At 34.1% G+C, this 72089-nt stretch overlaps 3 protein-coding genes and 2 non-coding genes across 5 annotated transcripts; 3 read left to right on the forward strand and 2 right to left on the reverse strand.

Moving 5' to 3' along the window:
* Nucleotides 1–5745: 5745 nt before the first annotated feature.
* LOC132285120 (uncharacterized) lies at nucleotides 5746–10338 on the forward strand. The gene is made up of 4 exons (XM_059787286.1): nucleotides 5746–5872; nucleotides 6147–6628; nucleotides 7739–8345; nucleotides 9649–10338. The coding sequence occupies exons 1-4, from the start codon at nucleotides 5780–5782 to the stop codon at nucleotides 10111–10113; spliced, it is 1647 nt and encodes a 548-aa protein (XP_059643269.1). The 5' UTR covers nucleotides 5746–5779; the 3' UTR covers nucleotides 10114–10338.
* A 10121-nt stretch (nucleotides 10339–20459) lies between these two features.
* On the forward strand, nucleotides 20460–25905 carry LOC132282791 (uncharacterized). Its single transcript, XM_059784579.1, has 4 exons — nucleotides 20460–21150; nucleotides 21922–22403; nucleotides 23474–24080; nucleotides 25266–25905. The coding sequence occupies exons 1-4, from the start codon at nucleotides 21058–21060 to the stop codon at nucleotides 25728–25730; spliced, it is 1647 nt and encodes a 548-aa protein (XP_059640562.1). The 5' UTR covers nucleotides 20460–21057; the 3' UTR covers nucleotides 25731–25905.
* A 3034-nt stretch (nucleotides 25906–28939) lies between these two features.
* Nucleotides 28940–29025, forward strand: LOC132287603 (small nucleolar RNA snoR116). The gene has a single exon (XR_009473098.1). It is a non-coding gene; the product is annotated as a small nucleolar RNA snoR116 (small nucleolar RNA).
* Nucleotides 29026–32203: 3178 nt separating this feature from the next.
* Nucleotides 32204–35794, reverse strand: LOC132280973 (uncharacterized). Its single transcript, XM_059782718.1, has 6 exons — nucleotides 35242–35794; nucleotides 34832–35079; nucleotides 34642–34713; nucleotides 33414–34456; nucleotides 33076–33144; nucleotides 32204–32510 (listed from the first exon to the last, which is right to left on the reverse strand). Exons 1-6 carry the CDS (start codon nucleotides 35792–35794, stop codon nucleotides 32204–32206), a joined length of 2292 nt encoding a protein of 763 aa, XP_059638701.1.
* Nucleotides 35795–53418: 17624 nt separating this feature from the next.
* On the reverse strand, nucleotides 53419–53527 carry LOC132287495 (small nucleolar RNA R71). Its single transcript, XR_009473043.1, has one exon. It is a non-coding gene; the product is annotated as a small nucleolar RNA R71 (small nucleolar RNA).
* Between the last annotated feature and the right edge of the window lie 18562 nt (nucleotides 53528–72089).

Raw genomic sequence — 72089 nt, forward strand, 5'->3', positions numbered from 1 at the left:
GCGATATGAGCTTGAGTCTCAGAGTCAATGGTTAGGGAGCGTATATGCAGTGGGATGCATAACTGGCTATGATAAGTTAAGGTATACCCTGTTAGACTTAGGTACTCATATCCACTTTAGGTGCGTTTTGCATGTTGCCTTCTATTCAGGTTGAGACCCCCTTTGTAATCCAGTGAGAGTCCCTTAGTGTGGATATATATATGTATGGACGAGATAGAAATTGTTGAGTTATCTATGATGTATTTGCGTATCAGGTCTCTGTTTGGATTGTAGTTAGAATAGACCGTATTCGTGAGCTTGACCCACTATTATTTTTCAGGTATCGGACGATTCTAGTCTTAAAGCTTGTTCGTGCTAAGCAGAGACGGTCACTCATTCTTCCGACTACGTAGGCCTGCTATTTATGTTTAGTTTTGGATTTCATCTTTAGTTTTAGTTTTTTTTACTGTTCAGTTTGGGATTGGATTAGGGGTCTACTAGATGGATTCCCAAATTGTTCATTTATTGGAAGTTTGGGATTACTGGATTTTAATTATTTAATTTTTAAGGATTATTTTTAGATTTGTTTCAGTCTTTATTTATTTCTTGTTATTCTTTTATATTCTATGTTCATTTACATACTTAATTGTTTGGTATCCCTCGAATCTATGTTCGGACTTGATCACCTGTGGCTCTAGAATTGATCGAGTGGTGTCACATTGCTCGCCGAAATTCTCTCTCGCCGTCGTTCCAATTCGTCACCTTTTTCGTCTTTCATCGCCGCCTCAATCTTTTCTTATACTTTAACCTCATCATCGGCAACATTAAAGGGGTCTGTTAATGGTCTCGACTGAGTCAACTCATTCATTTCTCATTCTCTCTCCAACTCAGTACCCACAATTCGTTCCAAGATGACGACGAACCATCTCATCATCCAGCGAGACCACCACCGGCATACCATCCTCATCGAATCGTCGTCGTCTCCTGAATAGTACTTCAACTCTAGCAATATCCACAACAAACCGTCCTCACCGTTCAGTCACTCTGAGAACATATCTTATGTTCCTTGTTGCTTCGTCATCGTCGAAATCCTCTCTGGTTGTTGATCCTCTCACAGTCTATCGTGGATCTGTTATCACGGTAAACCTAGTTCCACCATCTGTGCCTCCATCTCTCTCTAACTTTCTGTACGTCTCTCTCTCTCTCTAACATAAACTTAAGTTAGTGGGGGTATAATTGGTATTTTACAATTAGGTTTTTTATTTTATTTTATATAATGTAATAAGTAAGGTTATTTCAGTAATTTTAAATCAACATATGCCGTCCGGTGGGTCTCAAGGGGGTATTTGCACACTTTTATAGCTCAAGGGGTTATTTGCAACAAAGTGTATAGTTCAGGGGTTTTTTTGTACTTTTGCCAAGAAAATATCAACGATTTAAGTAATTATATCAACGATTTAAGTAATTAGTACAGGTAGGATTCCAACTAAGAGGAAGCTAATTTGATCAGATATCATTACTTATACACGTAATTATCCCTAAAAATTAAGTGCAATAATTTACAAAGAAAAAATTTATTACCCTTCCCATGCGAACCCGTGGGGCCCAAAACTACACAGTGGCGGTCGCAACCTTATCTCCTGTTCAACTTTGGAAAACTTTGGAAGATTCGTACGTCAACTCTAGTTTTCAAAAATAATCTAGAATATCAATCGAAATACGCAAACTAAGTTACTTCCATCATGAGATGAAATAAAGAAGAATCCATGTGAATCCTTAGGCCTAACATTTCACCAAAATGTGAAGCCTAAATAGCATTACTAATATAAAATTTGTTTCTGCACAGTGGCGGTTACTACCTTATCTCTTGTCCAACTTTTTAGGGCCAAGATAGGTGTAATACCCCGATAATTTTAAAAGATTTATTAATTAGGATTAATTATTTTATTTTATTTTTCAATGATTTATTTTATTTTATTGAGTGCTAGATTAATTATCTTATTTTAATTAAGTTATATTTCGTGATTATGTATGATGATTGATTGTTTGTGTGGTTGATTATTGATTGAATTATTGGTGTGTTGATTTTATTGGTATTATATGACTTAGTTGTAAATTCTTGTTTGTTTATGTGCTTCATGTAATTAGTTATTTTAATTTCTGTATTTAATTAATTATCTTATTTATTTAAATTAATTGGATTGGGCTTAAGGAAAGTTGGACCAAAAGATGTGGTCTTGGGCTTGTATGAAACCTTATTGGGTTAATTAATGAAGGTCCGTGGTTATTTAATTATTTAAATGATCACTTTTGTATCAATTATATATATATATATATATATATATATATATATAATTATATATAAATATAATTAATTAATAATTGTTATGGAAAGATATATATATAGATATATATTTATTGATATTTATAAGTATATATGATTTAATTAACTAATGAGTTAATTATGGAAGGAATATATATTTATATATATATATGTTTATAGATATAAATTATTTAAAGATTATTATTTTAATTCATAATACTAGTTGGAATAGGATTTGGAATTTAAGGTGTATAAAAATATATATAAGGCTTTAGGGTTAAAGGTTTTACACGTTAGAAAAATAAAACAGACAGAGAGAGAGGAAGAAGAAGGGCTGACAAGGAGGAGGTCGGATCTGAAAAGGAGGACGTCGGAATTGGAAGAGATAATTAAAGCTTAAAGCGTCGGTTTCGTTTCGAAACCTTCAGGCGAGTTTTCTCTAACTTTCCTCTTAGAACTCATAAGGATTTCACCTTGAGTATCAAGGCTTTAATTAAATTTATTTGTTTAAAAATTATGGTTAGATCGGAATAATTAAAAAGTATAAACTATTATATTTGATTTTTAGATTATTGGATTTTAATTGATATATATAGGTGTTATGTATATTTTAAAATCAATCTATAGGTGGATTTGTGACCCAAGAGAGTTAATTATGGTTTCTTTATTTTCTAGAATTGTTCTGTAATTTTCTGGAATTTTTCTGATATTTTTAGGAATTTATTAGGATTTATTTTCCTATTATTTGTTAGGAAAATAATTATATATATATATATATATATATATATACTAGGTAACTGGCGCATGTGGAGCGGCGGCACAATAAAGAATTGATCCAGTGCAGCGCGGTGTAGGATAATAGGGTGTATACGCCAATTAGGGCCATTTGATTAATTAAACTTATGTGAATTGATATGGTGCATCGCGGCGCATAAAAGTTTGGTGCGCAGGTGTATCTGGACCATAGAAGTGGTCTGGTCAACTATGGATTATTTGGTGTCTTGCAGACCATGAGAAGATGGTGCACTCGCTGATCTGGACCTTAGATCTATTATAGTTAATAGAAAATAATCTAGTGTGAGCGTGTTCATTTGCGCACTCATTTATGACCATTGGATGCGGCATAAAGGAAGTGATGGATTCAATGTGGTGAGCTCACGGTAGCTGAAAGAGCTTAGCCAATACCAGCACACAAGGAGGCTTGAATCCAGCGCGTGCAAGTGCATAGTAAGCACGTGGGCGCGCGTGGGAAACTATGTTGGCCTAATTCGACACTAGAAATTAAAACGGTCATAACTTAGTCATTTTAAATCGAAATTGGGTCATTCTTGAGCTCAAATTCAAGGATTTTTCGTCTTCTTTCCAATGGTACCAATTTCATTATCAGATTCCCATCCTACTAGGAGATATTTATGTTTTAGTGAGAAAGTGTCGGAAAACTATTTAAACCAATATGGAGTATTTAAAGGAAACTATTTCTGACATATTTAGTTGCACTAATTTGTGTAAATATAATAAATTAATAATTTGTTATGGAAGGAAGTGTATATATATATATATATATATATATATATATATATATATATATATATAATTATTTATATATGTGTATATATAGTTTAATTTGTCTATGAGTTGTATGGAAGGATGAATATATATATATTTATATATGTGTATATATAGTTTAATTTGTCTATGAGTTGTATGGAAGGATGAATATATATATATATATATATATATATATATGTATGTATGTATGTATATTGATTTTAAATAATCAAGGATTATTAAAGAATGTGTTAAACACATATATACATTAAATAACATATGTGTAGGTATATATATATATAAATCATTTAAGATGATTAATATTATCATTCTTATTTGGCATATCTTAATAGGCTGGTTGTTAAATTAATGATATGCGTATAATATGCATGTGATGGCTATGTATGATTTAGCGTATTGTTAATTTTAAAGTTAATTCATGGTTAAAGTGTGGGCATGGATGAATTGTCAAATGATTAAATATATTACCTAAATATTTGTATGAATAGAATACATATATGGAAAGTATGGATGAATTGCTAATTAAATGTATGAATAAATATACCTGTGGAGGCATGGTTGAATTGCCAATGTATAAATATACATACACGGAGGCATGGTTGAATTGCCAATGTATAAATAAATATACTTATGGAGGCATGGTTGAATTGCCAATATATAAATAAAAATATTTACAATGGCATGGTTGATTTGCCAAAGCATAATTACGTTGTTATGTGTTAGATGATTAAAATATCATCTATGGTTGTTGTATGTATGGATTGGATTAGGGTTAGATATTCTTAAATGAGAATAGTTTAGTACTTACTGGTTAGTGTATTATTTTACATTAATAAAATAATATTGGGGAAGACGTGGATGATTTGTCAAAACTTGGATTTTGGATATGTGATTTAAACAATTAAAATCATTATCGGGTTGGGATTAAATAGAGTATTTCTTTTATTATAATTTGTTGTTTAAATGATTAAACAACTGACTAGGATGGGATTAAGGTCAAAGGAGTTTTTATAAAATGAAATGGTAGATTGGTCTAGGTATGAATATTATTTTAATAATTATTTAATAGGTATGGAAATTTAATAAACTTATTAATGGATGTGATTAGTATAGTATATATAATTATATATAGACATGTATATCGTGCTTTATTAAAGTTAAAACTTTATTAGGTTTGGTTTTGATCAGAGATGATCTGCTTATTGGTTTTCAGAGGTCTGGTAGAGTGAACTTGCTCGTAGGGTTTAACCCACGATTTATTTTTCAGGTTATTAGAGGTTCCAGTCTCGAGGTTGAGGATCCGCAGCTGGGAGACTGTCATTCGTCTATTCATCTTGTGTACTTTTAAATAGTATTGGATTATTGGATAATGTTTTAAGGGGTCCTTGAGTTATGGGATTTCCGAATTGTAATTGTTGGAGAATCATTAAGTAATATTTATTTATTAGTTTTCTTCAGCGGTTATTTATTCTTTATTATTCATCTTTGTATTCTGTGCTTGTTAAATACTTAAATTGTTTTGATATCCCTTGATTTTGTGCGCGGACTTGATCAATCCGTGTTCCAAAATTAGGGGGTATCACAATAGGGTTAGCTTAATGGTCCAAAAAAAAAAAAAAAAATTATACCTTAAGGTTAAACCGGGATATGCTTAGGCAAGCCAAGCCCGACCCAGTCTTTTCTTGCAAGCCAACTTATACCTTATATTATGCATAGAATTCCTTGCAAGCCAAACCCGACCCAGTCTCCATCCTACTCAATTTCATCCATATCTTTGATCCATACATAAAAAAATAGCTAATTTTATTATGCATAGAATTCAATTCTCTATAAATATGTATATTGGAAAATGACAAAGTCTACTTCATTCTTAACAAGACTACAACATTAATTCAGACTTCTACCTCCATGGCATTAGCGAAAGCCAACAAGAATGTTGTTTCTGTCCAATTTGTTTGCAGCTTTTATCTACTTATCATCACTGCTAGCTCTGGTACAGATGTAAGTCCCACTCTCTCAATTACACACACATACACACAAAAAAACACATATTATGTTCGGGAATATTGAATCTAGGTTTTCAAATTAAAATTAAAGAAAAATTATTTTAAACTTTGAATTAAGCTTAATTTCTTCAATTCTACGTCCAAGACACCGAATCTGTTCTCCAAACATAGTAAGAATTTAATTATATATATATATATATATATATATATATATATATATATGTCACTATGCATATAACCTAATAACTAGTGTTGTGGTTGGTTTTAAGTGGCATGAAAAGAGACATTCAGCTGCAGGAGACTGGATAAACCATGGTGGTGACATATACAACCGTAGATATGCCTATGGAGAAACCAAGATCAGCCCTTCAACGGTCTCAAAGCTACGTCTCAAGTGGACATTCTATGCAGGCAAAGACATCTCTGCAACACCTGCAATTTTCAATGGCACCCTTTATTTCCCAAGCTGGAATGGTTACCTGTACGCCGTCAAAGCTGTGGATGGCTCTCTTGTTTGGAAACAAAACCTGCAAAACCTAACTGGTCTTGGTCCACCAACTTTCCTCCAAAATGTTACTGCAACGGTGTCGAGATCAACTCCAACTGTAGCTGGTGATCTGCTCATAGTCGGAATCTATGGACCCGCTGTTGTTATTGCTGTTAAACGAGCAACCGGAGAGCTGGTCTGGTCCACCCTGCTTGATAGTCATCCGGTTGGTCTTATCACCATGTCCGGGACATTACATAAAGGGTCAGTCATGCAAAACCATTTTTCCTGTTACTTTTGTTATATGTCATAATGACTCCTATTCATTACTCTAAATTTTTTTGGTCTAAGTTTCTTTTTATGAATATGTGAAAAGATTGTATTAGGCACAATATACATTTAGATTAATGCTTAGGTCAATGGTGTTAATTCAGAACAAGATAAAAGTTCGTAGGAGAGATATATATATATATATATATATATATATATATATATTGAGAACTTGCCATTTAAATCAGGAGATGATAATGTGAAGTTTCATAAATTTAATGTGAACGTAATCCACATTAATAGGTACACTGTACACATCATCCATATGTAGATTGACTGTATCATCCATATATCTACATATTGGGAAGTAAGAGGATTAATGAGTTGGACAACTTAACAAGCTAAGTTTGATGTACACGCATCGTTCAAAATTCAACTCTTCGTGAGCTAGCTAATGTGAGCTAGCTAATGTATATATATATATATATATATATATATATATATATATATTGGGTAAGTTAGCTAATTTATTTTTTCTTTTTTTAAAAATTAAAACAATTCCGCACACACAAACCTCCACCGAAATTCAAACCCCCAACCTCCTTTGATCTAATGTATTGTTATTTGTTCATTTGCATCACCCGTGAAATAAGCTATTATTAACTAAATTAAAGAGGTCAATTGTATACAGAATCTGACTTTTCAACTTATAAAAAACATATATGTATATAAAATCTGACTTTTCAAGCATACGGAACAAATAAATGGACTTTTCTAGAACACGGAAAAAATACGAACTTTGCAAGCATACGGAGAAAAAAAAAAAATCTAATTTATTAAGTGGCATACAGAATATTAATAATTTTCTAACATTTTAGATTAGCCACCAATTTCTTATATCAAAAGTCAAACGAACTTAGGGCATGCCCTAATTTCAGGTTTTATTTATTTATTTATTATTATTATATATATATATATTAATATAACTTGAACCTAATCTTGGACGTCCGATCAAATTTTTGGACGTACATAATCAGATCATATATATATATAAGAAAATAAACTAGTGATAATTTATTTATTTAATTACATAACTTGTTACAGAGGTTTCTATGTTGGAACATCTTCTTTTGAAGAAGACGTCAGCAGCATTGAGACCTGCTGCACCTTCCGTGGCAGCCTTGCCAGACTAGACTTCCGAACAGGCGCCGTCATGTGGCAGACCTTCATGGTGCCTGACAACCACGGCATGACCGGAGAGTACTCCGGAGCAGCAATATGGGGAAGCAGCCCTTCCATTGATATTAAACGGAACCTTGTCTACATTGCCACAGGAAACCTATACTCAGCTCCTCTGCGTGTTCAACAATGTCAAGAAAGACAGAACAATCAGACTTTGCCTACTCATCCAGACGAGTGTGTTGAGCCCGAAAATCATTCTGATTCTATAATGGCGTTGGATTTGGACACTGGAGTGATCAAGTGGTATAGGCAGCTGGGAGGGTATGATGTTTGGTTCGTGGCCTGCAGCAACCTTTCGGCATCCCCTGATTGCCCTCCCGGTCCCAACCCGGATGCCGATTTTGGGGAGGCACCGATGATGCTAAGCATTCATGTCAATGGAAGCAAACAAGATGTTGTGGTAGCTGTTCAGAAGAGTGGATTTGCATGGGCTTTGGATCGCGATGATGGCAGCATTGTCTGGTCCACGGTAAGATACTAAGATGGCTTCATATATATATATACATAGTTGTATTCTTTGAGAAATTATTATATGATCCGAGACTACATGGTCCTAGATCAGTCAATTATCATGCTACGTTGTCTTAGATCAGTCAATCACAAATTGCCATACAAGTAAAAAAAAAAAACTGAATAAAGCTGATACATTTGCTTGTACTATGACAATTTATAATTGACTATGACCACATAAATTCAAACCTTCTAATAAATTCTCCTATACTTTATACTCTTTTTAACCAAGATTGGCAGTTTTTTGTGTTATGGTACAAAATAATACAAATAAAATATAATACAGATGTGTGAACACCCCTGTGTGCGTGTGTATCTTACAAAATTTTAAGTAGGTTGTGCAGTATAAACACCAACAACAAACAAGCTAATCTTTTTCCTAATTACTTATAGTGGGTTACCTGAATTCTATGTTTGCATTTCGGTCTTTCTAAAATTATATACTCAGTCAACCCACTCCTATCATATATAGTATTCCTTTATTAATTAACTGTAACTACGTTATTTTGGTCTTTCTCTTTTCTTAATATTATCTATGGTTCTAACGGTATCATATATTTCTTCATAGAAGATTGAATACAATAACAATAACTAATGCTAATTGCTTAATATATTGTTGTATATCCTTATACTATTAAAAAGTGTCCTTAATGATGATCATTGGTGTAAAAATTGTCTATATTTCTTTCAAAAATGAAATGCTGGACAATTTAAAATGGGTTTCTCTTATATTCAAAATTGTTGAATTTAACTCCTTTTAATCTAAATGTGTTTGTAATATTTTATGTTGACAGTCATTAATTATGATATATATATTTACCCGGTCTCCAAAATGTTCAATTTATTATTCAAATAAACAATTCAACAAGTATTTGCAAAGTATTATTATTATTTTTATTTTGGGATAAAGTAAATACTCACACACACTTATTCTCCACGTCTCCTGTCAATCCCTCCAAAGTGTATTATTCAATACATGAAATTAGAATCTCCTAGCATATATTGGACGGTTTTGTCCGGTGCACAGGAGAGAGTGGAGATACTCCACATTGCACCGCAAAGAATCCGACATACATGTATAGAATACAATACATTTGTACTAGTGTTTGCGCTTATTGAAATTCTCAGTCTGAATTGATTTCATACATTTGTACAAGCGTTTGCGCTTTTTGAAATTCTCTGTCTGAATTGATTTCATAAAGAAGGTGCTAATTAACGAAAAAAAAACACTTTAATACAAGTTGAATGCATTGGTGATGCAGGAAAGTGGACCTGGTGGGGTTGCTGGAGGAGGTACATGGGGAGCAGCCACGGACACAAAGAGGATCTACACCAACATTGTCAACAGTGACGCTAAAAACTTCACTCTCAAGCCATCCAACAAAACCACAACTGCAGGCGGATGGGTGGCAATGGATGCTCACACTGGCACGATCCTATGGTCCACCGCTAATCCTAGCAATGCCAATTCCAATGGTCCGGTCACTGTTGCTAACGGTGTCCTATTTGCTGGATCCGCATATCCAACAGGACCCATCTACGCCATGAATGCTAAAACCGGGAAGATTCTATGGTCACAGGACACCGGAGCCACTGTATATGGTGGCATGTCAGTGAGCCAGGGATGCATTTATGTGGGGAATGGTTATAAAGTAAGCCTTGGAGTGGTGGCATTCCCAACCTTTACCGGAGGTACTTCACTCTTCGCCTTCTGTGTCAACCAATGAAAACTTATTGCATAGGGAATCAGGAATTGTTAATGGGGTGGACTAATATTGGTAATAATTTTTTTTTTTTTTTGGGAAGGCTTGAGCCTACCATAGCCCACCCTAGATCCGCCCTTTCTTGTATGTAGTATCGGTATGTCATATCAAATAATAATAAGTGTTATATATGTTTTGTAAAATATAAAAGTTTTTTTAAGTGTTCAAGACTTCAAGTATTAAATTCTTGTATCGCTTCTACCTTCTAAAATGAAGGACATATGGGTAAAAAAAAAATGTTTAGTGTTGTTTTAAAATAACTTTCTGTTTGATTGTCCTTGCTCCTTTTGAGGCCAAAACATGTATGAATATTGATCAGCCAAGCATCTTATATATATATATATATGAAAAAAATTAACAAGAAATTTATTCACACCAGTCATGATAATCATTGATATGATTCAAGTATGAAAAAGACAAAAAGATAGTCATTTTGGTTGGTGTGGATAATTTCTTTTTTGCAAGAGATCATATATATATATATATATATATATATTGGAAATTCAACCATATATATATAAGTGAATAAGTAGGGAGCCAATGTGAGTTGGCCCAAGAACAAAAGGATCAAACAACTTCAAAGGGGATACCAAAAGAGTAACCAAGCCCAAGCCATAAGGCATTATAAATAAGTTGAAGTAAGGCCAATTATTCTCCTTACATATATATATATATATATAATGGAAATTGCCAAAGTCTCCTTCAATCTCAAGAACTAGAAGAGTACAACAATACAGGCTTCCACCACCTGCACAAGACAAGAAGAAATTTGTTTTTGTCCAATTTCTATGCATCTTTGGTCTACTTAACATCGCTTCATGTGTTTGAACATTGATTATCATCCAACTAAAGGACTGGGAAGGAAAAATATGACAACAAAACTTTTTGAATGAAGAGGAAGGAAAATGCTTACTGTGTTGCAACGACTCTATTTGTGTTGCTTCACGTACTTTGATTTTCGCCAAAAATCCTTGCCATTGCAAAGTTGGTTATCTTGAGGTTCACATTGCGATATAGAAGAACATTGCTAGCTACAACAAATGGAGCTTTTTTTGAACAAATTTTAGTGGCAAAACTCATTTTGCCGCTAATAGTAATATTTTTACTGAGAAAATACTTCTCCTTCCGTCTCAATTTAAGTGTCGATTATAGGGAGTAGTAATTTTTAAGGGAACATGTGAGGCATGCATTATATGCCTAAAAAAATACTATCTTACCCTTTTAAGTTTTGAATATTCAAGTTTGAAAATTTAAACTCAAAGAATATATATGGAAAGATGTGAAATATATTATTTGAAAACAAAAAAATAAATTATTATTTTGAAAAAAATTTTTAAAAAAAGGTACAATAATTATTTAGGAACGAGGGAGTATTTGATACAAAAAATGCATTTTTTATTGCTAAAAGTCCGGTGGGAGACATTCCTGAGCTAGTCAAGAGTTGTGGATGGGGTTCTATTTCTGGGCACCAGTAACGAAATTTTTTATTCTTGTTATGTGCACCAGTTTTCGCTTCTCTCATTTGAGAGAATGAGAGTGAGAGTTATATTTTGAAGGACAATACTAACCACCTTACATAGGGCCGGCCCTAAGGCTCAATATTTTTTGAGACCCTGGGCGAATGTGATACCTAAAATTTTGAGCCCAAATCAGAGGCCCTAGATGACTGCCCGACTAGGCCTAGGGCTAGCCCTATCCCTAGTTACCATTAATATTATCTAATCTTATACTAACACATCACATATGATTCGACCATATCAACAGTCAATAAAAAATATTTACTCACCGATACATTCGTAAGTATTATCTTATTGCATCTATCATTTGCACATTTATTAGTCGGGAGGTAATTTTTTTATTTTTTATTTTTTGGACAAAAGTTAGGAGGTAATAACTTAAGCTTACTTTAGATAGTATTAGGAGGACCAACACTACATCAGTGATTATAATTAAATTAGGCATACACACTAACTTATCTAAATTTTATCTATGATGAGGAAAGTTAGAGTCGGATGTAATGAGGTAATCGTGATAGTTGGCTAGTATTATGGTAACTATCGTGTTGTTTGAATGGTTGGGTTACTCCTCAATTTTGACTCCGTGTTCAAACCTTGCACCCTTTCCCTCTCTTCTAACAACTAATCACTAAATCCTAACATTCTTGTCCTAAAAAAAAAAAAGGGTCTGTTTGGTAAAGTTGTGGTTTTCATTTTTTGATGCGCTTTCATTTTTGTGCAAATGGCAAGTTTTGAAAAGTTGTGCAGTCATTTCTGCCAAAACTAAATACTTTGGTAACGTACTTCTGTTGTTGAATTTTTTAAAAGAAAATATGTTTGGAAATTTTATTTTTAAAAATTGACTCTTTTATTTACTATTAGAGTATAATTGAAAAATAATAAAATACCACTTACAATTTTACTATTTGAGTATAATAAAATATCTTTTATAATTTAATTTACTATTTGAGTATCATTGAAAAATAATAAAATAATATTTTATTTACTATTCGAGTATAATTGAAAATTAACAAAATAATAAAATAACATTTTTAAATTTGCTATTCGAGTATAATAAAATATATATATTTTAATTTTATTTACTATTTGAGTATAATTAAAAAATAATAAAATAACATTTCTCTAATTGTGAAAATTAATAAAACAACATTTTTGTAATTCTCATTTTAAAAAATAATAAAATAACAGTATTTCAAAACCAACCCTCTAATTTGTAGAGTTAAGAATTGTGGAGAAAATATGAAAAGAGTTTTTTAAAGTTTTGAAATATATAAAGTATTACCAAATGCATTTTGTTACCTTTAAAAAAAAAAAAATGAAAACAAAAATTAAAAACTAAAATTGAAAACGATATCAAATAGGGATTAACTCTTAACATTCTTGTCCCGAAAATAAATAAATAAAATATAAAAGGAAGAAGAAAGTTGGGTTTCATTCGTACTCAGCCATTGCTAATTCAATAAGATAATCAACTAACAATTGACTATTAGTGATTTCTAAGATCCAGCGTATCTAAAACAATGGTTACTCACGTTTTCTTCATATAATATTTAAATAAAATAATTTATTAGTGAAAATCATGTACGCTATTGTTGTACCGTAATAGATTTATTTATATTAAATATAATGCATGTAAATATTATGATCTTAAAAGGGTAATGTTACAAATTGCAAGATATTATAGTAGGCAAAAGGATTTGCCCAAATTTGCCACAAAATATTTTTTTATGTGAGTTTTTTTAATTGAAATAATTACTACACTCCATTTTTTTTTATAAATACACTTATTTGTTTTGTTTTTAAAATTTTAAATTTAAATCTTTTTTATAACTACACTTTTTTTTTTTGTTTTTTAAATTTAAAATTTAACTCACATAAATATTCTTTATACTTCATTCTCAATAACTGAATCAAGGATAATAATTTTATTTCACATTCAAAGTGGAGTATATTATTAAAAAATAAATAAATAATTTATCACCTAAAATTTGCTTTCACCGGACTGCTTTCTTTTCTTATTTTGAATTCTTATAATATTAAGTCATTTCCTATTTTCAAGATTTTAACTAAAGGCTTTCTAAATTTATTAAAAAGTCGAGTAGTTATGAAAATATATTTTACCTCAAAAATTTATAGTTTTAGCCATTCAAATCACTTAAAGATTAAAAAAAAAAAATGCATTTTTTTCCTTACTGTATCTACGTACCAAATCAATTAAAGCATAAAAATCACATACACTTCTGTGAGGTGCTTTGTGCATGTCGTGTTCTGTCACTCTATGAACATTCTTATATATGTGTTTGACACTCTATAGACGTGTCTAATATTAAAAAATAAATTTTATTATTTCACTCACTTGTTCGACACATCTCTAACACTTGATCAATATATTTCAGACACTTAACTAACACATCCTACACTTTTTGTCTTATTTAAAAGGAACACACCGCAAGCTTGAAAATAATATTATGAACATCATTAAAGTTTTCGACCTCTAAGGAACAAAAACATAACTATAATGACAAGATGAGACAGTAATATCATATATATATATATATATATATATATATATTCGAATAGTATCATCTTCTAGCTTATGTAACTTTAGTATATAATTTATAAATTAATTAGAGTTTTATAGTTATTTTTTATAATAAATATATAAATAAAATTTTATATTTATATTAGACGTATCGTATCGTGTCTCGGTATCTGTGTTTCATAGATTAAAGCATTTTAGCAAAAAAGACTTCCTTATTTTTAAATTTGATGTTATAAAGTCATTTCTTATAGGATTTTTATTTTTATTTTTTTATTATTTTTTTTTAGCAAACCACTATGAGATGGTGAGGCTGGTGTAGTTGAGGAAGGAGAGGGAGAGATCGGAGAAGAGGATTGCTAAGGGCCTGTTTGAGCATTGTTCTACCATGTTCTACTCCCTTCCCAACAGTGCAAAATTCTACTGTTTTGGACCAAAACGTGTTTGGCATGGTTTGTATTGTTTTAAACAGTGCTGGAACATTTGGCAAAAATGGGCCAATTGTTGGAAAAAAAAAAAAGGTGTTCTTGCTTGTTCCCATACTGTATCGGCCCACATAATACTGTAGCGGGAAGAACAAAATACTCACTTTTGACCACAGCTATAAAAAATCGCAGAACACTTTCTAGGGTTCACGAAGCAAGCCGTTCCAGAGGCGAGTCACAGTGCTCTTCTTGTCACTACAGTGGGGTTGAATCAGATCTGAAGGTCGTCTTCTTCATTCTTTGGTGAGTTCCTCTGCTTCTTCTTCTGGTTTTCCTTGTGCTTTGTCTAACGTGGATTCCGTTGTTTGAAGATCAGGCTTCAAATCGACCATGTTTGTATGAAGATCTGACCTCCGTCTGTCTCACCTCTGCATTTTCCGACGAAACCAAGCTTCGCTGCTGCTCTCTGCACTCTCGGTTTACCCAAGCTCTCTCTCTATTTCCTCTTCTCTCTCATCTTGGTATGTTGAGATTTCTTACAATTTTTTATGCTATTTCAGTTAATATTGATGAGAAAATTCTCAGAGCAAAGAATGCAGAAGTGGATAATCTTTGTTAATATTTCAGTTAGTATGTTATTTCAGTTTTGATTATTTTGATTACTTCTTGTCATACAAGGTATGATAATCTTTGTTTGATAAAAAATGGCTTGAATAGTATATAAATAGAGGTGGAGTTGGGTTAAAAAATGGTAGAGAACAGATTTTATGGATAGAAGAACATGGGTGAAACTCAGAGGGTGTGGAAAAGAATATGAAAAATAGACTTTTAAATGTCAAAATAGTCGTTTAAGAACATGAAAAATACATCTCTGTATATAATTTATACATCTATGAGGTGATTATATCTCTATATATGTATGTTAGATGGTTTTGTGATGATATGATTCAGTTGCGCTTGAATGAAAGGAAATTTTTTGATAATCACCAAAAATTGCTATAAAAAGAAATTGCTATAAAAAAAAATTTCTCGTAATATTTGTAACACAAGTTTGGGAAGGAGAGACAAAACCCCACCCCGTTCTAAATTGTCTCAATTATTAATAAAACATATACTTCATTATTAAATTTATTTTGAAAATTATTAAATTGGTATTATTATTTTCTTTCATCAGTTTTCCTATTTTTAAAAATATGGAGTGATTATTAAGCATTTGTCTATACTCTGTCTATCTTTTGGTTTCTAATTTTTTTTTGGAAAAATGTGCCTTTTCTAATTACCAAGTTATCTATTAATAATTATATAGATATATATGAAAAGAGAAAGCCAAAAAGACAGAGTTAAAAAAAAAAAAAAAAAAATTAAAAAGTGTAATAATCACACAAACAGGAAATTATAAACTCTCTTAAATTTGAAGGGTGAGAGCAAAAGAAAATAATCACAAACTTGTTTCCATGTTCCATAAATCTAAATTTATAAAGTTAAAATTCCTAAAACTATACAGTTTGAATATATCAAATCATTTTAATATGAAAAACTTCCCTAATTACTTATTTTAACAAAACAAATACACTATTATCTATATATCTCTTATGTATTGCGATTTAAGATTTTGGTAATGGGGAAGATGGAGAGTTTTAGAGTATGTATGACCCTTTTAACACATTTTTATTAAAACTATGTAATTAAAATGGATATCAATGCTGACAATGTCGTGGGAGAAGAAATAGAGGACCTTACAGACAATATCGATGATGGAAAACTAGTATGGGATGATTCTCAGGTTGAAGCTTTCATCATTTGTATGGAGGAAGAAGTGAAGGCTAGTAATCGGAGTAACACAACTTTTAGTGCAATTGGTTGGAAGAATATACTAAAAGGCATGATGGTCCGTATAGGCAACAATCTTGTACTGAAACAACTTAAGAGTAAATTCAACCACTTGAGAACAGACTACAAAGCGTTTGTGAGTCTGTTAGGAGAAACAGGCGTGGGATTCAATGCTGAGACAGGCATGGTTATAGTTGAAAAAGAAAGATGGAGTAGATTGATTAAGGTTAGTTATTAAAATAAATGTCTATTGATTTTACAAAAAAGTATACTTATCTTAATATTAATAGTAATTTAATAATTTGTAGGTGAATGCCCAATAAAGTAAGTATCGAAAGAAGCCATGCAATCATTTTGACAAGCTCACCACCATATTTGGAGGCACACACGCTACAGGTGCACATGTCCATACTTCGTATAGTCCACCCATTATGAACCAAGCCCCCGCACACCATGCAGACATACATACCTCATTTGACCTTAATGATGATTTTGCTGAGTTAGGCGGTCATGAGTTCAGTCCTTCTCCTGAACCTCGTGGTAAGAAACCAAAAAGAGAGAGTTTTGCCTCCACAATGAGCGAGCTCATGCACTATATGAAAGAGAGAGATAGAGAGAAAGCAGATCGAATTGAAAGAGCCATAGTCGCTTCTTCATCATCTAATATGATTACAGTTAATGAAGGAAATGTGGAGGTTGAAGTGAATTCTCCCGACAAGACAAAAAGTGATCTTAAGTTATGTTGTTATATTTTGAATAACTTGGAGGGTGTTAATATGAAACAATATGGTAAGATCACCCAGATGTTACGTAATGATGAAATTTGGAGGGATTTATTTCTTAATGACTGTCCTGATGATAAGATGGTTAGTTGGATCAATGGACTTTAATTTGGTATGTTGCTTTTATTATGATTTTGGATGACTGTACTATTAAGTATACTTTAGTTGATGTGTTGCTTTTATTTCTTATTTGGTGTTGTTATGACTTTAATTGATTGTAATATTAAGTACACTCGTATTTATGTTATTTAGTTTGAAGCTCATGACAATATAACTATTTAATGAACTGATTTGACTTTATTTGTTGTCTTGCTTTTATTTATTATTTGTAATTTCGCTTGGGATGATTGTAATTAATCTCGTTTATTAAATTTTGACTTATACAGATGGATATTAGGACAATAATTGATTTGTATGACGATGGTGATGAGGAGAATGATTGTGTCATCGTAATGGCATGCATGTTGGAGTATTATAGGAAACATTACGATAAACAACCTTGTAGGGATTCTCTTTTAACTGGGGAAGCATATATAATGGAGATCTTGCAGGGGCATGAAAATAGATGTTTTGAAAATTTCAAGATGTCCACCCCTGTTTTTTTGAAGTTATGTGGGGAGCTTAAGTCATTAGGGTTGAAAGACTCTACAGGTGTAAGTGTTTATGAATAAGTTGGCATATTCTTGCTTACTTTAGGTCATAATGAAAGAAATCGTGTGGTTGCAGAAAGATTTCAACACTCCACCTATACAATTTCAAAATACTTCCATGCAGTTTTACAAAAAGTCTATGATTTAGGGAAACAGATTATTGTCGCCCCAGATTTTAGCGAAGTTCCTAACCATATAAAGAAGAACAAAAAGTACCACCCTTTTTTTAGGCATTGCGTAGGGGCAATTGATGGAACTCATGTCCATGCAAACGTGCCTGTGGACCAGCAAATACCATTTCGTGGTAGGAAGGGAGATACCACACAAAATGTAATGCCTGTTTGTGATTTTAATATGATGTTCACGTACGTCGTAGCAGGATAGGAGGGGTTTGCTAATGATTCTAAGATATTGAACGAGACCATTAATAATGAGGATTTGCATTTTCCAATGCCTTCAGACGGTAAATGTCATACATGTTATAATTTTGCAATACTTATTTAAAATATCATGGTAAAAAAATGTGGCTTATAGTTTGTAAAATGGCAGGGAAATATTATTTGGTGGACTCCGGGTATGCTAATCAACCGGGTTTCTTGGCCCCCTACAGGGGCCAACGGTACCACTTCCAAGAGTACCGTAGAGCTTCTCGCCAACCCCAAGGTAGAGAGGAAATATATAATCATAGGCACTCGTCATTACGAAATATAATTGAGCGTTGTTTTGGGTTGCTTAAGATGAGATTCCCCATCTTAAAGCAAATGCCCCTATATAAGTTTGAAGCTCAAGTTGCTATTGTGTTAGCCTGCTGCATACTTCATAACTTTATAAGAAAGGAGGCGCATGTAGATCCAATATTTAATGATGTAACTGTGGAGGCGATGATAGATGAAATTTTTGGAGATGATGAAGTTGATGTTCCGCCTAATGCATCGCAGTCTCGCTCGCGACCAATGGATATTCTACGCGATAATATTGCCGACACTATATGGAATGCAAGTCAGCACCATTGAACAAGGATTTACATGTTTATCATGTTTGGATAACTCTAAGAACTACTTTATACTTATTCCATTTGTTAGTATTTGGATAACTGTAATAACTACTTTATTTTAACTATTTGTATGGATTTGGATATCTGTAATAAAATATTTATTTTAACATTAATTTACGATTTCGATAAATGTAAAAGTTGTGGTAACTATATGATTATCTTTTTTATTTTATTTTAATTTTTTGTTTTAACTTTTTTGGATCAGTTTAATAACTTGTATATGTAGTCATGTATAAGATACAGGATGACGGGCCACCGTGTGCATGTGGAAGGGGTCGAATGAATCTTTATACGGCTGCAACTTCAAAAAATTATGGACGTTCATTCTATAGATGTCCAGCTTGGGAGGTATACATTTTTTTTTTAATTAATAATTTTTTTTTTAACTACATGTGTGTGTCACAAGTGCACTCTAATAATATACAAGTCTTTGTTCTGATTTAGTCACATGCTCGTGCATTTATATGGGTGGATGACATGCACCAACATCTACAAGTGGGTGGTCATGTGGAGGAAGAGTTGGAGGATGTAGTTGCTGTTATGCAAGCTCAACAAAATCGGCAAAATTACATTATCTATGGTTGTTGTTGTTGTCTTACTATAACTATATTTTTTATGTTATTTCTCATGTTGTTGTTGTTGATTATTGTGGTTGTTGATAAATGATGTAATATATTAGTTTAATTTTATTTTGTACTCACTTTAATTGTGCATGTTGACAAATGATGTAATATTTATGAAACTAATGTCTGTAATATATATAATTTCATGTAATGTGTAATATATTGAAAGTTTATTTCAGCTCGATATTGAAATAATGCTGTCAAAATAATATGCAACATTAATAAGTTTTAAAATTTAGAATATATTTTATTGGTTTTTATAATAAATTAAGAAGAATTTTTAACAATATATATATATATATATATATATATATATATATATATATATATAATGTTATATTAATTGTATATTAAAATAATGCAATAATTAATTTTTATTATATATTTAATTTTTAATAATATTTTTTTTATTGATTTTGGTTACACTTTAACTTTGCCAAACATGTTTTGTTCTCATAATTCTTAGAACGAAACACATTGCCAAACATGTTCTACCATATTTTTGTTCCAAAATTCTCAAAGTAATTGTAACGCGCCAAACATGTTTTGTTCTCGTTTCAAAACACCACACTACAAAATACTTATTCTATTTTAGGCTAAAGCACTACACCACACCACATTACAAACTCCAAACAAGCCCTAAGTAGCGAGAGAGGCCGGAGGCAAAGATTTTTTTTTTTTTTTTTTTTTTGTATCCATATATAATGTCCGTATATGTGGTTCTTAGATTAAAAGTTAAAACATTTTGTAAAAGAAAAACAAAAAAATTCCTTAATTTAAGCGAAATGAAGATCTGTCCATTTTTACTTTTAAAATTCAGGAAAACCCAAAATACGTAGTAATACACAAGTGGCACCCACTATCCTTCCTCTTTCCTTCTCTCTCTTCCACTTATTCACGTGCTTCCTCGTTCCCACTTACTCACTTTCCTCAATTCGAAGAAATTCATCTCCTCCCAAAACAGTATCCAAACACCACAATTCCTCTCCCCTCCCTTCCCTTATCGATCTTAACTTCCATCAGTACATGGCACTAGTCCGAGAGCGCCGCCAGCTAAATCTCCGACTTCCCCTACCGGAAATCTCCGAACGCCGCCCTCGTTTCCCCTTACCCCTCCCTCCCACTTCCCTCTCCACCACCACTACGGCCGCAACCGGTTGCGGCGGCGCAGTAACCGCCGCGAACATCGAAAAGGTCCAAGTCCTCGGTTACGGCAACGGCGGCACAGTCTACAAAGTCCCCCACAAGCGGAGCTCCAGTCTAAGCACTGAACTTTAATACCTTAAGGTCTAACTGGGATAGGGTACTTTTCTTGCAAGGCTAGCCCAACCCAGTCTCCATTCCCACTCACTATATATATATACACTTTTGGCATTTTCCAATACACACACACACACACACACACACACACACACACACACATATATATATATTGGAAAATGCCAAAAGTCTACTTCAATCTCAACATTAATCCAGACTTCTACCTCCATGGTATTAGCGCAAGCCAACAAGAATATTGTTTCTGTCCATTTTGTTTGCATCTTTTGGCTACTTATCATCACTGCTAGCTCTGGTACAGATGTAAGTCGACCTCTCTCTCAATTACACATATATTATGTTTGGGAATATTGAATATAGGTTTTGTAATTAAAATTGGTGAAAGTTCAGCTTAAACTTTGAATTAAATTTTCTTCAATTCTTTGTCCAAGAAACGGATTCTGTTCTCCCTGTACACACAAATTTTGTATCTGAAAAATAAGGAACAAATAATATTTTTATTATTTTTGTAAAATCAAAGGGCTACAATCCTCTGTGAATATCTTGTGCACAAAGACTATATCCTCTGATTCGATCTCCTTTGAAGTTTGGAGGGTTGCTTGAACTTGATCTTGAATCGGGTTGTTGAGTCTTCTTCAAGTCTTTATAGTTGAATTCGGTTTTATTAAATCATTGAGGAAGAAACTTTGATGTGCTTGTTGTTCTTCGTATTTGGGGCTTTGAATGTTGGATGGATGCAAAGTGCCTGGCAGAGCTTCAACACTCTCTGAATCTTCTATTCTACATTGCTTGAATGTTGAGAATTTGGTCTATGTTGTTTCTGAATGTTGATAGTGGGAAGAATTTGGTAGAGCTTCACTATTCTCACTTTAGGTTTTGGAATTGAAAATGAAGAAAATTCAGCTTAAACTTTGAATTAAATTTTCTTCAATTCTATGTCCTAGACACCGATTCTGTTCTCCCAATCATTGTAGAATTTAATTACACACACACACACACACACACACACACACACACACATATGTCACTATGCATATATATAACCTAATAACTAGTGTTGTGGTTGGTTTTAAGTGGCATGAAAAGAGACATTCAGCTGCAGGAGACTGGATAAACCATGGTGGTGACATATACAACCGTAGATATGCCTATGGAGAAACCAAGATCAGCCCTTCAACTGTCTCAAAGCTACGTCTCAAGTGGACATTCTATGCAGGCAAAGACATCAGTGCAACTTCTGCAATTTTCAATGGGACCCTTTATTTCCCAGGCTGGAATGGTTTCCTCTACGCGGTCAAAGCTGTTGATGGCTCTCTTGTTTGGAAACAAAACCTGCAAAACCTAACTGGTCTTAGTCCACCTACTTTCATCCTAAATGTTACTGCAACGCTGTCGAGATCAACTCCAACTGTAGCTGGTGATCTGCTCATCATCGGAATCTATGGACCTGCTGTTGTTATCGCTGTTAAACGAGCAACCGGAGAGCTGGTCTGGTCCACTAGGCTTGATAGTCATCCGGTTGGTCTTATCACCATGTCCGGGACATTTCATAAAGGGTCAGTCATGCATAACCATTTTTTCCCATTACTTTTCTTATATGTTATAACGACTGTTATTCATTAAATTTTTTGGTCCAAGTTTCTTTTTCTGAATACGTGAAAAGATTGTTTTAGGCACAATATAAGTTTAGGTCAATGGTGTTAATTCAGAACAAGATAAAGGCATGTTAACATTCCAAAAAAAAAAAAGAAAAAGATATTTGTTGGATAATAAATCTCTAAGAACACCATTTTAATATGTGTTAATGAATAGAATAATGATAAATATATAGCTCCAAAGTTGAATGCATATGAATGGAAGATGATGTTATCATAACGTGATATAAATTTAATCAGAACTCTCAAGACTTTGTTTCAGAACGTATTCTACTCTAACTTGTACATGATGAAGTAAACTAGTTTCTCTGTACCATCCATATATCTACATATTCGGAATTAAGAGAGTTAATGACTTAGACATCTTATATAACAAGGTAGGAGGGCTATACTTGCTATTACGGTTTGATACATGCATCATTCAAAATTCAACTCTTCATGAGCTAGTTAATGTATTGTTATTTGTTAATTTGCATCTGACCCGTGAAATAAGCTATTATTAACTAAATTAAAGACATCAATTGTATACGTAGTCTCACTTCAACTTATAAAAAATAAAAATAAAAAATCTGACTTTTCAAGCATACGAAGAAAAAAAAAAATCTAATTTATTAAGTAGCATACAAATATTCATAATTTCAATAATTTAGAGTTAGCCACCAATTTCTTATATCAAAAGTCAAACAGACTTGGAGCATGCCCTAATTTCAGGTTTTTATTTATTTATTATTTTTTTTCAATTCGTCCTAGTCGTGCACAATATATAACTTGAACCAAATCTTGGACGTCTGACCAAATTTTTGTTTCCCTGAGAACCAAAAAAAAATCAATTATTAATTACTATGGAGTATATGATTAATTAAAAAATTGGTTAGTTGTTACATTTGGACGTACACAATCAGATCATATATATGATACAAATATAATAAACTAGAGATAATTTATTTATTTAATTACATAACTTGTTACAGAGGTTTCTATATTGGAACATCTTCATTTGAAGAAGTCGTCAGCAGCATTGAGCAATGTTGCACCTTCCGTGGCAGCCTTGCCAGACTAGACGTCCGAACAGGCGCCGTCGTGTGGCAGACCTTCATGGTGCCTGACAATCATGGCTTGACCGGAGAGTACTCCGGAGCAGCAATATGGGGAAGCAGCCCTTCCATTGATATTAAAAGGAACCTTGTCTACATTGCCACAGGAAACCTATACTCGGCTCCTCTGCGTGTTCAACAATGTCAAGAAAGAGAGAACAACCAGACTTTGCCTACTCATCCAGATGAGTGTGTTGAGCCCGAAAATCATTTTGATTCGATAGTGGCATTGGATTTGGACACTGGAATGATCAAGTGGTATAGGCAGCTGGGAGGGTATGATGTGTGGTTCGTGGCCTGCAGCAACCTTTCGGCGTCCCTTAATTGCCCGCCGGGCCCCAATCCGGATGCGGATTTTGGGGAGGCACCGATGATGCTAAGCATTCATGTCAATGGAAGCGAACAAGATGTTGTGGTAGCTATTCAGAAGAGTGGATTTGCATGGGCTTTGGATCGCGATGATGGCAGCATTGTCTGGTCCACGGTAAGATGGCTTCATTTATATAGTTCTATACTTCGAGAAATTATTATATGGTCTGAGACTACATGATCTTGGATCATTCAATCACAAGTTGTCATGCAAGTAAAAAAAAAAATTGAATAAAGCTGATACATTTACTTGTGTGACAATTTGTAAGTGACTGTGACCATGTAAAATGCAGACCATATAATAAATTCTCCTATAATTCATATGATTTTTAACCAAGTTTAATTGGCAATGTTTTTGTGTTATAGTACTAAATAATACAAAGAGAATATAATACAAATATGTGAACACCCATATATCTTACAAAATTTCAAGTAGGATGTGCAGTTTAAAGAAGAACAACACAAGTTAGTCTTTTTCCTAATTGCTTGGAGTCGGTTAATTACCTGAATCTTATGTTTACATTCGGCTCTATCTAATACTATATACTCAGTCATCCCTATTATATATTTCTTTACTAATTAACTCTATCTACGTTAATTTTGGTCTTTCTCTTTCCCTAATATTATCCAACGGTATCATATATTTCTTTATAGAAGATTGATACAATAAGAATAATCAATGCTACTAATTACTTAATATGGAGTATATTGTTGTATATCTTTGTACTATATTCAGGGGCGGAGCTAGGGGTGGGCCAGCAGGGGCCATGGCCCCCCAAACTTTCTTGAAAATTTCATTATACCCTCTCAATATTAATTACTTTGTAGGTACTGCCCCTAAACTTCATTAAAAATTTCAATTGGTCTCCCAAATTTTTTCAAAACACTAGTATATTGACCCAAAATAGAGAATTTGAAAATAATTTTAGTCTCTGTCTCCTTGAAATTTAGTAAATTTACAACTTCAACTCTTTTAACTATATTTTTAAAAGCTCAAATTTAAGATTTTTACAGTTGATGTATAAACTTTTTTTAACTTTAATTACATAGTTCAAACTCGCTCCCCCAACCTCAAATTTCTGGCTCTGCCCCCGACTATATTAAAAAGTGTCCTCACTTGTGACCATTTGTGTTAAAAATGTCTATTTTTCTTTTTTCTTTTTTTATAAAAATGCTGGACAATTTAAAATGTGTTTTCTTATATTCAAAATTGTTGGATTTAACTCCTTTTAAGCTAGATGTGTTTAAAAAAAAAAAAAAAAAACACATTAATACAAATTTGAATGCATTGGTGATGCAGGAGAGTGGACCTGGTGGGGCTTCTGGAGGAGGTACATGGGGAGCAGCCACGGACACAAAGAGGATCTACACCAACATTGCCAACAGTGACAGTAAAAACTTCACCCTCAAACCATCGAACAAAACCACAACTGCAGGCGGATGGGTGGCAATGGATGCTCACACTGGCACAATCCTATGGTCTACCGCTAATCCTAGCAATGCCAGTTCCAATGGTCCGGTCACTGTTGCTAATGGCGTCCTATTTGCTGGATCCGCGTATCCAACAGGACCCATCTACGCCATGAATGCTAAAACCGGGAACATTCTATGGTCACAGGACACCGGAGCCACCGTTTACGGTGGCATGTCAGTGAGCCAGGGATGCATTTATGTGGGGAATGGTTATAAAGTAAGCCTTGGAGTAGTGGCGTACCCAACCTTTACTGGAGGCACTTCGCTCTTCGCTTTCTGTGTCCATCAGTGAATCAACCTACTCACACTTGTATTTAGTATCTTATCGGTATGTCATATCAAATAATAATCTGGCCACTTAATTAAGGTCCAAAGGATGACTTGTTATCAATGTTTTGTAAATCTATCACTCACACTTCTGGTTTGAATTGATTGCACAAGGAGGATGAAATGATTGTTTGGATTCAGTTGAGTGGTTGATTTTAGCTTGAACAGTAATTTCTATATTTGCTTCTTTCATTGCTAAGATCAAGTTACACACCAAGTGTTTGATAAAAATGCATATTCAACATAACTTCAAAGAATCTTTTCGTGGCAAATGCACTTTAGATATTATAGAAATTTATTTCACAGATAGAAAGTCCAAGTTCTAGCTCTAATTGGTTAATTGAATTGCAAGCATTGGTGCTAAAAATAATTTCATTTGTTATTTGAATTAATGATGCTCGTACGTAAGTGTATAATTTTCTCATGCATGATTAAAAGTATGAAATGATATGGTCATTTGCTAAATCATCCTACACATCAATTGTATTCAGGTCATTGGCATACATTCCTCATGATGTGAGAGTTTTACAATTAATCCACTAGGAAAAAAACATTTATCACCATGATACATCTTTTATGCTTTGTTCGATAAAAAGGAAGGAAGATGTATAGAAATAAAATAGGAAGGAAGGAATGAACAAACTTCATTTATTTGGTAGAGATAACACAAGGAAAGAAAGGAAGCAAAAAAGAAGAGGGAAGAAAAGTAGATTATTATAGAAATTTTAAATTAAATATTATCCTAAATTACAGAAGTTTTAAATTACAGTACTATACTGTATGAATTACAATATTATAGATATTACTAGACATAATGGTACAAACAATTTAAAACTTTTTCTTTTCTTCAACATATTAAATTGTGAGTTTATACTCTTCTTTTCCATCTAACCGAACAAAAAGAAGAAAAGACACAATCTCTTCCCTAGGAATATCTCATCCATCTCTTATTCTCTCCATTCCATCTAATTTTTTTCTTTCCTACGGAACCGAGCATTAATCTTAGAGGAAAGAAAACTTTAATTTATAACTTTTGTCCATAAAGAGAGATGACTTGTACTCTCTATATAGGTCCGGGAGCTTTTACCGTTTGCAATTTCTCTCAGACCATATGCATAAACTGGTTTAAATTTCTTTCACCATTATGTTGAGCCTGCATAACAAATTCAAGTAGAGGAAAAATAAAAAAAGTCGAAATAAATTTGAGATTTTTAAAACATTACATGGATAGTACAAGATACTTATCAATTATTCTAACGCCAATTCATTGGAGATGTCAATGCCTAAACAATCAATCTTTTCCTTTGATTACTTATCGCTCACGTGTGCCAATTAATTATAGGTATCCATTACAATAACACAATTTTATAAAATTGTGGTACACCTTCACCATTTCACAAGATTTAGTTTAACATACCTAAAATTGAAATAATAATAATAATAATAATAATAACAATAACTGATCAAATGCCAATAAAATTGGTCAAATTAGTATAGGACCAAAAAAAAAAAAAAAAAAAAAAAAAAAAAGGATCGGCCCATTAAGAATATGTTTTTTCCCTTCACAAATGGTTAAAAACAAAATCATGCCAGAAATAAAAATAAAAAGGTGATGGTCAGGTTAGGAGGGCTCATCAGGCGTTAACGAGGCCTGTGGATTACCGGCCCGTAATCCTTCCACCGACAGGAGCGGGAGGTTCAACGCTGCTCTGTGAAGCCAGCCTCACGCAGTACCCTCCGACTCTAGAGGCCCAGAACTCCAGGCCTTCGCCCAAAGTCCGTGGCCTAACTCCTTACTTGGAGCGGGCGGGCCAGTGAAATAACCCAAACAAGCCCTACCATCTGAGCCAAACAAACCTCCCATCACCTTAATGCCCTCACTCGAGTTACAAGCCCACGTTACAAGGCTCAGCGTTATGATACCCTCTCAGTAGCCTTTATTACTTCGCAAAAACTTCATCTTTTGAGCGATGTGGGACAAGAAGTTAAGCAATCTGCAAACTAAATGCTACATGAGAATAGAAAAAAAAATTTGTTCAGCTTCATATCTTTTCCAGTTTCATATTCCACACCATTTTCAAGTTCTATTACTCAATTAAATTTTCAAATCTATATTTTCTAGCTTTTAAGAAGCTTAAAAAGACTCATAAAATCTCGAGTTTTCACCGACTCTGAAGTCCAAAGGGAAATATGATTTGGTTTTTGATCAATAAAAAAAAAAGTCACGTCTCCTTTTTGGTGCTAGATTAGCAAGTATGCAATGTGATACAACAGATTTAATCACAATAAAATGAATCAAATGCACAAATTTTGCAAGGAATCGTTGTTTTCGCATCAGAAATGGCAACACTGTGACTGCAAATACTGTTTGAATCAGGTTGAAAACTTATTGCGAAGGTGGGAAAATTTTAATTGTGCTTAGAAATATAATTGATTATAATTGTGAAGAATCTAGACAGATTAAGACTTTGTTTTTATCCATTTACTACTAGGCTAGTAAATTAACAGCTATGAATATAACAATATATACAACTTTTACATTGAATTTATACAGATTCAGCCTGAAAAAGATCCCATTAAAGAAGAGATGAATGATTGGTACTGTGACGGTAGTGAAGTTGATGCTCTGTCGGCAGTAGAATTCAAAAATGAAATTGTGAGGTTATTGGGTGTACATCAGTTTTTCAATGTTGTTTGCTGAAATTTATACAGATTCAGCCTGAAAAAGAGTCGACTCAAACAAATCAGCACTTCCTTTCCTTAACGGTATTAATTTGGTAAAGGATGACATTTACGTAATTTCGCACATTCCTTTTTCTTTATTGTTATTTTAAATAAGAAACTAGGGTTTCCACATCGCATCGTCTGGTCTCCGCCGCTATATTTACTACTCAGGGCTCACGTTCTGAGGTGTACTCTCGTCAGAACGTGAGCCCTGAGGCTTTTCCTTTTGCCCTTAGATTGAGGCCTCTTTTCTTTCTTTTTTATAACAATACCTCTCTCTTTCTCTGAGTTCTTTTTGAAGAGAAGATATCTTTGATTGATGTGTTACTGAGGACTCTTTTTTCTCATGTCTTTTGTTGTTTGTGTTTGATTAGATTTAGGAGTGCGTGTTTTTTGGATTGGCTATTTATGTGACTGAATATATATGTCTGTATTTATGTGGGTGTATAAAGGCAGTGATGAGGAAAATTATACCATCAAACTTTGAAAGATTTTGAGCTTTTTGATGTCAATAATAATCCCAGCTCTCTGAGCCTTATTCATATGTATATATATATATGCGTGATTGTGTGTGTGGTTTTAGTGAATTGTGTGTAAATTGATTGATTGAATGGTTGTTTGGTTAGTGGGAAAAAAGGCGACAAATTAGAGTCTCTGAAGCACTGATTCAGTAGTAGTGTTTACAGCGCTGTACGTTGCAAAAAAAAACCAAAATATGGGAGCTGAGATTCTGGCATTGTCCGCTCTTTTTATTTGCCCGAGGATTATGCATTCAAATTTTTCCACATTTTTACCATTTCCACCCTTTTTGCGATCAAACAAATGTGACTTGTTTTATGTGATCCGCGCAACTTTTTTTTTTTGTGTGTTCAGTTTTTGTACAGCAATTCAAGAGGCAAAAGATTATGATCTTGGTCTAATTAGGTCATTTTTTAATATTTAGTTTTTCATAAATGTCTCAGGTACATATATAAACTGATTTTGGGTTGAATGCAGAAAACCAATTTATGTATATATATATATATATTTATTGGTGAAATTCCACAATTAATTTGTACAGATTTTTAACATGGTGGAATTGGGCATAATTTATCCATACCATGGGGCTGATTTTACCAAAGCCCAACAAGAAATAATGGTCCAATTGACACACGTGTCTGAAACCTGTATTTTATTGTAGACACATATACCGATATACCGATCTTTCTTTGGCCTTAGCAAAGCAAGGCTCTTAATTCCTCAATTCATCTTTCTATTCTATCCGGCTTAGATTTCTCGAGTATATTGGAGTACTTTGTGATTATATTACTCCTAAACAAAATATAAACGTTTTAAATATTTATTTCAAACTTTTAAAAATATATATAAAAAAAAAAGTTTGAGAAAAATAGGTGATCATAATTTAAATATTATATGTAATACATTTAAAATATAAAAAACATAATAATATTAAAATTTTGGGTTTCTAGCGCTTCACTCTGCTTTTTTTTAAAAATGAAATTACAATTAAGTCCTTATACCACATAATATTTTGTTCCTATAAATTACAATTAATTCTTTATACTACACAATGTTTTGTTCTTATAAATTTACCTTGATTGCCCTTAAACATCAATGAAATTCACATTCTCCCACGTGTGAATGCTAGTAAAAGGAAATAGAGTTTTTTTTGGTAATTAAAGAAGGCCATCACAACCCTTTTTCTAAATGATGTCGTTTCTAAATCAAATTATGTTTCCTTCTAAACTCATCACATCCCTTTGTTTTTTCTCTCAGCCGAATCTCTTAATTACCCAAATTTAGAGGGCTCCCTCCTCAAAAGTAAACACTATACAACTTAAAAACACATCCTATTCACACACAAATATACATGTACAAACACATTTGTTCCTCTCCCTCAAAAGTAAAAACACTCAAAAGTAAAAACCCAATAATAAAACTTAAAAACACAACCTATTAAAGAGATACCCTTTCTTATACTATGAATAGTGAGTGAGAGATGGTGAAAGATACAAGAAAATAGGGCAGTGAAAAATACAAGGAAAAAGGGCAATTATGACAGTAGAACGATATAAAACTAAAACAGTGTGTTTAGGATATTTTTGTAATTTTATTTGGAGAGAAAAAAACAAACAAACACGAGTGGAGAATACTTTGTTGGATTGAGATTTTTATTTTTAGGTTATGTCCAATCCTATTTGTCTAAACCCATGAAAATTTAGGTTGGGCTCGGGTTGTACTCTTGTTTTCACCTAACCCAAAAGGGAATGAGTGCACCTCCTGTCACATTTGTTCTTGCTTATGGCAAGATGGTGCAGAATTTTGCAAGCAACAAAGTAACAAAATTCATAAAAATTATGAAAAACTTTTTATTTATTTATTATTATTTTTTTTTTGCACCAAGTTTGTAATGTATATTGATATATATTTATTTTCTTTGTTAATGTTTGTTTCTTCTCAAAATAATTTGGTGCAGAATTTTGCAAACAACAAAGTAACAAAATTCATAAAAATTATGAAAAACTTTTTATTTATTTATTATTATTTTTTTTTTGCACCAAGTTTGTAATGTATATTGATATATATTTATTTTCTTTGTTAATGTTTGTTTCTTCTCAAAATAATTTGGAAGCCAAAAAAAAAAAAAAAAAACTTAATTAATACTCTTATTAGCACTTTAACCCACTAATTAAACATTTTACTTTCTTCATCAATGAATTTGAATCCAATCAATTCTTCACTCCCTATGAAAGTATTGAGCTGTTGCCAGCAAAATGGAACAATCGGCTAACGTAATTGAGAACCCTCCCCCTAATTTGCCATAAAACTAAAAAAATAAAAATAAAAATAAGTAAAAATCTATATTCTTATCCATACATGTGTTTTTCTTCTTCTTTTTCCGTTACTTTTTTAATCCAATCAACTCAGTTGCGAGACTTAATGCAAAATAGTTATTAAATGAGCCCTTCTCACGTTAATTATATTAATATAAAAGTAATAGATTTTTATTTTAAATTTTTTTCTCTATGCTTAACTTACAATGATCTCAAAGAAATATAAAACACTATTTATGATTTTTGTGTAAGAATTAGTGATTTAATAATGGATATAAAAATGTCAATAAATTGAAACAAGTATTGATATACAAGAGAATTTAAAATTTAGAAATAGTTTAAAAAGTGTGAGATTATTAAGAGAAAAAATGAAGTAATGGATAAAGATAAGATAATTTTTTTTTTTTTAAAAAATAGGCCTCATACCATTTGTTTTCTTAAATTTTATATTATTATTTTTAATTAACTCATAATATATTTTAAATTGCATTAAATTCTATTTTTTTTAAAAAAAATTATCCCATTGCATTCTGAGAGTATAATGTATCATTCTTGTGTCTATGCTGTGTCGGATCCAAAAAATAAAATACTCCCTATTTCCTAAGTCGGGACCAAAAAGAATATCATTTCCAGACTTTTTTTTTTGGTTAAAAGGCAAGCTTGTATAAATAATTAAAAGAGGAATGTACAAACAAACCCCGAAGGGGGGAAAACAAAAAGGAACAGCAACTCCAAGAACAACTCTAGGAACAACATCTCCTATTGCAACTACAAAGGAAAACAAAAGCATAACATCAAAGACAATATCAGCCAAAATATAAGGCACCCTCTCTAGCCTTCAACCATGGTAGCATTAACCATGAACAATCATCACCATTGCTTAGGATAAGGGCCAGAGATGTCCACTAGATGTGGAGCAACCCTGCTGGAAGAGTGTTTGTAGCTGTGAGGGAGAAGAGATCAGCTTCAATTCTGAACTATTCCTGAGCTTGAGTGATGCAAGTCTGCTTCTTACACACGTCTTAATCTGGGCAATGATGTTGTGGGCAGTGGAGGATTGATTCCTCAAAGCTCTAGCATTTCGCTCCATCCAAATGAAGTAGACTGCAGCAGCCCAAAGAAGCTTATGAAGCAAGAATTGTGTTAAAGCCCAGTGTATTGAGCACCAAAGCAGTAAGTCAGCCCAACTGTTTGGCAAAATGTAAAATCCAGCAGTATCTTGGATAAACTTCCAAATGTGTGAAGTGTAGTCACATTTGAAGAAGAGGTGATCAATGGATTCCCATGCTGTATGACAGAGATAACATCTGTTTGTGATGTGCTTGTAAAGCATAGGTTTTGCAGCAAGTGTATATAATCTCCCTCTAGCAGCTAGCCAAAGGATAAGGCTGTGTTTGGGAATGTGGTGTTTAAACCAAACCACTTTACACCAAGGAAAGATTGGGGATGGGGGGCTGAAGTAAGCAAGGGTATGTGCCATTATAAAGACCTTAGTAGAGCTTGATAACCATTCAATGCAATCTGGATCAGCAAAGGGCTGGGGTAATTCATGTAACTGTGAAATGAAGCTTCTTGATTAGAAAAAATTGTGCAGCTGAATTGAGTTTGGATGGACCCATTGGTGGTTGGAAATTAGGCTATCAACTAGAATATTGTTATCTAGTTGAAGAATTTCCACACCAATGAGACTCAATTGCTGCACAATTGCCCCATTAGGTAGCCAGTAATCTAACCATAAGCTAGTATCCTTACCAGCCCCAACCCTGTGCCTTATCAGCCATCTTGCCATGGATCTTAACCCAAGAAGCTTCCTCCAAAAGCCTGAGCTCAGACCATTAGTTTTCACTGACCAGAAATTCTTTGTTTTAATGAGGTAGCTAAGTGTCCACTTCACCCACAAACTGTCTTTCTTCGAACAAATATTCTAAATGTGTTTCAGATTGGCTACCCTGTTGGCTAATTCCAAGTCAGGAAATCCAAGACCACCATTAGCTTTAGGCTTGCAGATAGCTTGCCATGCTACCTTAGCTCTTTTATTTTTCATATCCACCCCAGTCCAGAAGAATCTTCTGAGAATTTGGTTGATCTACTCTATGACCATCTTTGGTAGAACAAAGGCTTGGGACCAATAAGCTTGAATTGAATAAAACACAGCCTTGACAAGGACAGCTCTACCAGCATAGGACAGAAATCTAGAGGTCCAGTTCCCTATCCTTGCAGTAATCTTCTCCACAAGGGTTTGACAGTCCCTTGCTTTGATTGAGGAAGAAGATAGTGGTAACCCTAGGTATATAACCGGCAGTGAACCAGCTTCAAAATGTAGAAGTTGTAGGATTTCAGCCTTCAATGTATTGTCAACACCACAGAAGAAAACCTTGGACTTTGCTCTGTTAAGTTGCATTCCAGAGATGTTGCAAAACTGATTAAGGGCATCCATTAGAGTCTGAACTGAGGCTGTGTTGGCATGGGAGAACATCAAAATATCATCGGTAAAAATAAGGTGTGAAATTAACAGCTTCTTGCATCTCCAATGATACCTGAACCTTGTATTTGACTCAATATGTTTGTTAACACATAAGGTCATGACCTCCATTGCAATGACAAACAACATAGGGGATAAGGGGTCCCCTTGCTTAATACCTCTCTTCCTTTTAAAGAAACCAAAAAACTCTCCATTGAGAGAAATGGAAAATGATGTTGTGGTTATGCATTGTCCAATCCAATGTATGAAAGTAGGAGGGAATCCAAACAAATGCAAAGCATCCAAAATGAACTGCCAGTGTAGTGTATCAAAAGCCTTTCTTAGGTCAATTTTGAGTGCACAGTTGGGAGGGTGGTTAGCTCTGTGATAGCCATTCATCAGTTCATGAGCAAGTATAATGTTATCTGAGATGTGTCTTCCCTTAATGAAAGCATTTTGGGTATTGCTAATAAGAAGGGGAAGGATAGGTGCAAGCTTAATTGATAACAGTTTGGAAATAGTCTTGTAAATGAGGTTGCAGCATGAGATGGGCCTAAAATCATTCACTGATGAAGGGTTAGGAGATTTTGGCACCAGTGCTATATAGGAATAGTTAATCTCTGTCAACATTCTCCCTGAGATGAAGAAGTCTCTAACTGCAGCAGTGACATCCTGACCAACTATTGGCCAAGCATTTTTGAAAAAACAAGAATTGAATCCATCTGGTCCTAGACTCTTATAAGGGTGGAATGATAGAATGTAGGATTAGATTTTTTGGTCTGTGGGTATAGTTGTGAGAGCTGGTAAAAGTTGGGGAGGGACAGACTTAGTTATTACTAGCTCAAAAGAACTCATACCTGGATAGCTGTTGCTACATTGGCTGAATATGGAAATGAAGTGATTAAGAAGGTTCCTCTGCAGCTCCTGCCCTTGAATCAAGTTACCATTTGAGTCAAAAAATGATTGAATCTTCCTTCTATTGGCCTTGGAGCTAAAACTCTTCATGAAGAAGGTAGTGTTTTGATCACCTTCTTTAAGCTAATGTACCTGTGCTTTTTGTTTAAAGAACATTTCTACAGCCAAAAGAAGATCAAAGAGTTTCTGTGAAAGTTCCTTCTCATTGGCTCTAAGGGAATCATCTGATGGATTAACATCAATCCTCATCTGACAAGAATACAATTCATCTCTGCAAGCTGCAGCCCTTTTTGAAATAGCACTGAACTCCTTCTTATTTAACAGCTTAAGTGGTTGCTTGAGTGCTCTCAACTTCTGCACAAGCCTGAACATACTTGAACCTTCAACATCCATTTACCAAGTTTGATAGACAGTGGGAAGGAAGTTAGGGTTAAGTATCCAAAAGTTAAAAAATTTGAAGGGAAGGTTTCTTTTGGGTGAGACTGTGCCAAAATGTACCACCATAGGGGAGTGGTCTGAGAAACCATGGGGAAGGAACTGACATTCAGCTTGTGGGAACTTGGCCATCCATGGTTGGTTGATCAGCACCCTATCCAGCTTTCTAGAGATATTTGCATACCCAAAGCTGCCATTGGACCATGTGTGGAAAATCCCATTGTATCTCAGGTCCTCAAGACTATTAGCATGAAGAAAGTCTTTGAAGTCCGCCATACCAGTTGTCCACCTCAGGGCTCCCCCATAAAAGTCATTAACATGAAGTAGTACATTAAAGTCCCCAAGTAATATCCAAGGCTCATTTGTGGAGGATTGCAGGTTGAGGAAACTCCACAGTGCTCTTCTATCAATTGCAGTATTTGCAGCATAGATAAAGGATGGCCTACACTTTATCTTAAGGTCCTTGAGGAAAACAGCACAATCAATCGCCTGACTGCATTTAGAGACTGCCAAAATGTCAATTTTATGTGTGTCCCACAATAACCAAACTCTTCCCAGTATTGAAAACTCATGGTTGCATCTAATTTGCCAATGAGGAGCTATAGATCTGTGAACTGCAGCAACATTGTCCCTGCTAACTTTAGTTTCAAAAACTGCCATGAGACTCAAACCTTTGTTCCTAATGAGGAATCTAATCTCTTCTTGTTTGAGGGGAGAGTTAAGCCCTCTAATATTCCAAGCTCCCCAAATCATTGGGAAGATGACTTGAGGTTACACATCCCTCTAAACCCCTTTAGGGTAGTCAAACCTTTTGCCAATCTTGCTCTCTTATCAATTTTAACGGGCTTTGTATGAACAGGTTTCCTTGGTTTCAGCAGTCTCTCTACTGCAGGTGAGTATGCAAGATCATTGTTGCTTGAGAGAGTATCACCATCTGAAGATGAGGCTAAGTCCACTGAGACATCATTGCATTCCTGAAGGTTCTCAACAGAAAGTACATCAAAGGGATTTGAGGTTTCAATTGGTGCATTGTTAGTTGGCTTCCTTCTTGCTACTTTAAGATTAGAGGGGGAAAGGTCAATCACAAGGTTTATAGCCCTTTGATTATGAGAGGTGGGGATTGGTATTTCAACTACATTCAATTGGATTGGGAGTTCCTGCAAATTGTGAATTAGCTCTGGCACTGGGGGTAAAGCTTGCTCTGGATTGGTAGCAGAAGGTGTGCCTGACCTGTTAATCCCTCTATCAATAACAGATGTGGAAGCAGGTTCCAGAAGCTGTTGGGGGTTACTGTTTAGTAATGGATTAGGGATAGGATGGCATTGTGATCTTCCCTTGCTTCTTGTGACAATTTGCCAAGAGTTAGTTTCAGGGGCTGCATCCTGAGGGCTTACACTACTCTTTTAACCTGCTACACAGGTTTCAATAGTGTGTCCAAATGACTTGCAGTTACAGCATCTTAGGGGGATCCAAGGGTACTGCACTCTTATAGTTTCAAATCCATTACCCAATCTAACTTGGAATGATGAAGGAAGAGTGGATGAAGGAGAGATTTCCACACAAAGTTTGACAAAATCGAGTCTACTCCTTTCCCTAGTGCTCCCATTAGCAAAGAGAGGCTACCCTATAGCACTCCCCACATAGCTGAGTCCCTTTGGTGACCAGTACTCGAATGGTACATTAAAGAGTTTGATCCAAATTGCCATTGTAGCGGGTGAGGTGGTGAGGTTATGATCTTCTTGCTTCCAAAGTCTAAGGGATACAGGTTTGCCCGCTAAATACCACTGTCCACCAGCAAGAATTTCCTTACAACTATCAAGACAATCAAAGGTGAAGAAGAAAGTACCTTTTGAGTTTGCCACAACCTGCTTGAGGCCCTTACAATCCCAAAGCTTGTGCGCAGCGCTAGAGACCACCTTATACGGCATTCTTCTTTGGAAAGATCCTAACATACAACATTGCCAATATTGAACACTATCCAGTAAGACCTCTTCAGGCGGATCCACAAGAACAGAGTCATCTTTCAATGAAGGTTCATGGTATTAGAGGTCCCGAGATGAAACATTAGATTGAGCAACTGAGGCCCAAGTAGGGGCTTGGAGAGCAATTTCTAGGAAGCTTGTGCCAATGGTTTGGGGAATTTCCGAAGCTTCCTTTTGGTTATGGTTTAGAAAAGTAAAGTTGGTAAGAGGAGCGTACTGTAAGGTATTTGGTTGAGCTGACGAGTTATAGTTTTTAATGCTAGTTGGTTTAGAACTAAGGTAGTTGTGTTGGAAAGAGAATGATCCAGTTGATGTATGACTTGACATGCTAAGGTTTGGGGTAGGGTGAAGAGTTGGTGGTGTTTGCAGTACTGCATGTGGTCTGACTGTGAAAGAGTTGACTTCTCCTTTGTCTGTAACAGTCCTCTTCCCACACGAATTTGAATTCAAAAGCAGGTCCTGTTCAGCTAACGTTGGGCTGAGGTCATCAATCTCGATCCTGTGAACCTCCCTTTGGCCGGAGATGCCATCTGTCGTTGCCGTTGCAGGTGAGTTTGGTTGTGGAGGAGCTTTCCCGACATTAGAAGGGCCCTTCGTCGATACAGCCACCTGCTCCTTAAACATACCCTGTAACTTCTCAATTTCCAGCTCATTCTCCTGCAAAATAGACCTTAGCTTTGCAATTTCCCCAATGAGCTGAAACTTTGAAGCATCCATGACAGCCGCGTCAATTCCATCCGGTAGAGAAACGACGTCGTTGACTTCAAGTCCAGAGGGGTTCAAAATCCTATCATTCTGTAGTGCAAGCCTCACATTTTCCTTAATAGTTCCTATTACTGACGGTGGGCGTGGGTGAAGATGATCATGCAGGTCAATATGAGTAACTTTCCTGGGGGCAAAGAGGGTTTGGGTGGTGCTGTTGGTTCGAGAGGTGTGGTAATTTTTCTGTGGGGTAAATGGGATGTGGCATTCACTGACTTAGAAATCAAGTTAAATGGTTTGTGAACTGGTTTAGAAGGGGATGTGTAATGCTGTGTTTCTGTGATTTGAGACGGAAGAAATGGAGGTTTAAGGTGATTGAGTGGCCGGCGAAGTGGTTGGTTTTGGGTTCTCTGTGGGTTCATGGTTCTCTTGAGAGAAATTCATTTCCAGACTCTATCCATATATATACCCAATTACTCTTTCATTCGGATCCGATGTGGGATAAACTCCTCTTTGTTACATTTTCTTCTATCCGAACTCGCAAAGCTCTCGTTCCAGTTGGCCCACCAACAGTTCAAGGACTGTTACCAACTATAACAAGTGGGTGCTTTGCGATCCGACCCAAAAACCTAAGTTATTAAGTGGGGCTAACACCTAACTCAGATATACCCAATCACTCTCCCATCCGAATCTAACGTAAGACAAGCCCCCTTTGTCACAGGAAGCCCAAAGCAAAATAGTTAAATTAAGTCTCCTCATACTTAATTATATTAATACAATACTAATAAATTTTATTTTAATAACAAAATTTACAACTTTTAATAAGCTTAAAGAATTATAAAACATTATTAATGTTTTTAGTTTAATTGTGCGGAGCCTGCGGATAAAAAACACAAGTATATTTAAAATTAAAAGTTCAAAAGGTGTGAGATTATTGAGAGAGAAAATAAAATAATGATAGGATAATTTTTTAAGAAATAATCTCATTTTTCTGATTACTTCATTTGGTCAGGTTGGGGGAGGTACCCGAGCAGGGTATTTTGTAATCCCTAGGTGTGTGCTCTTTTTTCTTGAATTGTGTGATGTAGAAAATTGCGTTAAGAAATTAGGAACTTAAGAGCATTTATATGAAGGGAAAAAAATATAATAATAAAAAAATTAAGGAGAACATTTAATTTTACACGACATTCTATCTCTATTAATTTTTTTCTTTATTGGTTGGGTAACAATTTTTTTTTCCTTCTCTTAATTAGATATGAAAGGAAAATACAATAAAATTTATTTAAAAGTTCAACATAACTTAAATTTACGAATCGGTTTGAATACGGGACCTCACCTAGTGGTCTGATAGTTGTTAACTATTCATCTACTTTAGCAGTTTAACTTAATTTATTATGATAACCTTAATATTTATATCATCCACTAAAAAGTAATTTATGAAAATAAATTTCATTATTTCAATCATAGATCTTACTAATTTATCAATTCAATTCAATTTAATTCAATCTAAGAATTTTAAAAACAAAATAAATAGTTAAAAATATCATGATTGAAATAAAAAATATACATATATATTTTTTTCATTCTTTCTTAATGATAGTGTTGTTGGACCACCCGATGAATTTAATGAATTTATTTGTGATATTTTTTTTAGTAAATTTCCTCTTTATTTACCGGTTGAAGTGACCGGGTATCACTGAGACCTGATAATAAGGATGCGATAATGTGACCGACAGGTGTCTGACGTATCATATTTTATTCTAGGTTGGAGACCTGGAGATTGCTTTAAAATATAGGTTTTCTCGTTTGGCTGCACTAGGAAGTGTTGGGGTTAAGCTGGGAAGTGGACCCAGTCTCATCAATATATATATACACATGTATATAACAATATAGGACTTGATCTAGAAGTGGGCTCAGCGTTGTATGTCTTGATGTGTGTGTGTTTTTGACATAAAAGGAAAAATAATAAAATATATTTAAAAGTTGAACATAACTTAATAAAATTTATTTAAAAGTTAAACATAACTTAAGGGCCTGTTTGGGGGATGCTCCATCTTGTTCTATGCCCTTCCCTACAGTGCAAATGGGCACTATTGAGGACACCAACTTGTTTGGTATGGGCTGTACTGTGTCCAACAGTGGTAGAACAATTTCAATTTTTGGGCCAATTTCCGGAACAAAAAAATCATGTTCCAAAGTGTTCCCAAATTTCAGCCGGCCCACTATTCACTGTAGAATGGAGAACAACAGCCCAAATACAAGGAATCCACAGAACACAAATACAAGGAATCGGTCCATCTTGTTCTAGGGTTCTCTCTACATGACTGAGGCGATTCACAGTGTACCCTTTTGTGTCTGAAGCTTTCCGAGATCTAGGGTTGAAATCGACACCACTGATGTAAATACGAAGCTTCTCGGCAACGTCTTCTTCTCACCGGTGAGTTCCAAACATGCATCTTCTTCATAAATGGAGTTATTCTGTTCTGTCTAAATGTAGTCACATATATAATGAAGATCCTTGTTCTCGGTGTTCCACTGTGTATGCAGATCTGAAGATAAACTCCCCCTTTGTGACCTCTGCATTTTCCGGCGAACCAAGCTTCGCCGCTGCTCTCTGTACTCTCGGATTCACAGGCGATTCTCGGTTTATTTACCTTCATCGTCGACACCAAGTGAGTTAATTTTTTGTTTGCCTGAAAAAAAAAAATTATATGGTTAGGACCTTGTTACCTGATTTGTCGAGGAATGCTCTCTTGTATCTCTATTTATACTGTACTGTGGCTTCGCCGGACCATCAAACTGCCAACCCTCTTGTATCAAGCTTCTAACTCGCTTTGATTTTGTAATTTTTTTTTTTTTTTCCCTTCCTTAGCTAAATCTTAGCATGCATCTCTCCACGGTAGAAATTATAGAGGGCCGAAGCCCTCTAACCCAACAATTATAACTTACACTACTATAACTTATCCGATGGGCACCGAAAGTGCAGAAAATCCGATGGGAGAGGTTGGAGGCGTTTGAATACTTCCCTAATAAAAAATAAATAAATAATGTAGGGGAACATGTATACATGTATGAAAGGGTAGATTACAATCACACTTTTCATATTTTGTGTTAATTATTGGTAGATTGCTAGTTTGAAAAAATCTACACATACAGAAACACTCTTGATAAAATTATTCGTGAAATGAAATGTTTTGGCCTTCATCTTACAATAATTTTAAGTGACAAGTAACAACTTCCATTTACAACTTAGTTCTCAGAGAAGCAAAAACGAGGTTCGATTTTATAAATTTGTAGAATCAAATCCCAAATGACATAAATAAAATCGTCCATAAAAAGATAAGGTACCATACAAAAAGTCCAGCTGAGTAGTAGCACATAAATATAAAGTCGAAATGGATTAAAAATTTTATTCCTGCAGACGATAGGTTGCAATGACCAATGATATACCCTTGTAGATCGAGATGCATCAATGATCATCACACATCACCCACCACCTGTATAAATTTCATAACCAAACATGAAAGGAATGCTTTATCATAACATGTCTACTAACAGTCACCAGTTTTAACCCCTATTACTTTGCTCATTTGCAGTCATCACTAACCAACCACAACTATACCTTACCTCAAGTAAACCATGCTCCAATAAACTGTGAGAGTGGCCCAAGAACCGTATTGATATGCCAAGGACTTGTACCCTATTGTTGAGGAATTCGCAATTGTTTGCATATTTATGGTGTACTGTGGCTTCACTGGACCTAATGGTTGTATCTCTATACTTTGTTTTGTTCTTGCCTGATTTGTTGACGATTTTGTGGTGGAATGTTCAAAAAATTGCCATTGGACTGTTGAAGGAACAGATTCTAAAAATCTTTGAGTTGTTTTCTGTAATTTATCTATTTATTTAATTTTTTTATCAATCCATGAGATTTGTCTTTGACTGAATATGTAAACATAGGCCTGATTTGTTGAGGAATTCGCAATTGTTTGCATATTTATGGTGTACTGTGGCTTCACTGGACCTAATGGTTGTATCTCTATACTTTGTTTTGTTCTTGCCTGATTTGTTGACGATTTTGTGGTGGAATGTTCAAAAAATTGCCACTGGACTGTTGAAGGAACAGATTATAAAAATCTTATCTGTTTTCTGTAATTTCTCTATTTATTTATTTATTTATTTATTTTTCAATCCATGAGATTTTTCTTTGACTGAATATGTAAACATAGGACTGAGAAATATCATGCGTTCAAACCGGTTGGACCATGTCTATATGACAACTCATGGGTTGCTTTGACTGATAACATATTTTTGTCTGGAATGCATATTATATAATTAATGATTCTATAGGCACAGATTCATACATGTTTTGAATTTACTTGAATACTTCATAAAAAAAATTGTTGTCTTCCAGTGATATTCGTCTTTCTCTCTGTATATCTATATATCTATATAGATACTAACAAAACAAGTGTGAAATGACTAATGAGTGTGTTCAATTGTGTCATTATTTTAGTAAGAAGAATTTACTAACCGACAATAAAAGATGAGATGTTATCATGGACCAACCTCGCAAAAATAAAAAAATATTACCATTCTTAATTAGTGGACATAACACATATGATTAATGATTGTAAAACTTTTTCACGAGGTCATAAAGAGAAAACTATAGACGACCTGGGGAAAAAGAAATGTTTGATTAAAAATAAGGAATGAACTGAAATAAGGATTATGAAAAACATGATTCGTAAATCCAACCCCTTGTATAATGTTTTTGGATTCTATCTTATACACTTTAATAATGAAAGATCAATTATTTTTAAAAATATTTTGGAGTAATTGTATAACTTGAAGTTCGAGTCTCGGCCTAGACAAAAAGGCATATATGTTTGCTTTAATGTTGAGATAAATATGAAAGAAAAATGGTATATCCGATGACATCATTCCCAACTTACGTGAGTATAATACGATGTGTCTAATTATCGGACTATGTTAGTATCACAACTCAAATTGTTTTTTCATTTAATGGCGTGATGATAATTGTGTAGTTAAGATGATGTTATTGCCTAAGATTACAGTTGTTAATGACCCTTTTAACACATTTTTATTAAAATTAGATGGATATCAATGCTGACAATGTGGTGGACTCAGAAATAGAGGACCTTACAGAGAATACCGATGATGGAAAACTAGTATGGGATGATTCCCATCTTGAAGCTTTCATCATCTGTATAGAGGAAGAAATCTATGGCGGTAATCGGAATAACACAACTTTTACTCCAAATGGTTGGAAGAATATACGGAAAGGCATGAGTAGGCGTACAGGCAAAAACTATGAACTGAAACAACTTAAGAGCAAATTCAACCACCTGAGGGTAGACTACAGAGCCTTTATGAGTTTGTTAGGAGAAACAGGCGTGGGATATAATGCTGAGACGGGCATGGTTGTAGTTGAAAATGAAAGATGGACTAGATTGATCAATGTTAGTTTTTTAAATAAATTATGTTGATTTTACAAAAAATTATACTTCAATTAATATTAATAGTAATTTAATAATTTGTAGGTGAATTCCCAATATGGTAAGTATCGAAAGAAGCCATGCAATCATTTTGATAAGCTCACAACCGTATTTGGAGGCACACACGCTACAGGTGCACATGTGCATACTTCCTACAGTCCACCCATTCTCAACCAAACCCCCGCACACCATGAAGGCACACAATCGTCATTTGACCTTAATGATGATTTTGCTGAGTTAGGCGGTCATGAGTTCAGTCCTTCTCCTGACCCTCGTGGTAAGAAACTAAGGAGAGAGAGTTTTGCCTCTACAATGGATCGTGTCATGGAGAAAATGGGTGAGGCTAGTAGAGAGAAAACAGAGCGAATTGAAAGGGCCATAGTCGCTTCTTCATCATCTAATATGAAAACAGGGCAGGAAGCTGGGCAGGTTGAAGTAAATTCTCCAGATAAGACAAAGGGTGATTTTAAATTATGTTGTTACATTCTGAATAAGTTGGAGGGCGTTGATATGAAACAATATGCTAAGGTCACCCAGATGTTACGTAATGATGAACTTTGGAGGGATTTCTTTCTTAATGACCTTCCGGAAGAGAAGAGGGATGGTTGGATCAATGGAGTATGAGTTGGTGTGTTGGTTTTATTATGAATTTGGATGACTGTATTACTACATATTATGACTTTCTGTGCGTCGCTTTTATTTGTTATTATCTTTTGCTATGACTTTGGGTGATTGTAATATTAAGTACACTCGTTGATATGTTATTTGGTTTCAGTGTAATGACAATATGAATATTTCGCTTGTTCTGATTTTAGTTGTTGCCTTGCCCTAATAATTTTTATTTTGTTTAACAAAGCTTGAGAATGTTTGTTAAATGTTGTACTATACAGATGGATATTAGGACAATAATTGACTTGTATGATGATGGTGATGAGGAGAATGAGTGTGTCATCATAATGGCATGTATGTTGGACTATTATAATAAACATTACGAGAAACGACCTTGTAGGGATTCACTTTTAACCGGGGAAGCATATATAATGGAGATATTGCATGGACATGAAAATAGATGTTTTGAAAATTTCAGGATGTCCACCCCTGTTTTTTTGAAGTTGTGTGGGGAGCTTAAGACATTAGGGTTGAAAGACTCAACAAGTGTAAGTGTTTATGAACAAGTTGGCATATTGTTGCTTACTTTAGCTCATAATGAAAGGAATCGTGTGGTCGCAGAAAGATTTCAACACTCTACGTATACAATTTCAAAATACTTCCATGCGGTTTTACAAAAAATCTGTGATTTAGGGAAACAGATAATTGTCGCCCCAGATTTTACCAAAGTTCCTAACCATATAAGGAAATCAAAAAAATACCACCCTTTTTTTAAGGGTTGCGTTGGGGCAATTGATGGAACTCATGTCCATGCGAACGTGCCTATGGACCAGCAAATACCATTTCGTGGTAGGAAGGGGGATACCACACAAAATGTAATGGCTGTTTGTGATTTTGATATGATGTTCACGTACGTCGTAGCTGGATGGGAGTGGTCTGCTAATGATTCTAAGATACTGAACGAGACAATTAATAATGAGGATTTGCATTTCCCAATGCCTCCAGAAGGTAAATGTCATTTATCTAATAATTTTGCAATACTTATTTTAAATATCATGGTTCCCAAACGTGCCTTATAGTTTGTAAAATGGCAGGGAAATATTATTTGGTTGACTCCTGGTATGCCAACCAACCGGGTTTTTTAGCTCCCTACAGGGGCCAACGGTACCACTTCCAAGAGTACCGTAGAGCTCATCGGCAACCACAAGGTAGAGAGGAAATTTATAATCACAAGTACTCGTCATTACGAAATATAATTGAGCGTTGTTTTGGGATGCTTAAGATGAGATTCCCCATCTTGAAGCACATGCCCCCTTATAAGTTTAAAACTCAAGTTGCTATTGATTTAGCTTGCTGCACACTTCATAACTTTATAAGAAAGGAGGCGCATGTGGATCCAATATTTAATGATGCAACTGTGGAGGCAATGATGGATGAAAGTTTTGGAGATGATGAAGTTGATGTTCAACCTAATGTGTCGCAGTCTCGCTCGCGACCAATGGATATTGTACGCGATTATATTGCCGATAGTATATGGAATGCAAGTCATCACCCTTGAAATATGATTTACATGTTTACCATGTTTGGATAACTGTAATAATTACTTTATACTTGTTCCATTTGTTAGTATTTGCATAAATGTAACAACTACTTTATTGTTTTTCTTTTTTACGATCAGGATAACTGTAATAACTATTTTGATTAACTTTATCTTTTTTATTAACTTCTTTGGATCAGTCTTATAGTTTGCATATGTAGTCATGTATAAGATACAGGGTGACGGGCCACCTTGTGCATGTGGGAGGGGTCGCATGAATCTTTATACGGTTGGAACATCTAAGAATTATGGACGATCATTCTATAGATGTCCAGCTTGGGAGGTATACAATTTTATTTTAAGCATTAATAAGAATATTTTAAATACATCTTAGTGTTACAGGTGCATTCTGATAATGTACAACTCTTTTTTCTAATTTAGTCACATGATCGTGCATTTATATGGTTGGATGACATGCACCATGGCTCTCAAGTGGGCGGTCGTGTGCAGGAAGAATTGGAGGATGTAGTTGCTGTTATGCAAGCTCAACAAAAGCGGCAAAACTACATTATCTATGGATGTTGTTGTTGTCTTACTATAACTGTATTCTTGTTGTTGTTGTTTATTATTGTCGCTGTTGAGAAATGATGTTGTATTGAAAGTTTAATTTTATTACATGAACTTTTATTGTGACTGTTGGCGAATGTTGTAATATTATTTATACTCATGTATGTAATATATTAAAATTTATGAAACTATGATCTTTTGAAACTTTATTTCAGTTCCATATTTTGGATTTTTTAATTTATTTATATGGTTATTATAATAAATTAATATAAATGGAGGAACAATATGTCCGGCGTAATACAATCATTTTCTGTAACTTTATATTAGAAAAAATGTATTGAAGAAAATATTAATTCAAAACATTTTTAATCCAACATATTTAATTATTTTATTTATCAAATTAATTTTGGTTACACTTTGGAACACCAAACATGTTTTGTTCTCATATTTCTTAGAACAAGATATATTACCAAACATGTTCTACCATATTTTTGTTCCATGATTCGGTAGAGCAAACTTGGAACACCAAACATGTTTTGTTCTCATTCCAGAACATCACACTACAAAACACTTGTTCTGTTCTAAGCTAGAGCAGTACACTACATCACACTACACTTCCCAAACGGGGCCTAAGCTTTAGGAGAGAGGGTGTAATACAAGTGTTCAATTATTACTATCAAACAGGACGAATCGGTTTGAACACGAAACCTCACCTGGCGGTCTGATAGTTGTTAACTACCCATCTACTCCAGCAGCTTAAGTTGATTTATTACAATAACTTTAATATTTATATTATTCACTAAAAAATAATTATTAAAATAAATTTCAATCATATATATTACTAACTTAGCACTAATTTAATTCAATATAAGAATTTTAAAGACATAATATTTATTTTCTTTATTCGTGTTTGTTTCTTCTCAATACATCCCGCCCAAGAGAAGAATAAGTCTAAACATTATTACCAAAAAATAAAAAATAATAATAATAACTTTCACCCACTTTTTTCAACAAACTACGTTCTGTCACTTTAAAACAAGTTAACAAGTCTTATTTAAGCAAAAAAATGAAATGGGTCGGCTTAAAGTCCCCTATATATGTATAAATTTTAAATATATGTGTATATATACATATATATTGAACATTTTAGTTCCCATATATATTTTACTGATTGTTGATTCTATAAATAATGTCTATGTGTTGAATTTATTTATTTAATTAATTGTCGATTCTCAGTATATTTTATATTGAATATTTTGGTTGCCATATATTTCTCAATATATTTTATTAGTTGTTAATTTTATAAAATATTTTGTATTTAACATTCTCATTATTTCCCAGAAAAAGAAACTATAGATACTTTAAGTCATATATAACATTTCCAAGCCCAAAGAGTTATAAATATATGATTTTGAATCCTATAAGAAATTTGAAGGACACCGGAGCCCGGTAGACTACAAGTGACAAGAACTTTTAGTTGACTATTTGGATAATATTTTCCGTACTCTCTTTGGATTGGATCAGATCGGATTACGTGTAGAGTATTCATGACTCATGTATGGTATATGCTTCACTTGTGAACATTAGAAAGTATTCTTATTATTTTGCAACATTACTCGAATATAAGATTTGTGTTAGAAATTTAAAAAATGGTAGTGTTTGGGAAGTGTCCCGAAGTATCCATTAAAGTCTCCAAAATAATAAAACTTAATTTCAATCACAAGTGCATACATGAAGTATATTGGACGTGTCTAAAAAGTGTCCGAAAGGTGTGAGTGTATTCGACCCGAACCCATATTATTCATTTTGAAAGGTAATGAAAATCCTACAATGTCATAAAACTGTTGGTTACCATTTTTATTTAAACTTCTATTTTATTTTTTTTTTTTTCTCCTTATCTTTCACTATTTTCCCACCTCTCCCCATTACAAAAGTCTTTTTTTCTTGTCTCGTTATAGGTGCCAACAATGTATAATAGGTCACAATTTAATTATTATACAGTGAATAATTGGTATTGAATAGTGATAGAATATTTTTTACGTTCAGTCTCCTCTTAGTTTTTTTTCACTTTCTAGTATTTTCTTTTAAACTCGAATACAAAAATATAATCAGTCACTTTGCATCTCAAAATTTTTTATTATTTGATATTAATATATTAAAAGTTAAAAAGTAAGTTTTATATTATTAATTTGAAGTATTTTTATAATTTTTGGCTAAGGTCTCAAATTATATTAAGATAGTACTGGTCCAATACTCCAACATGGTATGACACAAATATGATTTTTTCGTTGAAGTGTCTGCTTTTTAAAAGATTTTTCAATTTCTATCGTGCATGAACTATTTATTTTGAAATGTGAGAAGATATTACATGTTCTATTCTTTTATTGAGGCTTAATAGATTCATTATATCTAAAAATATATATAAATGTCTTTTAAAAATGGTTTCATGAAAATTGAGTTGATAAGATTTTTTTTTTTTTTTTTCAATAATCTTATTCTAGTTTTATTTTATTTATTTATTTTGTGTGTGTGTGTGTGTGTGTAGAAGAAAGAATATGCTCTGATTCATTATATCTAAAAATATATATAAATGTCTTTTAAAAATGGTTTCATGAAAATTGAGTTGATAAGATTTTTTTTTTTTTTTTTTCAATAATCTTATTCTAGTTTTATTTTATTTATTTATTTTGTGTGTGTGTGTGTGTGTAGAAGAAAGAATATGCTCTCATTCTAAAATGAGATTCTTGTAAAAGGTCTCGGACCTAAAAGAATATCCTTTCAGACTCTTATCCCATGCATGTGTTTTTCTTTGCTTCCTATTACTTTTCAATCAAATAAACTCAGTTTTGGTTGTGAAAATAATAATAATAAAAATAAATAAATCAGTTTTGGTTAAATAAATAAAATTAAAAAGGAAAATATAAAAATATTATTTATGTTTTTAGCTTAAAGGACAATGGTTTAATAGTACAGACAACAAAAAGTCAATAAATTAAAATAAGTATTGAGATACAAGAGGATTTAAAATTAGGAGTTCAAATGTGTGAGATTAGTGAGAGAAAAAATGAAGTAATAATAAGATAAAAAAATTCGTTAAAAGAAACTTATTTGAAATTTTGAACCTTCGGATTTTTTTACTTTATTTTGATCCTACTCTGATTGAAAAAGTCCTAACTCTCAAAATGTAGCAAGTATGAATGAATATAAGTTTCGTTTGGAAAATTGATTTCATTATATTTATACGGAGTACCAAAAAAATTAAAGGAGAACATTTAATTTCACACATCATTCTCTCTTTATTTCTTTATTTGTATTTTTTTTTTAATTAGATATGAAAGGAAAATATAATAAAATTTATTTAAAAGCTTAACATAACTTAAGCTTTAGAGAAGGTGTAACAGAAGTGTTCAATTATTACTAGTAGACTGGACGAATCGGTTTGAACACGAGAGATCTCACATGCGGTCTGATTACATGTTAACTACCATTTACTCTAACAACTTAAGTTGATTTATTACGATAACTTAAATATTTATACCATTCACTAAAAAATAATTATTAAAGTTAATTTTTTTATTTCAATCATACATCTTACTAACTTATCAATTCAATTCAATCTAATCTAAGAATTTTAAAAACAAAATAAATAGTTAAAAAGATCATGAAATAAATTTTTTTTTTGTTTTTTCTTTCTTTCTTATTAATAGTGTTGTTGGACCTCCCAAACTGTACCATAATTCACCACCCGATGAATTTAATGAATTTATTTGTGACATTTTTTAAAGAAGAACATTTAATTTCACACTTCATTCTCTCTCTATTAATTTTTTTCTTTATTTGTTGGGTAACAAAATTTTGTTCCTTTTCTTAATTAGACATGAAAGGAAAATATAATATAATAAAATTTATTATTACTATCAAGAAGGATGAATCGATTTGAACATGGGACCTCACCTGGTGATTTGATAGTTGTTAACTACCTACCTACTTTAGCAGCTTAAGTTAATTTATTACTATAACTTTAATATTTATATCATTCACTAAAAAGTAATTATTAAAATAAATTTCAATCATATATATATTCCTATCTTATCACGTAATTCAATTCAATAAAGAATTTTAAAAACAAAATAAGCAGTTAAAAAGATCTTGATGGAAGAAAAAAATAAATTTTCTTCTTTTAAGTTCATTTGGTTAGCGGAAATTGATGAGCACTGAAAAGTGCGCATTTAAACCCGTTAAGCTTAAGCATTCTAGTACCTTTATCTATCTTACTTTGCCGTTTTAGACTTATTACGTGTTATTTATATTTTTAGGCACTAATCCCAAAATTGAGCTAACTCAGCCAAATAAGAGCTTAATTGAAGCAATCCTGAGATAAACCAAAGGAGGGAGCAAAGTGGAGAAAGAAAGGAGCAAAAAGGAATCAAAGTTGTGCAGCTGAAAAGTTCGATCGATCCAACTTAGAGTTCGATTGATCGAACATCTATGATCGATCACAGTACTTCTCGATAGATCCAACCTTGGCCTTTGCTGAAATTCCAAGTTCGATCGATCGAACATCACCTTCGATCGATCGAACCCTATTTTGTCCTATTCAAATGATTGATCTTATCCACAGTTGTACGCCTACCAACCACTTTTGTCCTTTTCCCCATAAATATCTTCGAAATATCTCAGCCTTATCCTTATCCGGAGGAGTCAGATCACTTCGATCGATCCAATATGCAGTTCGATCGATCGATCCAAGATGCAGTTCGATCGATCGAACCCATTTTCGATCGATCCAAGTTAAGGTTTGATCGATCGAACTTCCTCCAGCGAGAAAAAGTTAAAGTCCAGCTCATTTATTCCGTCCTTCATCCAATCAATAGAGAATATGCCTTGCACGACCACAGCTCATCATGGGGTGTATTTGACCTACCTATATAAGGAATATGATACACTTTTTGAGAGACTCTCTTGTCACACATTGAAAATCATCTTGGAGGCTCTTCTTGGAGAGAAGGAAGGAGGGAAGCTAGAGCACCATTGGAGGAGATCTTCACCAACAAGGAGCAGCCATGGAGTTAGCCCTTGAGGGTTGGATCATCACTACCATGAGTGGCTAGACATCCTCTTGGGGCTAGAGTTAGCCCCAAGCATGCTTTCTATACTCTAATCTTGTGTATTATTGAGGGATTAGTGTTGTATGATACATCTTGATATTCATGTATATATAAATCTTGATTATTTCATGGTTTGTATGGTTTAATGCTTCCAATTGACTATTCTATTCTATCCATATGTCTATGTATGCTAGAGTAGGATATTCATGTGCTTATCTCTAGATTTAGTATTTTTTACATGTCTATGTGTATTGATGCTATAGATCTAGAGATTATCAAGATGATATGCTTAATGAATGCTATTTTGGTTCATTTGATGGTTTATGCCTATTCTTGATGGTTTATGCCTCTCCCTTAGTCTAGATAGCTTTATTTTTATGCTAGTAGTGTAGATTTAGTGTAGTGGTAGTGTAATGTTAGATGGGAGGACAATCTACTCTTGATGTTTGATGTTCCATGCTTGTGAGTCCAAATGGCATATTCCTCTAATATTGTGTTGTATGTGGATTGTGAGCTTAATGAAGGATTAATGACTTGTTTTGATCTAGTGTGCTATCCCCATGTTGTCTAGACAATATATGCTCTATTGTTTAGATATATTGTGCTCTTCACATGATGTTTAGACAATACTTGCTTGATTTGTCATCCTTGCCAATTGAATCAACCTAATGCACACACACCCTTATCATATTGCAACACATCCATTACCCTCAATTGATCACTTGTTAGTGGTATAGAAAAGTATTGCTTGGTGGTGATCTCTACACCCCAAGACCTCTCTCTCTCTCTTGTTTACTTCATATTATTTTATTTAGTTGAATTCAATTTAGCTTAATCAACCAACCAATCAATTATGTGATCACTCGACCTACTAACCCTAATTACCATAGTTTCACAATTCGATACACCATCAAATCCCTTGGGACGATCCCTACTCGCCCTATCTATATTTTATATAGAGAAAGGTAGTAGTGGCTTTCTATAAATGTAAAACTTGGCCACCTCCTAAATTCACAACTCTTCAAGCTTGACTGGTATCGCGACCCTTGTAAAGGATCGGTTAGTTTTTGGCGCCGTTGCCGGGGATTTTAAATTGGCAACGTCTAATTGTGAAATTCAATTAGGATTAGTACTCTTTTGATCGTGTCTTTACTTTCTTTTTATTTTCTGTTTTTGATTGCTTATTGAATTTGTTCTCCATTGACTAGGTGCATTGAGTAAGGAGCTAGCAAAATAATTCCAAGCTAAGGAGCAAAGCAAAACAAAGGAAAAATGCTTAAAATGAAAAATTGTTAAGTAAAATTGGTAAGCTAAGCTTTTAATTTTGGAGTTGAAGTGCTAAAGGACTATTGTGAGACCTTCTTACTTAATCTCCTTAGTTAAATCGAGGGCCCACGTGGAGGCATTGCATAGCATCATTAGATAAATCGGGGGCCCACGTGGAGGCATTTATTTGACATACATTGCATTTGAAAATTGTGGTTGTGAAGTTTAATTGCATTGTTGAGAAAGTTGCTTATTCGTGTTGCATTGTGCATGCATGGTCGTCGTTCATTGAGACCTACTCTTGTCCCTCTTGATTTGCATTTAGAATCCACTATTAGGAATCCAAGGGGAAGAGGAAGTTCACATAGAACCAATCTACCAATGGACGCTCTCAATGATGATTATGTTGAAGACCTTGGTCACATAGACCAACAAGGCATCCTTCATCCTAATGTGCAAAATGATAATATGCAAGTTCCATTAGGCATGCCTAGGCCATACATTCATCAACCTCCTCAACAACAAGGCCAAATTCCAATGGGAATTCTAAGGCCAATGTATGCACCACAACCCCCCATCATTAATCAAGCTCAATATAACCAAGGTGTCCATGTTGCACCTCAAGTTGCTAATCCACCACTCGCATTGAGAGATCACTATGTGCCTAATGAGTATAATGCACCCACATGCATTCAATTGCCACCATTTAGAGCACACCATTATGAGATTAAAGCACAAACTATCCAAATGCTACCAAACTTTCATGGATTTCCTAGTGAAGAACCTTACAAACATTTGGATGAGTTTCTTGAAGTTTGTTCTACCGTTCGATACATGGACATGCCGGAAGAAGTTTTAAGGCTGAAACTTTTTCCATTCACCCTTAAAGATAAGGCGAAGTATTGGTTTAACAACCTTAGGCCTTTTTCTATAACTTCTTGGACAGAAATGCAACAAGAATTTTTGAAAAAGTACTATCCGGTTTCGAAGACCAATGCTATGAGAACCGCCATTAGAGAATTCACACATGGGGAAGGAGAAACTTTCCACGAGGCATGGGAACGCTTCAATGAATTGCTTAGGAAGTGCCCTCACCATGACATGCCTAAATGGCAATTGGTCCAATTCTTCTTTGAAAGCCTATCGGACAATTTTAAAGGCATGGTTGATGCTTCAATGGGAGGTTCTTATATAGACCGGCAAGAGGAAGACGTGTGGTGTCTTTATGAGAGCATGTGTGAAAACTCTTTGCATAGAACATTGTCATCTAGGAATGGTAGAAATTCTCAAGGTAGGAAGAGTGTTGGCTTGCATCAAGTTGACCACTCAAATGATATAACCGCCGAGATGAAGTCTTTATCTCAAAAGTTTGATCAATTGATCAATCAAAACTTGGCGAATCAAGTATCTTCCTTTCCTAACCATTCTCCTAGAGCTCAAAATGAATCATATATGACTTGTTCTAGTGTTCTTCATTCTACTTTTAATTGTCCTCATGGACAAATTCAAAATGAACCCATTGAGCAAGTTAATGCAATATTTGTGAACCAAGGGAATAATCCTTATGGTAACCATTACAATCCCGGTTAGAGGAATCATCCTAATTTTTCTCGGAAAAACCAAGGGGAGGGCTCAAACTCTTCCCAAGGCGGTTTTCAAGGGAAGTACATTCCACCTCCACTTCAAAACCAAGGATCCCAAGGTTCAAGACCATATAACTCACAAGGAAATCAATTTGTTAATTCTCATTTTCCTAACCAATCATATTTTCAAGGAAATTCTAGAGGTTCCGCTTTTGAAGAAAAGGTTTTAAATGCTTTGGGCACTCTAGAAGTAAATACTCAATTGTTGCATTCTCATTCTCAATCAATTGCCAAGCTAGAAACCCAAGTAGGGCAAATAGCTGAAACACTTAATGCTAGAGAGAAGGGAAAGATGCACATGAATGCCCCAATCAAACAACAATGTGTTGTAGAAACCAAATCCTCATTGGAAGGGCATAATGTTGAGCATGTCAATACGGTAACAACCTTGAGAAGTGGTAGGGTAGTAGATAATCAAGTTAGAATGCCTAATGAAGAGAGTGAACCGGTATAACCTCAAGTTGTCACCCGTCCCGTTCCACACACTATTCCTCCTTCATTGCATGTGCATGATCTTGAGAATGAGAAACCCTCAAATTGTGAGTTGAAAGATGATTTCCAAAGAGATTCACTGAAAACAGTGTTGAAAAATGTGTTTGAGAAAAGTTCTTTGAAAAATGTTATTCATGATTCTTCTTTGAAAAGCGATTTTAAATCCAATGAATTGAACAAGTCCAATGTTGAGAATTCTTTGAAAGAAAATGCTGAAAGAGTTTTTGAAAAAGCTCCATTTCCGGATGCCTTGAAAGGGTCCATTTCAAAAGAAAGGCAAAAGACCAAGAACAATGAGATAATGGATATGTTTAGGCAAGTCAAAGTCAATCTTCCACTTTTGGATGCAATTAAGCAAATTCCGGCTTATGCCAAATTCTTGAAGGACTTATGCACCCAAAAGCGGAAGAACAAGAGCCAAACATCAAAGAAAGTGGTCTTAACCGAACAAGTGAGTTCCATTCTACAACACAACACTTTGCCAAAGTTTAAGGACCCCGGTGCACCTACAACATCTTGTATCATTGGTGAACATGTCATCAACCGGGCACTTCTTGACTTAGGGGCTAGTGTTAACCTTCTTCCCTATTCGGTTTATGTCAAATTGGGCCTAAGTGAATTGAAACCGACGTCGGTGGTTTTACAACTTGCCGACCGATCCATTAAGAAGCCTAGGGGGATAATTGAGGATGTGTTGATTAAGATTGATAAGTTCTTCTTCCCGGTTGACTTTGTCGTCATTGATACGGAACCGGTGCCCAATCCAAAGAACCAAATTCCGGTTATCCTCGGCCGTCCTTTCTTGGCAACCTCAAATACCAACATAAATTGTAGGACGGGGATAATGAAGATTTCTTTTGGACACATGAGAGTGAAGTTGAACATCTTTAACCCCACACCCAATCCATTTGACAAATATGAGGAAGAGGTTAATGTGGTAGAGGAATATCATGATCTTGCTTGTGAAAGGAATGAGCTTTTGTGTATGAACAATGTTTCAAAGCCTTCATCTTCATCTTCAACATTGCATGCAAGAAAAGTGATTTCGAACTCTTGTTGTGAAAGGGCGTGGAAGCCCAAGGAAAGTTTTGACAAGGAACTCAAGACGTCTTTTGAGTTTACCCCAACAAGTTCTTCCAAGAACCATTTGTTGGGAGTGACTCAAAACATCTCTCATCCCAAAAAGGAGGGGATGCATTGCAAGATCTTTGATCCGGGTTAAAAGAACCCTAGGTCTTGCTAGAGACGTTAAGACTAGCACCGAAATTCGTAGGATGTCAAAACCCCTATTTCTCCCTCATTTCTATCTCGCATTTTGATTCTTGCGAAGTCTAGATACTGTTTTTGTGGTTCATATACATTGGAAAGAACTGAGTAAGGGATTGCATGAGCATTCAAGTCATTTTGAGCATTTAGGCATAATTTCGATCGATCCAAGTTTTGGTTCGATCGATCGAACATTGGTTCGATCGATCCAACTATGGACTCGATCGATCCAGCTCTCATTTTGCACCCAACACTTAGAAAAATTTTGGACCTGCATCCAAATTCCAAAATGCATGCTCTCGGGATCTCCAAATTTTCAAAAGTTCAATCGATCGTAAACCATTTCGATCGATCGAACTATCTTTCGATCGATCCAACATGTAGTTCGATCGATCATGAGTCCCAACACTTAGAAAAATTTTCAGGCCTCATCCATTTTTCAAAAATGTATGCTCTCGGGACTTTTCAAAAATTTTCATGTTTGATCGATCGAATTCCAAGTTCGATCGATCCAAGGTTCCAACACGTGTCAACTCTTGAGCCCTTAAACTTGTACATTCTTTCTCTTCTTCGATCGATCGAAATCTTTCTTCGATCGATCGAAATTTGCATCTCATTAATTTAATTTCCTTTGATTTTTCAAAATTCAAAATTCAAAATTCAAAATAAAAAAAATAAAAAAAATAAAAAAAAAATAGTTGGGAGAGCAAATAGTTCGATCGATCCAAGTTCGGATTCGATCGATCGAACTATTTGAGGATTTTAAAATGCCGTAGCAACCATTGATTCTCCATTTTCACTTGGATTTCACATCTCTCTCTCCAGCTTAATTTCTCTCACCATTTGGAGGTAAGCCACGATCCCATCTCTTGATTTTAAGGTCTCTTGATTTTCTATGTTGAATCATGTTATAAATGTGTAAATCGTCCATTATTGAAGCTTGAATTTCCTGTTACATGATATACATATACATATGCATTCGGCCGAACCAAAATGGGGTTTTTGATTTGATTTGAAGTTGGGGAGTGTTTGGGTGTTGTTGATTGTATGAATGATGTGTAGATGGGCCCACAAACACGTTTGTGTGGGCCCCGTACTCTAGATCTCACAGATCTGTAACTTTTCAAATTCGGCATTCGCACAGTTCGATCGATCGAACTTGTGCTTCGATCGATCGAAGAAGTGAACTTCATTTCACTACCTTCGATCAATCCAATCTTGTGCACTTTCATGCTTCGATCGATCCAAGTGTTGGATTGATCCAATTCACTTCGATCGATCCAACTTTTGAACATTTTTCACTTCGATCGAACTTTCAAAGATCACACATACACACTCCATTCATCTTGTGTCGTCTTCATGCTATCTTTATATGCACAATGCCTGTGATATTCCACATTGGATGCATTTCATACCTACATTGCTTAGCATGATTCACATTTCATCACTGTCATAGATTCATGTCATCCATATTTTGTCTATCTTATTTGACATGAATATTTCTATATTATGCTTTAAATTATTTATTCTGGTACTGATTTCCATTGCAAGTTTTTCTGTTTGCAGACCATGGATACAAATGCCACTTCTTCTGCTTCTGCCATTTCTGAGCCTCATAATCCGATGCCTCGCTTTGAAGAGCGATTTCAGATTCTTGAGGATATGCTAGTTGCCCTTAGAGCTAACTTTGCTACCCTTCGTCTGACTCTAGTGGCTGCCCTCAGGAATGAAATTGCTTGCCTGCGCGGAGAGATATTGACTGCTATTGAGGGCCTCACCAGCGAAATCCGCACAGTCCACCCCACGCATCCCGCTCCCTCTATCTGATATCTTTCTATGCTCTATATCTCTGATATGCCTCTGCCACATTTGTGATACTTTTATTTTTGCAGCCAGACCTGTCGGCTTTGACTCTGGATGTATTGCACTTTATTATCATTTCTTATCTATGATGGATGTTTTATGATTTTATCTTGATCTATCACTGTTTGATCCATCAGGTGCATCCCAATCGCTTCAGTGAGAGAGTACCACCTGATTTTTTAGGACCACCTTACACCTCTCTCTATTCTCTATCTTTCATCCCATTTACACTTGCATATCCACTGTGCACTGATTATCCTACTTTGTTATCTAATGAGTTTATCCGAGTGCAAACTTTTCAGGACCACAGTTTATCCCAAGTTTGGGGGGGGCCATGCCACCCACTTTGGATACTTCTATCCCAATCATTCATGTCTAAAGCACTGGTATACTCTTTCCTTTGCTCTCTTCACACATTGAGGACAATGTGCAGTTTAAGTTTGGGGGTATTGGTGTATGTTTCAGTGTTGCTTTAAAATTCAAATTTTGAGCATGTCTTGTGTATTTGAGGGATATTTCTATACTTGGTCCATTTCTAGCTATGATTTTGATCTTTTGAGGACTATATTGCTTAAAATTTAAAAAGTGCTTGACTTGAGAGTCCAATACTCCTTGTATGCTTTTTGAATGCCATTTAGGAGTAAATTTTTCAAAAAAAAAAAAAAAAATTAATATCATGCTTGCACTTGTGGTCCACATCATCTTGATTCTGTGATTGTTTTGAGATTCATTCTAGGATTCTACACTAGCACCGGCGCACGCTAGCATTCAATTGTGGGGTACATGCTTTGTTGATTATTGAATTGGTTATATCCCAATTGGGGTAGTAGTGCATTGAAAACTTTCATTCTTGATAAAGGTGGATAACAACCCCTTTTCATTGAGTAGCCGGGATTCTTGCCTCATTAAGCAGTGAACTTCTCGCGCCGAAAGGTGGAGGGCCCAAACTTTAGGTTAATAATTAATTAAAAAAAAAAAAAAAAGAAGTTGCAAAGGCAATAAAAGTGAGGACTTCTCCCAAAAGGCGAGAAGTGGGAAATGATTAGATGGTTGTTGTCTTGATTTGTAGCCTAGTTGATTTGAGTTTGTAAGTCCGTTAGGGTGTCTTAACACCTAATGCCCTAAAGCCATCTGGTTTGGGAGTCATTGACCTAAAGCTCGCTATATGAATCTTCTAGACAGCTTAAAAGATCAACACATTGCACAATATTTCCATCTTTAATCCTCAAAAAAAAAAAAAAAAAACTAAAGCCATCTGGTTTGGGAGTCATTGACCTAAAGCTCGCTACATGAATCTTCTAGACAGCTTAAAAGATCAACACATTGCACAATATTTCCATCTTTAATCCTCAAAAAAAAAAAAAAAAAAAAAAAAAAAAAGTGAAAAGAATAAGCGCACCTAGAACAATAAAGCTTTAATAAAATGTCCACTCTCTTATCTTGATGATCGGTACTAGATTTGTGTGCTAGTTTGAGGGTAAGGATGTGATTACTTCTCTAGTTGGCTAAGATAGCAACACATTTGATGCCGGACCTCTCACATGGATTCTAGACTTGTTTCGATTTTCATGATCATTTTCTTGATATGTGAAGGACCATACTTGCTTGCTTGATATTGAAATTTTTGGAGATTGCTTAGAAACGGTTGAAAAATTGCATATTTGAGGTAGTTTTCTCCCAATGCTTGTTTGCAATATTGGTGCCTCTTTTGAAAGAATGAGCTTAATGTTTGTGGGTACCATTTCTGGAAACCCTCATGAGACTTTACTCGTCCACTAGGGGTAACCTAGGGGTTTAAAAGGCTTGTTGCATATGCTAAATGCAATCGTGTTTCCTACGAAAATGGTGTTATCATTTTACTTGCTTTCCAGTTTATACTTGTATAGTTGTTTATTTCATTCCTTTACTTCTTAGTTCATTGCCAGGGACTAGCAATATTTAAGTTTGGGGTGTGATGAGCACTGAAAAGTGCACATTTAAACTCATTAAGCTTAAGCATTCTAGTACCTTTATCTATCTTACTTTGCCGTTTTAGACTTATTATGTGTTATTTATATTTTCAGACACTAATCCCAAAATTAAGCTAACCCAGCAAATAAGAGCTTAATTGAAGCAATCCTGAGATAAACCAAAGGAGGGAGCAAAGTGGAGAAAGAAAGAAGCAAAAATGAATCAAAGTTGTGCAGCTGAAAAGTTCGATCGATCCAACTTAGAGTTCGATCGATCGAACATCTATGATCGATCACAGTACTTCTCGATAGATCCAACCTTGGCCTTTGCTGAAATTCCAAGTTCAATCGATCGAACATCACCTTCGATCGATCGAACCCTATTTTGTCCTATTCAAATGATTAATCTTATCCACAGCTGTATGCCTACTAACCACTTTTGTCCTTTTCACCATAAATATCTTCGAAATATCTCAGCCTTGTCCTTATCCGGATGAGTCAGACCACTTCGATTGATCCAAGATGCAGTTCGATCGATCGAACCCATTTTCGATCGATCCAAGTTAAGGTTCGATCGATCGAACTTCCTCCAGCGAGAAAAAGTTAAAGTCCAGCTCATTTATTCCGTCCTTCATCCAATCATTGGAGAATATGCCTTGCACGACCACAGCTCATCATAGGGTGTATTTGACCTACCTATATAAGGAATATGATACACTTTTTGAGAGACTCTCTTGTCACACATTGAAAATCATCTTGGAGGCTCTTCTTGGAGAGAAGGAAGGAGGGAAGCTAGAGCACCATTGGAGGAGATCTTCACCAACAAGGAGCAGCCATGGAGTTAGCCCTTGAGGGTTGGATCATCACTACCATGAGTGGCTAGACATCCTCTTGGGGCTAGAGTTAGCCCCAAGCATGCTTTCTATACTCTAATCTTGTGTATTATTGAGGGATTAGTGTTGTATGATACATCTTGATATTCATGTATATATAAATCTTGATTATTTCATGGTTTGTATGGTTTAATGCTTCCAATTGACTATTCTATTATATCCATATGTCTATGTATGCTAGAGTAGGATATTCATGTGCTTATCTCTAGATTTAGTATTTTTTACATGTCTATGTGTATTGATGCTATAGATCTAGAGATTATCAAGATGATATGCTTAATGAATGCTATTTTGGTTCATTTGATGGTTTATGCCTATTCTTGATGGTTTATGCCTCTCCCTTAGTCTAGATAGCTTTATTTTCATGCTAGTAGTGTAGATTTAGTGTAGTGGTAGTGTAATGTTAGATGGGAGGACAATCTACTCTTGATGTTTGATGTTCCATGTTTGTGAGTCCAAATGGCATATTCCTCTAATATTGTGTTGTATGTGGATTGTGAGCTTAATGAAGGATTAATGACTTGTTTTGATCTATTGTGCTATCCCCATATTGTCTAGACAATATATGCTCTATTGTTTAGATATATTGTGCTCTTCACATGATGTTTAGACAATACTTGCTTGATTTGTCATCCTTGCCAATTGAATCAACCTAATGCACACACACCCTTATCATATTGCAACACATCCATTACCCTCAATTGATCACTTGTTAGTGGTATAGAAAAGTATTGCTTGGTGGTGATCTCTACACCCCAAGACCTCTCTCTCTCTCTTGTTTACTTCATATTATTTTATTTAGTTGAATTCAATTTAGCTTAATCAACCAACCAATCAATTATGTGATCACTCGACCTACTAACCCTAATTACCATAGTTTCACAATTCGATACACCATCAAATCCCTTGGGACGATCCCTACTCGCCCTATCTATATTTTATATAGAGAAAGGTAGTAGTGGCTTTCTATAAATGTAAAACTTGGCCACCTCCTAAATTCACAACTCTTCAAGCTTGACTTGGTATCGCGACCCTTGTAAAGGACCGGTCAGAAATCAATATTGAAAAGTGAAATGAAAAGAAAGTGAAGTGAAAGAATTTCTATTATTTATTTGGTTAGTTATGAAATTTTTTTTTTCAAAAAAATTATAAGAAAATATTATCCAACGAATGAATATAAGATTTTTTTTTTTTTTGGGAAGTTTGCATTATATTAAATGTAATTTTTTTTTTTAATTAGACATGAAAAGAAAATATAATAAAACTTATTTAAAAATTCAACATAACTTAAGCTTTAGGAAAAAAGGTGTAACCCAAGGGTTCAATTATTCCTATCAGGAAGGATGAATCAATTTGAACACGGGACCTCACTTGGCGGTTTGATAGTTGTTAACTACCCATCTACTCCAGCAGCTTAAGTTGATTTATTACTACAACTTTAATATTTATATCATTCACTAAAAAGTAATTATTAAAGTAAATTTCATTATTTCTATCATATATATTAGTATTATAACATAATTCAATTCAATCTAAAATTTTAAAAAACAAAATAATTAGTTAAAAAGATCATGATTGAAATAAGAAATAATATCACTTGTTTTTTTGTTTCTTTCTAAATGATGGAATTGTTTGGCCTCCCAAAGGGTACCATAATTCATCACCCGATGAATTTATTTGTGACATTTTTTCAGTAAATTTTATCCTTATTTATCAGTTGAAGTGACCGGGTATCACTAAGGCCCAGTAATAAGGGTGCGATAATGTGACCGACAGGTGTGTGACGTATTCTAGGTTGGAGACTTGGAGATTGCTTTCAAATATGGGAAGGGTTGGGTTAAGGCGTTAAGCTGGGAAATGGGCCCAGTCTCATCAATACATATATATATATATATATATATATATATATATATATATATATATATGTATATAAACTATATAGGACTTGATCTAGAAGAACCTTCTAAATGGGTCATCAAAATATGATCAAAAGGCGACTTCCGTATGTGTGTTTAGGGCTGCAAGTTGGGCTGGCCCAACCCAGCTCAGTCCTAATCTAACTTTAACCCGAATTGGGTTGGGTTGGGTTGGGTTAGTCTGGCCCGAATTATACTCAACATCGGTTATAATTATAACTCAGACCGAATATTTTCGAACGGGTTGGATCAGGTTGATGGGTTGAATTTTTTATTTATTTTTTTTTCAAAAATTTATAAATATTATATATATATAATTATATTATTATTAAAAAAATAAAATATTTTTTGGGCAAATCATTTCAGCCTCCCAATCGCCTCCATCTCTATTCTCTCTGAACTTCCCCCCTCCCCTCCCTTCCCTCCCTCTCTCTCTCTCTCTCTCTCTCTCCAACTGCAAACTACAAAATCTACAAGAATCAGAAGTTCAAAACCCATATATTTCAGTTTTATCTATCTGTCTGCAAGAATCAAAAGTTCAAAACCCATATCGGCTTATCATTTTAGATTGTTCAAAAAATCAAAACCCAGATCTTTTAGCCTCAAATGGGTTCGCCAATTATTTTATAAATCTTTTTAAAAATTATTAAGATTTTATATATAGAATTGTTATCTTTTGACTTTTTTATATTTCCATTCTCTTCAATGGGGTTACATCCCTGTATGGATCTTAATAACTTTTGCATATGCCATGTGTAAATTGATGAACTATAATAAAAGCCTATGATCTTGGAGTTTCAGAGGCAAAATATTCTTTATTTCTATGAGTAGCTAGGCAAGATCTGTAAGGTAGAAGGTAAGATAATCTTTGTCTTGGTCCATTCAAAAGGAAAAACATATTCTCTTGCCATTTTTTCAAAGAATCGAGATTCTGAAGTGTCAGATAAAGTTTGTGAAAACAGATACATGAATTATGCTTCCAATCTTGTAGACAGACGCTAGAATTTGGATTAAGGAGAAAGAATGGAGGTTCTTTCTTAGAGCACTGCCGCTATGCATCTTTTCTTGTAAAACATAAAGTTACAGGCGCAGAGGTGACGGCAGCAGAGGGGACGGCGGCGGCGGCGGTCGCGGTGGGGACGACGACAGAGTGAAAGAGAAAGAAGAGAGATGAGAGAGAAATGAATTTTTTTTTTTTTTTTTTTTTTTTTGGGTTTTGGGTTGGGTTCGGGTTGAGCCCGAGTCCAACCCAAATATGTCTAAGTTTTAACAAAATTCAACCCGAATATAAGCCCGATTTGTAAATTTAAAATCCAAATTTCAAAATTTGGGGTTGGAGTTGGGCTTGGGCTGCCCAAATTGTAGTCCTAATGTTCGACGAGGATTAAAAATTAAGATCTCCAGAGTATTTATACGAAAATTGACTTCATTGTGACTCTTTTCCACTATATTTCTAACATCAATCAAGGTAGGTCAATATAAAGGTTTTATATTTTTTTAATGCTTTTGTGCTTGTCAAAAATGATACATTCTTCGCACTTTCCCACAATAAAAAAATATATATATATTGATGCTTTCTCTATTTTCAATGGAGTTTAAATATAAAAAGACAAATAATATTGAATGATGATTTAAGGACTGAATAAGCGGATTCAAATTACGTTGTGGTGGGTTCTATCATGTGATGTCACTATGACATCATATGATCGGACTCATCACCTTCTCAGATAAATTAAATTATGTAACTGTCCAATTCGGTTCCTAAATCACTTCTCACTAATATTATACCAAAAAGATTAAAAAATATATATTTAATTTCACATGTCACTCTCTCTTTATTTTTGAAAGGAAAAAAAATATTTAGTAGTTTGCAAAAACCTAAACTTTTAAAGAGGGTGTATCATGGATATTCAATTAATATTATTAAGTAGGACTAATCAGTTTGAACACGAAACTTTACCTGTGGACTAATACATGTTAACTACCATATACTCAACGCGGAAGTTGAACAATTGATATAACTTTAATATTTAAATCACTCAATAAAGAGTAATTATTAAAGTAAATTTCAATCATATATATTACTAAATTGTCACTAATTCAATTCAATCTAAGAATTTTAAAGACATAATATTTATTTTTCTTTATCCATGTTTGTTTCTTCTTAATATCCCGTCCAAGGGAAGAAGCCTAAACATTATTCGGAAACAAAAAATAATAATAATAATAATAAAATTTCTTAATTACCACATTCTTGAAAAAAACTTAATTGAACCGTTTGTAATAATGATATAGTATCACAAATTTATTAAATACCGGCATACAGTAATAAGATCAACTAAAATAAAACATTTTGTTCATGTCACATATAATGTTCCATCACTTTATATTGCAACTCACCATTAATGATTTTGAAGCCAATCAATTGGCTGCCGTTATATAGACATTACATACAATTATCTAGTACGGTTGGCAGTGTAAAAAAAGTAAAAAACTGTGTGGTTACATTTTACATACAATCTTCTACTTTGGAATGTAAAAAAAGTAAAAACTATGTGGTTACATTTTAGAAGCGGTTGGTATACAAGAAACGACAATGGTTTAATCATATCGACTTCGAAGTCAATAAATTAAAACAAGTATTCATATACAATAGGATTTAAAATTAAGACTTGAAAAATGTGTGAGATTAGTGAGAGAACAAAAAATAAAGTAACATACGATAAAACTTTTCGTTAAAAGAAACTTATATGAAATTTGAGTTCTTGACATTTTTACTTTACTATGATCTTTCTCTGAATGAAAAGGGCCTAAATTGTAAAGGCTGTAAGATACTTTTTGAAAATTTTGTTACACGTTTAAACGAATTCCAATTCTTTTTATATTTGGTTTTAGTAGTTCTTGTCTAACCTTTCTTTTATTTATTTATTTTCTTATTTTCTTTGAAGAAAGATAAATTTTTAGCAATTTTCTATTGTTGATTTTTTTTTTTTTTTAACAAGAAAAAATTAAAATACTCTGTCCTTTCTTATTTGGGTAATTTACTTAAATCCCCTTATGATTTGCCATAACTACAGGTAACACCTTTCCTGTTTCGAAAATTACATGGACCTCTCATACTTTTGAAAATATCCTGCACGGACCTTCTTTATGTGTGACTACCCTCAAATGCACTAACGAACACGTCAAATTTACTGAAATGCCCTCAATTTTTTTAATAATAAATGACTAAAATACCCATATAAATAATATATATATATATATATATATATATATATATATAATAGTGTAAATAAAAATGAGATGACTTTACTTATGTACCCTAACCATTGTTTTCAATGGAATATAACCCCAACTCCGGTGAGCTTTTGATCAAGTCCGAGTATTACAGGTGGCTAAAAATAGTTACAGAGACCTTGATTTGGCACCAAATTCTCATCCATGAAATTCAATCTAGGGCAACTATTATGATTTATGTATGAAAGTGAGGTGTAGAAAGACAGGAGTGAATTTTTTTGCTTTAACTGGCTGTGAGCATGGGAATTGCGTTTTCGAGCAAAGGGTAGAGAGGAATGAAAATCTATCATGCTTATTTAGTGAAGTTTTTGCTTTAATTGCTAAATTTCGGTTCAATATCTCCCAAGCCATTCTCGATCTCGCTATATTCAGATTTAAGAGAAGTTTTCGCTCTTCGTGATCGGATATGGCGCTGATCTCGATGTTTGAGGTGAGATCAGTGGCTTTCTCGAAGCAATTGCTGGTGAAATCGAATTTGTGAAGGTCATGCCCAAATCAGGCCGGTTTTGTAGTAGAGCGAGGCCGACTTGAACATCGGCGAGGGGATTCCGGTCAAGCCGCCGGCGAGGAAGAGCAAATCGGCGGATACTTGCCATAGAGTGGTGTGCTCTTCGTCGACCTTTTAACCAGAGGATCGGACGCCAGCGGCGTTGTTGAGGTCGACGCAGGAGTTCCAGAAGCGGTAGCTGAGTTTCCATATCTGGAGCTTGACCGAGTTCGGGAACGGAGAAAGTGAACTCAACTGAGTCATTATGAGTCGGAGGTCGGAGGAGAGAGCTTCCGGCAAGGGAGCTATTTTCGGCATTTTATAAAAAATAGTAGCTGATGTCATCATTTTTTGTCGTTGACTACTGTTGACTCTAACAGAAGGGAGGTCAGTGTAGGATATTTTCAAAAATATGGGAGGTTTGCGTAATTTTCGAAACAGGAAGGGTGTTGCCTGTAATTATAGCAAACCATAAAGGAAGTCTGTGTAAATTACCTTTTTTATTTTCTATTAGGAATTTATTTTGAGTTTATTTGGTTAGCCGGAATCGATATTGGAAAGTGAAATGAAGTAATTTATATTATGCATTTGGTTAACATTAAATTTTTTTTTTAAGAAAATATTATTTCATGAAATTGAAAAGAAAAAGATTTTACATACTAAAACCACTCTTATGAGTTTCATCCTAAGTAATACACATCATGTAATGGGTTGGTAATTGGCTATTTAGAAATTTTTTTTTTTTTTTTTTTTTTTTTTTTTTTTTTTTTTTTGGGAAGTTTGCATTATATATCAAAATAAAAGTTTTTTTTTATTTTTTATTTTTTTTTATTTATTTTTTTTTTGGAAGAGTATGAATGAATATAAGTCTTGTTATTTTCATTTATATGCCTTTATCAGTCAGTGAGTTATAGCATAGAACGAAAGAATATAAGTTTTTTTTTACTTTTTATTTTGGAAGTTTGCATTATATCAAATGGCAACTCACATTTGATACGTCTTGGATAAGGATTAGAAATTAAGAACTCAACGAGTACTTTTATGTTATATATATATTTTAATTAGACATGAAAGGAAAATATATAAAAAATTATTTAAAAGTTTAATATGTTATATATATATTTTAATTAGACATGAAAGGAAAATATATAAAAAATTATTTAAAAGTTTAATATAACTTAAGCTTTAAGAGAGATGGTGTAACACAAGTGTTCAACTATTACTATCAGGACTAATAGGTTTGAACACGGGACCTCACCTGGCGATTTGATAGTTGTTAATTACCCATCTACTCCAGCAGCTTAAGTTGATTTATTACAATAACTTTAATATTTATATCATTCACTAAAAAGTAATTATTAAAGTAAATTTCATTATTTCAATCATATATATTACTACCTTATCACATGATTCAATTCAATCTAAAATTTTTAAAAACAAATAAGTAGTTAAAAAGATCATGATTGAAATAAAAAAAAAAAAAAAAATTCAGTTTTTTCTTTCTTTCTAAATGATGGAATTGTTGGGCCTCCCAAAGTGTACCATAATTCACCTCCCAATGAATTTATTTGTGACACCTTCAGAAGTGCCTATCCCAAGCCATCCGTCTGCACAAGAGGTTCAATCTACAAAAACAAAAGAAGCATTAACTGATCCATTAGATGTTTCAGTAATAGACATTGTAAAGGTAGCTAAAATGCGAGGGGTCTCGATAAAAGCACTTCGGACAAAACCTATTTTAAAGTATGTTCCAAAATCTCAACGACAAGAAGGTTAGTCTGTGACAACCCTGGATTTTTCAACCCAGTGTGTCATGTGATGACCCTAAACGGATCCAAAATGCGGAAGCAAAAGAAGGAAGGTGACATCTAGAGATGAACATCATCCCTAAGGTACCAAAATGACTCCATATAAAGCTATGGAACTTAAATGAGCCAAGCAATGAAACAAGAAAGCCAAACCCGAAAAGAAATGAAGCAAGGGCAAAATGGTCATTTCACACTAAAATGGGTGCCACCGTGTACACCATTGGAAATACAATGAAAAATTAACAAGAATAGACTCAAGAATCGCATGATTCGGAGTCCGGACGACAAAGATATCAAGTTCTGAAGTCGAAGAAAGGGAAACCCTATCCCGGTTCGAACAAAAAACAAACACTTACCTTACTAAAACTTGAATATCTTGAGCTACAAGAAGAATATGAAGCTCTAATTGATACCATTGGAAATCTTATTTTGACACGGTCAATTTAGACTCAAGAACGGACCAATTCGGAGTTAAAATGAAGAAGATATGATAATTTGAAGTCAGAGGTGCAGTACTTAACCAAGACACACACACACACATCCATGAACAGTACCACGAGCGCTCGTGCAAGGGCTTCGAGCGATCGCACAGCACACGCCCAAGGGCCAAAACTCTCTGCCCCATCTTTGAGCGCTCGTTCTGCTGAAGGTTTAGCAGAAAACTGAGTTTGAAATGTGATTTTGAGGACTTTCTTGGCCTTTTTTGGAAAAAAGTTGTGAAGTAACCCCCTTAAAATCATGTTTTCTAGCCAACCATACCAAAAGAAAACTTTATTTTTCATGTGAAAACCCCAAAATACCCTTATGCTCAGTTTAGGCTCAAAACGGCAAAAATGTGAGTTTGCACCAAACATACATTTGACCCCAAATGCACTTCTAGGCAGAAACGAATATGCACGCAAATGTAATAAGAGATTTTGAGTACACGGGAATGGTCCGTAGTTCTCGAAAATGACAGATACAAAATCCGACCCCCAACGGCCAAGAAGGCGAAAATGAACTTGAAATGGAAATTTTGAAAATCAAAATTGACAAATGATTGGAAATTACCGTTTAGCCCTTGGCCACACTTCTTACATGATTAATGAATGCTAATGGATGAATCTCATACACAATGCACACTTCGGTGCAAAATAACATACTAAAATGTAAAATTTTCATATATTCTTATTAAAGGGAAAATTTAACATCCATGACATATATGTGATTTCAAAAGAAGTTTGGCCCTTGGACTCATATCATATACATAAAATGAAAATCAAAAAGTGTGCTTAGGCACACACTACAAGTTTAGAATCAAATATACACATTTGACAAATAAGGTTACAAATGGCATTCCAAGCCAACCTTCACAAAGATGGAAACCTCAAAGTCCACAAACCATCCAAGCATAATGAAAGTCTCAACTTTAATTCATGTACCTGAAAAATGTCCCCACAACGTGGTTGAGTAACATAAAGCTACTCGTAGGAGATGAATATGCATCGACCTAACTTTTTACAATTTTATCACCTTAAGGTAAAACATGTTAATGGGGCTCATGCCACCTAACATCTATGTTAAAGTGTGACCCAGGGAATATCCTAAGCTACCTAAGATCATTTCTAGCACAAATCACATTATTCGTGCAATTCAAGTAACATGGGAGCATGCTATACAAAGCAACAAGATGTATATTCTCAAGGTAACTAACTTGAAATCTAAAATGCTAAAACAACTATAGTGCATCATGCCACCTAAAGTCTATGATCCAAATGAATATATAGGATCATTCCAAAGTCATATTTGAACAACAAAGCACAAATCACAATATCTACGCAATTAACAAACATAGAAGCATGTTACACAAGTATCAAGTTATAGATTCTCAAGGTTACCATCTTGAAATCTAAAATGCAATAACAACTAAATATAACAATTTAGTATAATTAGAATTTCTAATACCACACATCAAGACATAGATATTCTAAGTAATCAACTTGAAATCTAAAAGTGTGAAAACAACTAAATATAACAATTTCGTATGAATGTACTTAACAACATCAAAGTTCACAATGATTCATTATAATCATAAAACATAGATGCGCTTAATAACATCAAAATGATTCACTAAAATCATAGAATATAGATGTACTTAACAACATCAATCGCTAATAGCCAAAACCACAAGTCACAATTAAATATGATTGTTAACTTGGAATTGAATGCGAAATCAAATAGTGGAAGACTAGGACATCACATCTCGGATTTTCGCCGAGAACTAAATGGTTATTCCGGGTATTAACCCGCTGGGAAGATCACTATAGTACGCACTATTTTAATTGGGAAGAACTCATACCTCCCGCACTAGAGCCAAACTCTAGCCATGTCACTTGTAACAATGTCCCAAGACTCCAAAATAATCAAATAAGTTCACAACTTATACGTAATTTATATAATGCACGAAAACCACATTCCATGCACAAGTAGGTTGAAACCACATAATCCATGCCTTAGATTTTCAATTCTAAAATGCCATATATAATATCAATTACAAAGTGTGAAATTCATCACACATGGCATCAATATATTCAATAAAGAAAACATGTTCTCATGAATATAAATATAACAACAATGTTGTCGAATGCTCAAAACACAACAAAGTGAATACATAACAAGCTCAAGTCTATGATTTGAATATAGAAACAACTTCTAAAATACCAATAGATCCATGGAGCCATTAGATAGAATTTAATTAAACAAGATAATCAAATGCGAATAACCTTAAATTAATATATGTTAAACAATATAGCATGCTCATTACATATATCAAATCAAAAGTGTTAAATGAGCAAGATATCATCATATAGAATTTATAAATTAATCAAATATCTAGATTTCAAAAGTTATTGAAATGATCCCAAATTAATATATATCAAGCACCAAATCATGGTCATACCATATCTCAAGTTTAAAATGGAATACAAGTAAAATACAATTTACTAGAATTTAAATCAAATTAAATCCATTTAATCTCTAGCTTTGAAAACTCATCTATAAATCATCCCAAATTAATATATATCAAAGATCAACTCATGGCCATGCCATTTACCAAGTCTAAAATGAGTTATATGCAAGATATGATAAATTACTAATTTCTCAAATTAACAAAAGACATGTATACAACTTATATAAGCATCAATAGCATGCAAGAAACAAAAATATAACCCTATAACATCCCTTACCTCACTAGAGAAGTGTCTTTCTAGAATCCAAGGAAAATCAACACAAAATGGTAAACCCTTTAGGGGTTATGAAGAGGAAGATGAGGGGAACAAAAAGTATTCCCAAGTTCAAGCTTGGAATCAATAGAAGGCTCTCAAAAATCAAGGTCAAGACCTAAGGCTTCAAACTCCATCCATGAAGGCTAGGGTTTTGGGTGAGGAAGGAAGGAAATAATGTGAAAATGTGTCAGTGGAGGAAATAGAAATCCACCACTCACTATGTGCTCTTACACCATGGTCAACACACACATCTATGGTCAATTGCACAAAAACCCTTCTTTAAAACCATAATCCTTAAGTGGCCCAAAAACAATTGCAAGACTTAATTTGGAGCATACACTTGTCACAAATCCAAGGCTCCATCCTAAGTTTAATCTCAAGCCTACACTTGTCAACCATCCAAGCCAACAAGTGCACCAATCCTAGGCAAACAAGTGGGTGAATCTCCACCCTCCACATGTCATCATCCAAGGCATCAAAGTATTTCCACACAAATGTCAACAAGTGGACCAATGAGAGTGTGACACTTGTCACACTTTTTCAAAAATTGCAAAAAGGTCCTTTTTGAAAATATCTTCCAAATTAAATTGCAAAATGGTCCCTAAGACGAAAAATAATTACTTTACAGTAATTACACAAAAACCCCAAAAGTTTATAATATTACAAAAAAGGTTATGCATCTATATCATTTACAAGAAAAGTAAACACTTAGCATGCTTTTATACAAAAGTGAAAATACACATAGTATGGAATTTAAATATCGTGGGTGTATGCAAAACCGGAGTCAA

This window comes from Cornus florida, unplaced genomic scaffold (genome assembly GCF_030987335.1).
Source record: "Cornus florida cultivar Cherokee Brave unplaced genomic scaffold, ASM3098733v1 CherokeeBrave_3.0.0_Hap2_Chr11, whole genome shotgun sequence".
Taxonomy (NCBI): Eukaryota; Viridiplantae; Streptophyta; class Magnoliopsida; order Cornales; family Cornaceae; genus Cornus; species Cornus florida.

Coding starts and splice junctions, on each gene's coding strand:
- LOC132282791 (XM_059784579.1), top strand. CDS start 21,058: ATGGTATTAGCGCAAGCCAACAAGAATATTGTTTCTGTCCATTTTGTT. Junction 21,151..21,921: donor CTGCTAGCTCTGGTACAGAT/GTAAGTCGACCT, acceptor GTTGGTTTTAAG/TGGCATGAAAAGAGACATTC. Junction 24,081..25,265: donor GCAGCATTGTCTGGTCCACG/GTAAGATGGCTT, acceptor TTGGTGATGCAG/GAGAGTGGACCTGGTGGGGC.
- LOC132280973 (XM_059782718.1), bottom strand. CDS start 35,794: ATGGCAGTTTTTGAAACTAAAGTTAGCAGGGACAATGTTGCTGCAGTT. Junction 35,080..35,241: donor CAAGTTCCCACAAGCTGAAT/GTCAGTTCCTTC, acceptor TGGATGTTGAAG/GTTCAAGTATGTTCAGGCTT. Junction 33,145..33,413: donor CTACCAAAGATGGTCATAGA/GTAGATCAACCA, acceptor GTCTGAGCTCAG/GCTTTTGGAGGAAGCTTCTT.
- LOC132285120 (XM_059787286.1), top strand. CDS start 5,780: ATGGCATTAGCGAAAGCCAACAAGAATGTTGTTTCTGTCCAATTTGTT. Junction 5,873..6,146: donor CTGCTAGCTCTGGTACAGAT/GTAAGTCCCACT, acceptor GTTGGTTTTAAG/TGGCATGAAAAGAGACATTC. Junction 6,629..7,738: donor TCCGGGACATTACATAAAGG/GTCAGTCATGCA, acceptor AACTTGTTACAG/AGGTTTCTATGTTGGAACAT.